Source organism: Ictidomys tridecemlineatus, chromosome 12, assembly GCF_052094955.1.
Source record: "Ictidomys tridecemlineatus isolate mIctTri1 chromosome 12, mIctTri1.hap1, whole genome shotgun sequence".
NCBI classification, from domain to species: domain Eukaryota; kingdom Metazoa; phylum Chordata; class Mammalia; order Rodentia; family Sciuridae; genus Ictidomys; species Ictidomys tridecemlineatus.
In genome coordinates, this window is record NC_135488.1 from 31,787,830 (window position 1) to 31,857,858 (window position 70,029).

Here is a 70,029-nt window from a genome sequence, read left to right on the forward strand (position 1 = left end):
GAGGAGGCGGCCTCACTGGGGAGGCTGGGTGGGCAGGGGGGGCACTTCCTCTCAGGCCCTTGGCCAGAGGCTTCTGTTACACACTGAACCCGCGGCTCCCATGAAGGGTTCCACAGCCCGTCTGTGGCCACAGCAGGAGTGAATTCCTTTCATGCTGTGAAAGCCGTGAATCTTGGGCACTGAACCACTGAGCCACATCCCACCCCGTTTTATATTTTTATTTTGAGGCCGGGTCTCCCTGAGTGGCTTAGAGCCTCATGAAGTGGCTGAGGCTGGCCTGGAACTCAAGATCCTCCTGCCTCAGCCTCTCTCACTGCTGGGATGACAGGTGTGTGCCACTGTGACCAGCCGAGGGTGTGTCCTTCTCATGCTGTGTGACAGAGTGACTTAGACCGCCTTCATCTGCAGGCGCTCGGTTCCATTCGTCAGAAACCAGGCTGTCGGCTCAGGGTCTCGCAGACCAAAGTGGAGGTGTGGAGGCCGGGGCTGGCTCCTGGAGGTTTTGGAGGAGAATCCACCTGCAAGCTCCCTTGTCAGAGCCGACTGCTCCCCTCCAGCCATCCGGCCCCACCCCTTCCTCCTCAGCACCAGATTCCCTGGGGAGAAAGCCTGGGTCTGAGGCTCAGGCCCTGCCCTGGAACCTTCCGGAAGCCCCACGGTAACACATGGCTGTGGAGGGACCACTCCCGAGCAGCAGAGGGGCATGGCCGTGTTCTCAATGACTTGGGTTTCTTGCATTCCTTCCTGCTGTGGCTTTTCATATTTGTTTGTTTGTTTATTTCTGTTCTCACAGGGACTCGTGCGTTGGCCAAGGAGCGACGTCATGCACAAGGTCCAGGCTGGCCTTCCCCGCACAGGACAGACAGGACGGCATGAAGATTTCTGGGGGTCACGGCACTTCCGCCGCCCGAGATCTGTCCCCGTGGAGGACAGAGGTGAGACGCTGCCTCTGGCCCCAAACAATACACACTGCAGCCGGGCACCGTGGGGCACACCTGTCATCCCAGCGGCTCTGGAGCCTGAGGCAGGAGGATCTCAGGTTCAGAGCCAGCCTCAGCAACTTGGAGTGAGGCCCTAAGAAACTTAGGGAGACCCTGTCTCAAAATAACAAATAAAAACCTGGGGTTGCAGGTCAGCGGTTAAGCCCCCTGGGCTCAGTCCCAGAACCATGACAAACAAAAAAAAATCCAAAACACACTGCAGACAAAGATGTCCCTAAACTCCAGCAAAGTAGCAGGCTTTGCGCCTTCCTGGGAAAAAAATAACCCCAAAACGAAACTGCAAGGGACTCAGGTTTGACCAAGTGGCTGACTTTGATAGGGAAAGCAAACACTTGGTATTTGCCCAACGGGAAGATGCCCTGATTTTGCTGGTGAAAGGTCTGAGATAGAGAAGAGGGAAGCAGGACTCCCCCTGAGATCCGTCCGGCTCTCGGTGGGGCGGGGGTGGGGGCCCTCCAGGCCCAGTTGGCCACACAGACATGGCTCTGCCCTGGGAGGCTCCGCAGACCTGCTGGGTGACACATAGAGTCTGCCCTCCCCTCTGCTTTTCATAATTCAAAAAATGCCCAGTGGGGAGACTGCCCCGCCCTCCGCATCATTCAAAAGAGAACTGGAGGCAGGCGGCCACCTCCGCGCCTGCACAGAAACACGTGTCAACCGTTTCAGAAGCCCGAGTGCCAAGCCAGAGCGTCTCACCCGGGGGACTGGGCTGAGCTAGTCCAGCTCAGTCTTGAAATCTGTCGGATGCAGACAAGAGACAGGTCTCCAGAGCCGAGGACCCGCCGCACAGCAGCCCTGGTCAGCAGCTCTGCAGAGGTGCTGGTGTCGGACGCTGGGACTTGTGATATCAGGGGACGGGGAAGAAAGCAGCCCGGAAATGGGTGTTCGCAGGGCACAGCAAACCCCAGCACCTTAAAGAGTCACGAGCCCATTTCTCATTCTTTTCCCTTCCCCGGAACTTTCGCAGCGCCCTGCACAACTTCAGCATGTACTTGACATTCAAATGCACGGACGATCATGCATCGCATTCCTCGGTGGTTCCCAAGTCGCCTGAATAAAGCATTTCCCAGGGTAGGCGAACCCGGGGCTTAGGACCGTGGGAGCAGCCCTGGGACCTCTCTGCCTGGGTCAGGAAGGCTGCTCTTTCCGGAAGGGCGGCAGAGACCCTGGGAACTGGACCAGCCCAGCTCACAAGTATGAAGAGAATGCAAAGGGAGGAAGTGGCGGCTGAGAGTCAGCATGAGTCATCGTCCCAATGAGAATGAGGGCCGAGGTGTGCGCCTTTTTTTTTTTTGGTCTTGATTGCGTGGACATCACTGGGAATGGAGGGAGCCGGTGGTGACTGTACCGCTCGCTCGGTCAGTTTTAAAGCGGCGCTCCGTGCGGGCAGGCCGGGCCTGAGCATGACTTTGGTCCCCGGGAAGGAACAGCCCTCAGCTTCTCCCTGGTGAGTATGTGCCTGTCATTTATCCTCATGGCTCATGGTGCGTCCTGGAGTGGACGTGGGTTTTGGGAGACGTTGAGGCTCTGTGCGTCTGGAGAAGTGGCTCTCTGCCCCCCGCCCGGCCCGGGGCTGCTGGGTTTGGGCTGGGCTCTTGGAGGAGCTGTTTGGTGGCTCACTGTGATAGCATCTTGCTGTCTTGGAGGGAGACTGGAGAGGAGGTGCTTGGCTGGACAGGAGCGGTCAGGCTGCCCCCAGGGCACAGAGGTTCCGAGGTGGAGGTGTCTGGATTTTGTGCAAGCCCAGGAGCTGGGCCGTTGGCTTCCGCTTCTCTAAGGCTTGGAGGAAGGAGCCCTGGAGCAAATTGTGGCCTCTGGTCCCCGCAGCCCAGGCAGAGCTGCCCGGCTACGGTGCAGTGTCCACAGGAAGAGGGTGGAGGCTGTTCTTCCTTCCCTGGACCTGATGAATGAGTCCAGGGGCTTATTTTATGTCCTTTCCTTCCCTTGGATGCTGAGAGTCACAAAGTGGTAAAATCAGGAAGGAAAGAAGCTGTGGGGCCAGGGCCGGGGGTGGACGAGGGTCCAGGAGGGCTGGGGGCTGAGTGGCCCGACAGCGAGCAGCCCCTATTTGGCTGGTTTTACTGCCAAGTGACACCAGGAAGCCTTCTTTTAATGTCACCCTGTTACAGTAACTGGGACTGTGGAAATGTCATAAATACCTTGTGATAAACACTTTTCGAATTTGCCTAAGAGGCAGCCCCAGGCCAGCAAGCATGACAGGCAGCTTTTTCAGAGTCACCTCTGGCTCTGAGTGGCAGCTTCCTGGGTTGACAATGACTCAGCAGCGACTTTCTGAACCTGGGGGTGCTTCTAGGGCTCAGCTGCTGGGTCCTGGTTGACACTGCTGCTACGGCTGCTGGGGGCCTGGGGCTCTCAGGGCTGCCGCCCCCCGGGCTCCCACTGCAAGGCACCAGCTCGGGGTCTGGTGGTGGAGGTGCGGACGTCGCCTTCTGTGGCCGGAGCTGGTGACTTCTAGGCCCCCCTTGAGGATGTGGCTGAGCAACAGTGATGAACGAGCCCTCAGGCTGCGCCCGCGTCCTGGCCACCGGCTGTCTGCGGGTCACACGTACTGAGGGGTGGGGCAGGAGGGTCAGCAAGGCCGGAACCTCGAAGCTGGACAGGTGACACGTGGGTGGGAGGTGAGGTGGGCCTCAAGTCAGAGGACCGCGGTCCAGGAGGGAGGCTTCCCTGGTGTGGGCTGGGCTTTGCATGGGCAGCCCTGGGTCACGCTCAGCCCTGGGGCATGACAACCCTGGGACACGCATCCCTGGGGCACACAGCCCTGGGACACAGCAGCCCTGGGTTCTGTTTGGTGGCCCTGGTGGTTTTCTGAGGGCAGATAAGGCTGGGTGGGGTCCCAGCTCGGGTCACAGGCCCTGCCACACCCTGAGGCTGTGCTTGGCAAGAGCCCTGGAGGGCAGCTCTGAGGCTGATGGCCCAACCCTGCTGCCCTGGCTGAGCTGGCCTCGGGCCCTGGGCTGGCCTGAGCTCCCAGCCGTGGAAAAGAATGGCCCTGCGGTGCCCAGGCCGGCAGGGCCCGTCCAAGGCTGAGGACTGGGCCAGCAGGGAGGCCCTGTCTGTCTGTCGGTCTGTCCTGGTGATTGGTCCACCCTGGACCTGAGGCGCTTCCAGGGAAGGTGTGGGACCTGAGGTGCTTCCACGGAAGGTGTGGGAAGGTGCGTCTCTGAGTCCCCCGTGCGTCTCCGAGCCCTGTGAGTGGGGCTGGGCCAGGGCTCCAGGTGGCTGGCAGTGATGGGGACTATGCAGGGCCACCTCTGACCCAGCAGGATCTAGCCTGGGGTAACCGACATTCCCACTCCTGTGAGCAGGCAGCGCCACTTGCTATGCCGCTGACAGGGCACACGGGTGCTCACGAGGTGGCCTGGGGCTCGGGAGGGATCCAAAGTCACTCCAAGTGTGGCTGCAGGCAGGACAGGGAGGGGAAGAAGTGGAGCCTGTGTTTTAGAAGGAAATGCCCACCACCGTTCAGGGCCACTGGGAAGGGCCTGGGGTGGGCACAGAGCCCTCTGCCTGCCCCGGCCAGCGGCTCTCCACCGGGGCCTGGGCTCTTTGTGCCTCCAGCCCAGGGGCTTCTGCTGTCCCACCCCATGTCCTCACAGTGGCCTGAGTGTGAAGATGGCCCCAGGCTCCTGTGCTCCTGTGAAGGGGCCAGAGGGCTCCATGACCCTCAGAGCCACGTCCACTCACTCAGAGAAGCATCCAGACACCGGGGCTACCTGGGCACGCCTACCTGTGGGCATCCACCAAGGAGAGATTCTGGGCTGAGACTCTCTGGTGGCCTCCTGGCCAGGCGTGACCTCTGCTCTCAGGGCAGATATCTAGACGTTTTCTTAAGGTGGGGGAGCAGGGATTGGACAGGGCATTAACACTGACCCCTGCCCCAGCCTGTCTGTCTATCTATATTATTTAGAGACAGGGTTTCTCTGAGCTGCTTAGGGCCTCGTTAGTTGCTGAGGCTGGCCCTGAATCTGGTCCTCCTGCCTCAGCCTCCCAAGCCGCTGTTACAGGTGTGTGCCACAAGGCCTGGCTGGGAATGGATATTTTTAGGTAAGTGGGAAATGCTCCTGGTCCTCGCCAGGGCAGCCTGGGTCCCCGATGTCATTGTGGCCTGGGGATTGTCATTGTCACTGTGGTCAACATCAGAGTTCAAAGAACAACTCCCCGTGCGTCCAGCTCAACCCCATGCTGGTGCCTGTGGAAGGGAATACAGGAGGAACAGGAGACGGGGGAGGGACGCATCCTGGGCAGCGGGGCTCTGTTCAGCACCATGGGGCACCTTGCGGGGCACATCGAGGGGCACATTGTGGGGCACATCCCGGGGGCCTTGGTGAGGGTCTGGGTTTCATGGGGTTTGGCGGAGCCAGGTCAAGGGGGAATTAGTTTGGGGGGCAGGGCCAGGTAATGGGGGAGTCCAGAGTGGGGCAGGGGACGGGTGGGCAGCCATACCCTGCACTGGGGACGTGGGTGTTCCCCCAGCCTCCCACCTTGGAGGCCAGCAAGGAGGCCAGCTGACTGGCCTGGGCCAGGGCCGTAGCTCCTTGGAGATGCTCTGGGGCGGGGTCCCCTGGCACCCTCTCCGTGGAGGGCTCCAGGTTGACCAGTGCAGACTGGATGTCTGACCTGGGGCCTGCCCAGGGGCGGGGCAGGGCGGGACTGTGCTCCGTGTCCCCAGCAGCACCAGCTTGGCTTGGCCGTCCGGTCTGGTTACTGGTCACGGGGAGACAGACTGAAAGGTATGAAGAAGACAAACCAAGTCAGGGCCTGGCTGTGGCCTTCCTCGTCCACCCCACCCTCGGGACCACTCAGGGGCCAGAAGCCAGATCCTCACGCCTGGCCCGCCGGGCTCCGCCAGAGGTAGCTCAGGCCCTTCCAGAAGCTTCTGTGCCGTGTCCCCTCGGAGAGCTGGGGCTTCCAGGCGGCCTGAGGGTGGGGTGCAGGGGGTGCTGATGGTGGGTGCAGTGGGGGTCCCTGCAAGAGGTGCTGGAGCCAGCAGGGACTCCCCTGCCTGTGGGCGGGGCAGGCAGCCTGTCTAGGGTGGGACAGGGGCAGGGACAGGGCCCTGCAGGCCTGACCACAGATCAGAAGGAAGTTGGGCCCCAGGAAGCAGGAGTGGGTGGGGTGCTGGTGGCCGAGGATTCCTTCTGACTCAGAAAACATAGCTGTTACCGCCTCGTGATGGCCCAGCCGGGACGGGATCGCCCAGCGGGGTCGCCCGTCTGCTCCACGCGGTTCTCTGCTGCTCTTTGGCTTTCAGGATGGATGACCCTGTAAAGCCAGCCTGTGGCCCCTCTCCACCCTGCGCTTTTAAAACTTCATAGGAATTTTTAAACTATGGCAGAGAACATATCATTTCGGCTCTTCTCCTTGCACAGTCGACGGTTCACGGAGCGTGAGAAGGGCGCACAGGTTTCTATCCATTCAGCTGGACACAAGGAAACTTTATGAAACAGCAGTGGCCCCCGGAGGACTCCGACTTATTATCTCCCATACTGAAAAAGGATTCTGTCCCCTTCCCGTGCTGTTCTCAGACAGGCAGGGAGACGCTGAGGGCAGGGGCAACAGGCAGACAGTCCATCCACCCCCTGCTCTCTCAGCCTTCCTCCAGCTTGTCTGAGAATTCCAAGAAGGTTGCTGGAGCTCCAGCCATCACCTCTGGATTAAATAGGAGGCAGGAAGGAAGTGGTGGACAAAAGGTTGAGACTCCTGTGTCAGCCTCGTTAAAGGGCTTTCTAGGACCCCCGTGGGCTGCGCCTCTCACTTGCCAGCCTACCTCTAGGGGGGCTGCAGGAGTGAAGCACTAAACACGCCAAACACGAGCCATTGGCTCTGTGGGAAGCAGCCTGGGCCCGGAGCCAGGTCTGAGGTCCTCTCTGCTGCCCTTGGGGACGCGGAGCCTGGTACCCACGGAGAGAGCTGGCGGGAGGCGAGGGGCACCCAGCCGAGATTCCCGGCTCTCACTCGAGGGCCCAGCTGGGGGAGGGGACCCTCTATGTCAGTCACCTGGGCAGCCACAGCCACCTCCCTGGTGGCTTCTCTCCAGGGAGGTCCAGGGTCCCGGCCAGGCTGTCCACCGAGCCCGGCCTCTGTGAGCGACGGTGCTGCCCGGAGCCTCGTGCCTCCCTCCTGCGTGGACCAGGGACAGAGGACCCCGACACAGGGTGCGAGGATGGTCCCTGTGCCTTCAGGGACAGCACGAGGCTGCTGAGAGCGCGGTGGCGAGAGCCGCGGTGGCCTTGCAGGCATCAGCGAGCAGCGTCTGCGGTCTGACCGCCACGGCCAGGGTCTCTGAGGCCCCTCCTGCAGGACGGCGTAAAGACAGAGCAGCCCTCCTGAAGCCGTCCTCTTCTGCAGGTTGTCGGGGCAACTTAAAAACTGCATTTCTCAGGCCCTTTCCAGATAGAGCGGCCAGTGACAGGTGTAGACCCAAAAGCTTCGCAGGGGATTCTGGGAAGACTCTTTCAAGGAGCCTGCGTCTAACCTTTTGTCTACCACTTCCCTTCTGTCTCCTGTCTGGAGTGCAGAGGTGATGGCTAGAGCTCTAGCAGCCTTGTTGGCCACTTCCTCATTAAACACACACACACACACACACACACACACACACACACACACACACTGTGACTTCCTTGGCATCCAGGCTGGGTATATTACTCTAAATCTATTTCTGTTAGATTCATTTTTCCCTTTGACTTCAAAATACATGAAAACATTTTTGTGGGCTCCTGAAAGTCGCCTGACCCTGTGTACTGGACCCTTTTTGCCCAGTGGAGAAGTAGGCCCTAGGGGGCAGAGAAGGGCCAGGGAAGGGCCTTGCTGGAGAGCTAGGAGGCTGGGCTCCCGAGGGGCAGCTCCTGAGGGGCCGAGGGTGGACAGCAGCACCGGGGAGTGGGGGCCTCCCTCGCCCGAGCTCGGCAGACAGTTTAGATTGCTGGTTCACTGGCCTGGTGTGGACGGTGGGTGCCGGCTCTTCTGTCCTCTGCCTGTTTTTATTCCGTCGTCCCTCATCCTCTCCCGTGGAATCTCCTCTACTTGCCCGACTGAGTCTTCAGTGCGTATGAATTTCAGTCTCTGACAGAAGGTACCAGAAAATGGCTGGGGATGTGGCTCAAGCGGTAGCGGGCTCGCCTGGCATGCGTGTGGCCCAGGTTCGATCCTCAGCACCACATACCAACAAAGATGTTGTGTCCGCCATAAACTAAAAAATGAATATTAAAATTCTCTCTCTCTCTCTCTCTCTCTCTCTCTCTCTCTCTCTCACCACTGTGTCCTCATCTGTCCTCATCTTGGCCTATGTGAGGCTAGAAATCAGGGGCAGGGCCTGTGGGGGCCGGCAGCCACCAGGGTGCTTAGGCACCTGGGGACTTGGTGTGCCTGGCTGCAGGACCTGCACGGTGGCCTGGTCCCTGACCACAGGTGACAAGTACAGCGATAGCAGAGGAGCAGAAAGGGATAGCTTTCAGGGGCCTGGGGATCACAAGGTCCCTTCCACGCCCTCTCAACAGCACCATCCGGCAGCAGCTTCCGCGGTGACGGGGATGGTCTTTCTGCACGGCCCACAGTGACCACCAGCCCCACGTGGCTCCTGAGCTCTGGGAAGGTGGCCAGTGTGATTAGAACTGACCTGGAAGTTTTATTTAATGTCAGTGGATTTATGCCCACAGCCACCTGTGGCAGCCGCTGCAGGTTGGCAGGTGGACTTTCCTGTCTGAGGTCGGACATCCTCGCAATAGTCCCCACCCCACCCCGCCACTGTCCACAGCTTTCCTTTCCTAGTTCCAGTTACCCGTGATCAAGTAAGGTCCACAGAGCATTAAATCCCAGAAATAATCGATTTGGGAGTTTTGAATGGCTTGCTGAGCTGCATGACAGAATCCCTTACTGTCCTGCTCCGTCCTGCAGGGGACGCCAATCAGCCCTTGGTGCAGTGTATCCACGCTGTATCTGCTACCTTCCCGTTCATCACAGAGAAGCCACAGTGATGCCGGCAGTTTTATCATAGATATTGTTACAGTTGTTCTATTCTATGGTTAGTTACAACTGTTGATCTCTCGTGTGCCTAACTTGCAAACTTTACCCTAGGTGAAAATGTATAAGAAAAAAATGAGCTATGCAGGATTTGGTACCATCCAAGGTTTCAGGCATCCTCAGGGGTCTTGGATCGGCTCCTCTGTGGAGCAGGGGAGGCTACTGTACTCTCCTGTGTGTCACCTCAGGGACTACTTAGATTAGCATAAGCAAACCTCAGATCAGGGTCCTACCAAGTACCCGAAGCTGGCTTTGGTGGCTTTTTAAGAGAGAAGCATGAAACCTGGTGCAGACACAATGGGCTGAGACCTGGGCTGTCCCTCCCCTGAGCCACCCATCAAGTTCCAAGAGGTTGCAAACAGCTTGTCCACCACACACCGTGCCTCAGCTCTAGCTTTGTGGACTGTCCTTCCCTGGGGAGGCCGTGAAGCACCCTGGTCATGCCCCTGCCTGGGCCAAATGCCAGCTCAGCCAGTCACCTGCTGCATGCACAGCCCGTACTCTGCACCCAGCCTCAGTTTCCTGATCTGCAGAATGAGCGCTCAGGGGCAGCTACCACAGGGCACAATCCTCTGGAAGGTGCTGCGCCCGGCAGGTGCTCCGTGGTGACGGCTCCATGGTGATGTCTGTACACAGGGGAGTTTTTGTCTTTTTGCTGTTTGTTCCTGACCAAGGTGCCTTTCTCTGGACACTCACCCACCAGCTTGGGGCCACTTTCATTACCGAGACTCTGGGTTCACTGGGTGCCAGGGCAGTTACGGCCATAGCAGCCCCTCTGGGAGTCCCCGCAGAGTGCCAGCTGAGTCACCCAGGAGCCCGTCCCCTTCCCCAGGCAGCCCTGTGCATGCTGTGTTTGCTCCTGGCTCCGTCCCCTGGAGCCACTCGATGGCCCTGTGATTCTAAAGAGGGTCAGGTCACTGCTCCCGGGCCCTGGCTTGCCGGGCACCACTACACCAGAAAGGACACCACGTCCACTCTCCCTCCTCTCCTGGGAAGTCCCCAGGGACACGGTGTCATCACCTGGGTCCTGCTGCCCTCCTGGGCGTATGGCCAGCACTATCCCTCCTCCCCTGAGCACAGGGACCTCCCTGCCCTGGACTCGGGCTGAGGCTGTTGGCAACCATGTGCATCTGTTGGACCCGCAGGGTCCTCACAGCTGCTGACGCGGGGACGCGCCACCGGCCACCCCTCTCTGTTCTGTGTCTGAGTTGGCCATTTTCTTGTTTTTGATTTTTTTTAAACTTCAGTCGGACTTGACGTCGTCCTGATGCAGCCCCGACGAGGCTCGCGCTCTTTAGCGGGAGGTAGGAGCCGGGGACCACTCTTCCGCACCCTCGGGAGACCGCGGGTCAGTGGGGACCGAGAGCTCTGCCCCAGGCTGGCTCCAGGTGGCCAGTGTCCCAGCAGGCGTCTCCCGGGTGCAGGCTGCCCCTCTTGCTGCACAGGATGGCCCCGGGGCCCTGGGAACATGTCCCAGGTGGAGCGGGCGGAGCTGGGTGCTCAGCCTTCTCTGCAGGGCTCTGTCCTCGTCCCGAGGCTCAGGTGTCCTGGCTTTAGCCGCTTCTGTGTGGCCGCCCTGGGGTCTGTGGGCTGGAGGCGACCGATCCGCCTTTGAAGCTGGTGCCCCTGAGCCCAGCCTGACAGGTGCTGGCTGCCCGTCTCCGTGCAGTGGTCTCTTTGAAGTCCCCAGAAGCGCCTCTCACAGTCCCACTCGCAGAGGGGAGCCGGGGACACGGTGTGGGTGGAGACTGCCACCCAGCAGCTCAAGAGGTGACTGCAAGGCAGCAGGTTCTGCAGAGGAAATGAGTCCCGGTCTCACCTACCCCTGTGACCATGGGCCTCGGCCATCACAGGCTGAGCCTATCGTGGGGCGCCTGGACACCACAGGACCTGTCCCTCGGGGGTGGACCATGGCCGCCTGTCCAGCCCTAAAGGCGTGCAGCCCTCGGGGCTGGACAAGTGGCAACGTCTGTGTGACTCATCCCCAGCAGCTGTTCTAGGGCCCAGTGAGTCCTGAGCAGCACCCGGGGCTGGCGCTCACCTGGACAGGGCTCCGGCTGGTGGGCTGACCTTCTGCGGAAGCTTCCAGCAGCTCTTGAGAAGAGCAGTGGGATGTCTCAGATGGGATGCGAAGGAGGCCAAGGAAGGACGCGGTTGTCCAGCTTTAATTCGTTTTATAAAGGAGCTGAAAGTGGAACTGTATAAACGTCCTCAGCAACGGGACCTTTATCTTCTTATTTCTCACAAAAACTGTCACAAAGAGTTTCTCTCTCTCTCTCTCTCTCTCTCTCTCTTTTCTTTCTTTCTTTCTTTTTTTGTTCTCTGGTGCTAGAGCTGAACCCAGGGCTTCGCGCATGCTGGGCAAGTGCTGAGCCTCCGAGCTGTCCCAACCCCCAGGGCTCCAGCCCCCAGCGCCCCCCACCCAGTGTCCCCCGGCCCCCAGCCGCCCTTTCATAGTCAGCACCCGAGACGGAGCTCTGTGTCCTGAGCTCCACTGGCCACCTCTGGTGCAGGGTGGGCAGCTTCCCTTGTGAGTCCCTGGGGTCCTGGGCTCTTCCCGGCGTCCCCTGGGGAGGTTGGGACTTACGGACAGGAGGCTCTTGCAGAGGGGAGCCACCCCGTATGGTCTCTGTCCCCAGTGAAGCCCCAAGGGCCGGAGTGGTAAGTTGCCATCAGTAGGATCGGTGGCGGTTTGAGGTGTGCTCTCAGGGGACTGGGACTTCACTCCCCAGGTGACAGTCCTCAGTGAGAGCTGAGACTTGGACATCACGTGCTCCAGGAGGGTCCCCAGAGTCACCCTGACACCAAATTGTATTTGCCAAGCAGAAGGGCTAGGAAGCGGGTCTTGGAAGGAGGTCGGAGTGTGGGCACCAAACCTTTTCTCCTGGGGACAGCGGGCTTGGGGGCTGAAGGCACCAGCCTGGGTGGGTTTTCACGGCCCCCCCTCTGGGCCTGAGCTGTTCTAAGGGGTCACACACTTTGGCCCCCATAGTGATCGTCAGAGATTATCCCTGTTTCCTAGGGAGGAGGCAGAGCTGAGGTCACCCAGCGAACAGGTCGGGGAGCCAGAGGAAGGCCACCGGCTCCCCACCTGTCCCAGCAGCTCCGGTGCACACAGCCACAGTCCTGAGAGCAGGGGACGCTGTCCTCGTAGCAGCAGCTTCAGGGTGCCCATGACGTGAGAGCCAGCAGGTGGCAGGAGAGACGGGAGGCTGGGGTTCGGGGGTGCGGCCCCGTCTGGCCAGCCTCGTTCCTTGCAGAGGCTGGGCCTCAGTGGGGGCCCCGGGGAGCACCTCTAACAGGGGCAGGACTCTGAGCTGCCCTGAGCTCCTGGCCTTCAGTCCCTGTGATTGACACCTTAGCAGAGACGTGGAGAAGAGAGCAGATGCTTACCGAGGCCTTCGGGGTGCCAACTCGGGGGAGGACGGCCCAGGGAACCACAAGAGGGGGCTGGGCCGACGCTGGCGTCTCTGCTCAGGGCCTGTGCGTGGGGTTGACCGGGGCTTCCAGGTCCAGTGCTCCCCGCAGCTCAGAACCTGACCCTGTTTGGCAACAGAGTCCTGGAGCAGGGTGGGGCCCTAGTCCAGTGTGACTGGTGTCCTTACAAGAAGAGGACATGTAGCAGCCGACACACACGCGGAGACTGTCACGGGACTCTGGAGTCACCCCGTAGCAAACCAGGAACAGCAGAAGCTCAGAGAGAGGCCTGGAATGGACCCTCCCTTCAGAGGGGCGAAGCTGACCTCTGATCTCTGACCAGGCCTTCAGCGTGTGAGCAACAGACGTCCCCTGTGAGAGCCACTTGCTTGGTGGTAGGTCGACGGCAGCCTTCACAAACGGATATGGAGTGGACGCAGGGTACAGCGCGTCCTTCCAGGTGGCTCCTCCGAGCAGGCCCCGGAGCCCCAGGTCTGTGGCTACCCCAGGCCTGTGGCTACTCCAGGGCTGTCTGTCTGCGGGATGTGCACCGGCGACCCCGGAGCAGGAGACGGGGATGCTTTCTTACTGACGTGCACCAATGTTCCCGCTGTCTTTGAACTTTCCGCGGGCGGCAGAGAATCAGAGGTTCAGACGTGGAATTTGGTCTTTCCATTTGCTAAGACAAAGGCAAGACATGTTTCGTCCTTACCGGTGACGTGACCCACACTCTGCGGATGTGTCCCATGCAGGGACCACGGGGTCCCCCAGACTGTTGGCTCCCAGCTCAGGTGAACCGCACACCCAGAGTCTCGGCCGCAGCGGAGACTTTCACCCGAACTGTAGTTTTCCTTTTCCTATGCCTTTCTCTGGTGCTCACCAGCATCACCTCAAGTGACAAGTGACAGAGAGGGGACAGAGGCCAAATGTCACTTCTAATGTGGGGGCCTCTTGGCCTCATTTCCTAGTTATGGAACAAGGGTGCTGGGTGAGCCTGGCAGAAACAGGGTTCTACCAAAAGTTCAGAAAAACAGGAACCCTCAGTTCATGAGAACCCGAAGAGAAAAATAGTTTAAAGAACCGAGAACGTGCCACATTATAGTGAAAGAGTGTCAGGTTTTGGAAATGACAAAAAACGAGCCATTGCCACCCCGAGAAGCCCGCAGATCAGTCACACGAGAGCTAACCGCACACAAACACAGGCATTTCTTATAAAACCCCGGGCTTTACAGTCAAGTCGCCGCGCCGCGTTGTTCATGGAAAGTTATTCTCGTCGCAGGGTCACCTTCAGCTATGAGTGGGTGTCAGGAGGGCGAAACCGTGACTTCAAAGTTGGGCGGTGACTGAGACCCAGAACTGGAGTGTCCGGACGGTGCCCAGGCAGCCTCCACTGGGCCTGGAGGTCCTGCCATCCCTGCCCACTTGGCAAGCATGGCCAGGCTGCTCTAAGGTGACAGCTGAGAAGCACCAGGGGACAGACACCCATGGGCACAGGGACCCCAAGTATCACGGCCCAGTATGGAGAAGGGGCTGCGCTGTCTCCTGCCAGCTCAGGGTTTAGGAGAAACCTCTTCAGATCTTTCTAGCACCAGGGACAAGCGGTGCTGCCAGCCAGACCCCAGTCCTCGGCCTCCGTGCGCGTTTGACAGCGGCGTCACCATCTCCCATGCCGTTAACCCCCTGGCAATTTATAACCACACAGTCGAAGTCCTGCCTTGGCCTCCATGTCCGTGGCCACCTGACTCAGCAGTCTGAACTCGGTCCTGTCTGTCTGAACTCGGGCTCTGCATCTGGGGCTGCGTTTAGAACACCCCGCCGGCCCCGCCTCCCGCCTGCTGAAGTTCACCGCGCAAGTTGAACAACGCTGCAGCGATGCATTGAGAAGGATGTGCCGGAGCACACGCAGCCTCCAGAGAGAGTGATCCTGAAATCAAGGATCCTAGGCAGGCGCCGTCGCACAGGCCTGTAATCCCAGCAGCTCCGGAGTCTAAGGCAGGAGGACAAGTCTGAGGCCAGCCTCAGCAACTTAGCAAGGCCCTAAGCAACTCAGTGAGACCCTGTCTCTAAATAACAGCCTCTAAATGAAAGAGCTGGCCAACAAAAAGAAGACCCTATTAATTGAGCTTTTATAAATAACCTGCTCTGCCCATTTATTCCCCTCTCTCTCTCTCTCTCTCTCCTCTCTCTCTGGGTTTCCCGCTGTTCATATAGATGCTGCCCACGCCTCCCTCCCGGCCGGTCTTGGCTACTGTGCTGTTCACTGTGCAGACAGATTCCTTCTAAAGGCGGCTGTTATTTTTGAGGTTCAGGCTTCATCTGGCTTAGAAAGTCTGTTTCCCACCCCTTGCTTACGAAATATTCTCCCTCTTTTCCTTCTGATACTTCATAATCTCACTTTCAAAGTTTTAAAAACTAGGAAATCCAGTTTGAGGCCTGTCTGTGGCTGCAGCAGGGGTCCGACTTTCCCTTAGGAGGGAGCTACTGTCCCGAAGCACTTCCTGAGTGGCCCCTCTTTCCCCGAGGTCTTCGTGGGGGGGATTCTGCCTGGTGAAGAGCCTCCAGCCCGGGGGCCTGTGCTCTGTGCTCTTCGAGGACCTGCAGAGTGGGAGGTGCCACTGGCCCTGGACACTGGCTGCAAGACACCTCTGCCCCATGGAGACCCTCTGCAGTTGGGAGCTGAGCCGGGGGGTCCCCACGTCATCGGCCAGCTGGGGGCTGCCCTGGGGTCTACCAGGTTCCCTGTTCCCGACCCTCCTGCCGCCATTCTGTCCTCGTGCCCCTCGATGTCCTCCCCACACAGGGGCGTCCGTCAGCCTGGCCTCGACGTTCAGGGACAGAGGGCACAGGTGAGAGGTGCGATGGCCTTGTCACTCAGGAGACAGCTATGCAAATGAGCCCCCAGGGGGAGGGGGACGCTGTCCCCCAGGAGGAAAGCTGTCCCCCAGGCTCTTCCAACCCAGGCTCTTCTGGATGGTGGGGTGCAGCTCCCGCCACAGGGAGGTCGCCAGGCCAGAGCTGCTGGACACTGGTCCTCTCTGCCCTCTGCAGGCTCAGGCCACCTGGGGACGGTCGTTCCCAGCGTGGGGTGCCTCCAAGACAGCCCTGGAGGTCGGGGTGCTGTGACTGAGAGCACCCGAGCCGCTGAAGGGTCTGGAAAACCGGGGTTGAGCCAAGAGAAATGTTTTTATTTTTCCTGCACGACTTCCAGAAACAGCCACACGCCTGCTTCAAAGGTCCCAGAATGGCCCCAGGCAGCAGCCCGGGCTCATCGGACATGACCTGCAGCCTCCAAGGGATGGCACACTGTGGAAGACTGGAAGGAGCCGGGCACGGTGGCCATGCCTGCAATCCCAGCGGCTCCGGAGGCTGAGACAGGAGGCTCACGAGTTCAAAGCCGGCCTCCGCAACTCAGCAAGGCTAAGCCACTCAGTGAGACCCCGTCTCTAAACAAACCAACCAACAGAAACCCAACAACAACAACAACAGAAAACAATCAAAAACGGGTGGGGTGCGGCTCAATGGAGGAGTGACCCCCCGGTTCAATTCCTGGTACCAAAAAACATTTGAAAACAGTTCAGAAGGAACAAATTCCTATGGGCTGAGGGACGTGCTGACATGTGGTAAAGTTTCACAGGTGGGACAAGGATTCCGAATGCCTCTGTCCCAGGCAGAGCGCGGTGGTGAGGGGCGGGCACTCCTAGGGCTTCCCGGCTCCTCCCAGGGGGGCAGATCCCAGTGTGGGGTCTTGTGCACTCGGTGGGGCAGTGGGAGGGCGCTGGCGAAGGTTTGGGGCTGACGATGGAACAAGCAGCACATGGCTTGGAGGAACAGCTCGAGGGCAGGAGACTGAAGACCCTGGAGTCCTGCAGCCTGGTAGAGGCCACTTTCAGCTTGGACACATGGTGTGGCCGGCAAGGAGCAGGCCTGGACCCCAGACATGGAGGAAGGGCCCAGGAGAGCCACAGTCCAGGCAGAAGTGCAGCGTGGAGAGTGGCCTGGCCGTGAATGTCCCAGTGACCTTTCCAGAGCTCAGGGTGGACGGGCACAGTGGGCCTCTGTCTAAGGTGTGAGGGGTGGCGACGTTCCTCTCACCCAGCATTAAGGGGCTGATGGGTGGCACTGTGATGGAGTCGGCGAAGCATCTCTAGGGGACTCCCCTGTCCCCCACGTGCATGTTGGCTGAGCAGCCACCAACTGGTGGAGACACCTGCGTGCCAGGTGCCACCCCTGCTCTCTTTAGTAAGGCCAGCTCCTTTCTGGGCTGTCCCTAGGGACACTATGCGTGTGACGGGGCTCGTGACTCTGGCTACTGGGAACCAACCCCAGGACTGGGCAGGCTGTGCTGCTTGGCTGGGTGGCTTACCCTTGCTGGCCAGCAGCCATGGTCCCACACAGGGTGACATCACACCTAGCTGAGACCTCTTGGCGTGGGGACCAGTGCAGTTCCCTGCTCATTGCATGGACTTGTGCACCCTGAATCCCATGGGTTTGCGAGTCGAAGTTGCTCATCAGGATGGAGCGGCTCATTTGGAAGTGCCCTGTGGCCTGGGGGTCACAGGTTCTGCGTCTCGGACCGGGAACATCTCTTCCTCCACCAAAGCTTGGTGTTTGGAGCACATTGGCTCCTCCTGACCATCCCCAAGAGGCCATCAGCCTCTGCTCACCCCTCCCGCCCACCCCACCCCTCGTGGGGGTTGCTGGTCCGCGCACACCTGTGGACACGTGCTGGGGGCTCTGCCCTGCATGCCACTAACTCCTGTTTGCTCTGCCACCAGGGTGGACCCCTGGAGGGCGGACGCTCAGGAGGCCGCCCAGTGGTGGCTGGGTAACATGAGGAACAGGAGAAGTCCGTGCGTTTGGAGTGGGCTCTCTGCTCTGGCTCTGCCCGGCAGTCAGTCAGGGAGTAAAACAATCAGCACGCGTACACCTAGCACCCTAGGGTGGTCCTGATGAAGACACAGGGGGTCAGAGAGGGCCCACAGCAGTGACCAATGGCCTGGGCTGCAGGAGGGGGCAGTGCTGCAGGGGCTGCGGGGGGCGAGCCTGGAGATGGAGGGACGGTGACCCGCCCTGGGTTCTGTGGCATGTGGACTAGACCGAGGCGCAGGTGGCCTGGGGGAGCAGGGTCCGCCTGGCGATGGGTGGGTGGAGGCCTGGGGCTCGGAAGGGGAACGGTGCACTGTGTGGTGGCCGATGCGCCCAGAGGCAGAGGACCCTGGCTCTCCCTGGGTCCCCAGCTCCAGCGGGAAGGAGACTTCAGCAAACACGCAATGGGCCCCGCAGCCCCTCGGGACCACCCATCTTTCCACTGAAGTGGGCACGCTGGACGGTGGCTGGAAGTCCTCTGGGGGCCACTCGGGAGCCCGTCTGGAGCCATGGTGAAAGGAGCCCTGACTGCTTTGGCCTGGACCCAGCCAGCTCCCAGGCCACCAGCTCACTGGGCCTGGTAGAATGTGTCACTGCACCTGGCAGCCGTGACACGGCTGTGGGCCCGCTAAGCCATTCCAGAAAGAGCTCGAGAGCCTGCCAGGCCCAGCCCACGCGATTCCAGACACAGGGCTGGTGGGAAGGGTCAAGGCGGCCCTCACTGACACCTTCCACGTGAAAATCTGTGAGACTCCGGACGGCACCGGGGTGGGCCGGGGGTTTCCCCTGGTTCCAAGCACAGAGACGATTCCCTCCTTCTAACGAGCGAGGTCCATCTGGAACATTCTGCCTCCGCCTCTCAGCTGGGCCTTCCCAGGACTCCCCAGGGCTCCCGGGGCCTCCTGTCCCCTCCCCGTGGCGGCTGGCCAGAGCTCCATGAGGCCTCAGCTGCGTCTCCACCACTGACTCGCGCTCTGTGTGTCCAGCGCTCCTGTGTGGTTGACAGTGACGTCCTGGCTCTCCCGGGGCCCCTTGTGGTGTCGGAGTCACAGGGGGGACACTGTGGCATACTCTGAAGGCAAACCCCACCGGCTGTCTGGACGGCGCGGCCTCCTCTGAGCAGGTGCTGATGGCAGCCTCCATGGTGGTCAAGGAGGGATGTGACTCTGGGCTCCGAGCTGGGCACAGCGTGCGCCTGGGCAGCAAACCCCAGCTCTGCTGTTAGCTTCTCTGCACTTGCTGTAGCATTTTGCAAAGGGATTTTTCCTTTTTGACACTCACCCAAGGCTGGAGAGGACCAGCCACCATGGTGTCCAGCCCTGCGAGTCCTCTTGGGCTCTGCCAGGGCGGGAGGTCCTCTGTAATGACCGGCCACCTCCTGGTGGCTGGAGGTCTCTAGCTTTCATTGAACTGGCCTATGTGGGGGGCACTGCCAGCCTCTGGTCCACATCCTACCTCTTGGTGCGGGATGCTGCAGCCTGTCTGCCGTGGGTGAGCCCCGCCAAGCGCCCGTGACCGGAGTCCCTGGACCACCTCACTCACAAGTCCCCTTAGATGGTTAACAAGTCCCTTTAGGTCTGATCCCCTGCCCTGCACCTTCTCAGCCGCCTCCCTCCTTCTGGAATTGTGGATCTTAGACGGAAATAAGAAGTTTCCAGTGAGGGGTGACCACCCAGAGCAGAAACAGGCCACTGTCCCCTGCAGGGCCACCAGCACATCTCAGGGCTCTGCTCAGCCCGTGGCCACGCTCCATTGCTATCAATGATGGAATCTCGACAGATTCTCTCCCCTTCAGTTTCTGTGACTCAGACGAGCCTCCACTGTTTTAAACTTGTGCAGTTGGGGTCTTTTTTGTCCTCCTAGCCGGTGCCTTGCTCGGGTCTAGAGAGCTCCCTGACTTACCAGTCTTGAGACCCCACGAGAACATGGGGTCAGCTGGCGGAGGCCCGTCCTGCCCACCCTTCCTCTCGGAAGGTCGTCTGAGGCTTGCTCCTGGCGATCGACTTTAGGACCTCGTCAAGGAGGATCTGCGTCTCGGGAATCGTGGAACCACCTTCCAGCTCTTTCTGGACACCAAAACTGCCCAGTCCCTTGAGCACTGAGACGCTCACTGTGCTGGCTCTGACCTCTGGGCTGCAGGTCACCAGGATGGAGAAGAGCTCTGCCTGTCGATGTCCAGGTGTCCTGCACAATTTCCACACCCCCCCCCCCCCGGCCTGGGCTTCACGGGTCTGTGGGTCTTGCATCTCTGCAGTTCTGGGCTTGTAAGTTCCCACCCGCGGCTTTGAGTACGATCCTGCTAAGGCCTGCTAGTGCATGGACTCCGTTTTCTTTGTGTGCTGAGTTTTCTATGGCGACAGTGAGCTTTGCGTGGACCCTGCAAACACACCTTGAAAATGAAACCGGGGACAAGTGGGGGCCAAGGAAGGGTGTCTTTGAGGGAAAGAGGAATTACTCTCTCAGCCAGGCGCAGTGACGCCCGCCTGTCATCCCAGCAGTTCGGGAGGCCGAGGCAGGAGGATCACAAGTTCAGAGTCAGCCTCAGCAAAAGCGAGGCACTAAGCAGCTCAGTGAGACCCTGTCTTCAAATAAAATACAAAACAGGACTGGGGATGGGGCTCAGTGGGTGAGTGCCCCCGAGTTCAGTGCCCCTGGTACCTAAGAAAGAAAAATAAAAAGAGAAATTACTTTCCCCAAAATGCTTCTTCCTTTGTATCTGCTGATTGAAACTGTGACATATTTTAGGCAAAAATGCAAAATCATTCTGAATTTCATAAATAGTCATGATTGCAGATTCACAGAATCATTCTGGTCTAAGACTCATGTGATGAAATCCCTGGGTAAGTTGTTTAACAGGACAGTGTGGGAGGACCTGCCTGTGTCCCTGCCCCACCAGGGACAGTGTGGGACAGTGCACCTGTGTCCCCGCCCCATCCATTTTCCACACTGTTTGTGGACCTGGAATTTCTTAGGTGAGTGGATGTCCCCAAGCCACTTGCATTCACCGCGAATGAGTGACACGAAATGCAGGTGAAGTGACGCGCACCTCAGGTTCTAGAAGGTGCCTTGAGTGTGAGCCAGACGTTTGTTAAACCCCAGGGACACCCAGGAGTCTGGACGTGGCTGTGGTCGCAGGCCGAGGCTGTCTGTCCACCCTCGGGGCCTGACTGCCCTTGGACTGCTGGAAGAGCAGGAGGGGACCCGGGCTGCTCTCCCTCCTTGCTGGTGTCCCTCTGGGCTCCACTCCTGACCTTCTGGGGACTCTCTGGCTGACGTCTGTCCTTGCACTGGGGCTTTTAAAGCAGCTGCGGTGCAGAGACCTCACTGTCCCCAGGCCATGGACTTGGGATGAGGGATGAGGCGGGAGGCCCGGGGGGCGCAGGGAGGCGTGTGCAGGATGGAAGTCGTCCTCGTCATCGTCGGGGGAAACTGAAACCTGCCGTGGGTGGGGCCTTGTTTCCTGACATCAGCGCGGCTGCCCACGAACGTCCCCACCAACGCAGGCGCCCTCCAGCCACCCACAGGAGCAGGGATGGCGAGGCCGGGGGTGGGGGCGCCACCTGGGAAACCAGAGGCCACACCTGGGGCCCAGGCTGGCTGCAGGCTCCCGCTGTCACAGAGAGGCTCCCTGGGGACCGGGGTGTGGATCTGCCCCTGGGTCTCGTGGGTGACATGAGACCCGAAAGCAGGGGTAGATCATTTCCAAAGAACTGCCCCTGCTCATGGTCTGCCTCCCCTGGGAGTCATCTGAGTCACAGCATCCCGCGCTCGGTGCCTGAGGGTCGGAGGAGGCCAGGGTCCATGTGTGCCGGGGACGCCTGTCCTCCTGGATCTGTGCTCCTGAAATCTATTTATTTTTAATTTTTATCATGTTTTTTTTTCTACTAGGGATTGAACCCGGGGTGCTTTACCACTGATCACATCCCCAGACCTTTTTCATTTTGAGACAGGGTCTCGAAAAATTTCTTAGGGCCTAAGTTGCTGAGGCTGGCCTCAAACTTTTGATCCTCCTGCCTGAGCCTCCTGAGTCGCTGGGGTAACGCCCAGTTGCTTTTGTGCCTTTTGCTGTCCTCGGCAGCTGTCAGCCTGAGTGCTTGCTGGGCAGAGGGGGGTCCTCCTCCCAGAAAAGCTCCAGCCACTCCTGGGGGCCTCTGTTCCCTGGACCCCCTCGGTGGCTCTGAAATGGACCTCTGGGCAGCCCTGGGAGTACTTGCCAACCAGTGGCTCGAGCAAGAGTGGCCCGTCACATGAGTGGCCCGTCACATGAGTGGCCCGTCACATGAGTGGCCCGTCACATGAGTGGCCCGTCACATGAGTGGCCCGACACAGAGGCCCTGTTGCCATCATCAAGACAAAGGCCTCCGCGTGCAGAGATCCACCCGCGCCTTCCTTGGTGACACGCAGTGAGGCGTGATGTGCCCTGGTCGTGTGGGGGGCCGTGGCCTGGGCTGGAGGGGAGCGTCCAGCCTGGTGGCTTGGTGCTGGCTGCAGGTGTGCCCACACTGGGGTCCTCTGGAGGTCTTCATGATCATCTGGTCCCTGTGCCTTGGGCCCCAGGAGGAGCGATGGCTCTGCTTACGTCCCAGACTCCACTGAGCCCTCAGGGAGCGGAACAGGAGGCTGGACTTGGCAAGTTCACAGTGTGAAAGGCAAGGTGAGCTCCACGTCCGCGTTTCCCGGGGGCCAGGTATGTGCCAGGCGCTGGACCTGGCTGTGGTGCAAATTGTTTTACTTCATCTTCACATGATCCGGGAGAGAGGTACCAGCAGGAGCCCTATGTGACAGAGGAGGAAAAGGAGGCACAGAGAGGTTCAGTGACTAGCTCAAGGCCACATAGCAGACAGGTGGCAGGACCTAGATTTGAAGCCAGGTGATTGGATCCCATCCCAAAATGCAAGGTCTTCATTGCCACGTCACGAGAGCACACTCTGAACACAGTCTGCCGAGGGCACGGAGGACGCTGAGGTCAGCTGCCTGTGGAGTCTAAGGTGTGTTCAAAGAGCCAATGTCTGGCTCTACCCGGGAGGGCCGGTGCCTGGTCGGATGGTCACATAAGATGGCTCTGCTTCTAGTGGCAGTAGAGGGAAAGTGTAAAGCCGAGCCATCTGTCTACACCCAAAGCCGAGCTCAGGTTCCAGGGCCCTGGCCGTTTCTGGCCCCCGTGCCCAGGTCGGGCACTGCTCATACCAAGACACTGGGCAGACAGTGAGAACAGGAGACTTGGAAGAGGGGTCACGAGAAACGCTGGCCGGGGCCTCTCCTGCTGGTGGCCGAGAGCGCCCCATGCGCAGTGTGAGGAGAGAAAGGCCTGGGAGACGCCCCAAGGCCCTCAGCAGCTTTGACCGGTCAGAGGCCAAGAGGAGGCTGCATCTTCTCCCACGAGGACAGGAGGCTGGCTGGGCACCTCCCGCTGCCAGCCTGGCCCTGGACCCTGGGCTCTGTCCCCAGCAGGTCCCGGTGACTAAGCAGGGTGAGGCAGAGGGCTCGGCAGTGGGAGGAGGGTGGCCTGGTCAGCTTGTTTGCCACTCTGACCAAAAGACTGGACAAGAACAACGCAGAGGAGGAAAAGTGAACTTGTGGCCCATAGTTTCAAGGTCTCAGTCCATGGATGGCCAGCTCCTCGGCTCTGGGCCCGAGGTGAGGCAGGACTTCATGGCAGAGGGGCAGCTTAGGAGGAGAGCAGCTCAGGACGTGGCACCAGGAGGCAGAGAGAGCTCTGCTCACCAGGGACAGATACACACCCTAAAGGCTCGGCCCAGGGACCACCTCCTCCTGCCACAGCCCACTCGCTTGCCATCCGCCCGCTAAATCCCGTCGCTGGTCACTCTGCCGAGTGGTCAAGGCTCTCAGAACCTGGTCACCTGTCCCCTGGGCCTCCTTGCATGGTCTCACATGGGAGATTTTGGGGGACACCTCACATCCAAACCACCACACAAGGCCAGCTGTCAGGGGCCTGCAGGGGAAGGACGTGGGGACACCTGAAAAACTTCGACGGAGAGGGACAGGCGGCGTCGGGACAGGGCGGGCGAGGAGCGAGCGCTGTCCTTGGTGAAGGTGGGTCTCCTGCTCAGAGCGGAGGCCAGGCCAGCCGTCCCTGCTCCCTGCACCGTGGCAACTCGCTGGTGCTGGCTGTGGGCGGAGTGTGTCCCCCCAGACTCACAAGGTGGGGCCTGACCCCGGGCCCCAGGCGGGGACTGCGTTTGGACATCAGGCCTGGGAAAGGGAGATTCATAGAAAGCAAAGTCACGCGGGTGACTTTGCCACCTGTGTCCTCCTAGGAGGACATCACGGGGCCATAGACGAGGCGAAGACCGTGAGAGGACACAGCAAGCGGGGGCCACCCACAGCCAAGGACAGAGGCCCAGGGTGAAGCCGCCTGCCCCAGCTGACCCCAGACCTCCCTCCAGGCCCGAGATCCCTGGCCCTGGCCTCTGTGGGCTGCCTGACCAAGGTGCGCTCTCTGCTTCTGAGGAAGGGACGGTCGCAGCCCCAAGGTGGGGACCCAGCCACAGACGTCTCTAGGAGATTGGAATTCTCCTTGGGAGTCAGCCCACCAAGGTCCTCTCTCAGTGGACAGAGACCAGTGCCCTCCCATGTAAAGCGAGACCTGCGGAGCCCCCGCTCAGAAGTCAGAGTCCACACCCGTGGATTTCCACGGGGCAGCGTGATTTTAGGGGGACCAGGTGTGTCCCTGGATCAGATGGAGACTTTCAGCCAGAAGCCGTGACCAGCTAGAGCTCTCCTGGGGACACGAGGAGAGGCCGAGTGTGATCTTCCCCAGGCAGCTCCCCCCGGGGACCTAGGTGGCCACCAGGCAGCGGTGGGCTTGCTGGGCGCCATCTCATCTCCACTGGAAATGGGGGGCTGGGGGCCCCTGCTGGCCCTGGGCTGGGTGGACCCAGTTTCACATTCTACGCTCCGTGACGCGGGCTTTTCGGTTTGGCTCCATCGCTGCGCTGCGTGAGCGAGGGCCAGGTCAGCCCAGGCCAGACGTCGAATTCCGCCCGGGCCCTCCACGCTCTGCACAGCCGATGGGAGTTTTCTGGGGTGGAGGACGCCTGTTTCAAGAGGCGTGCTCTGGTTGGAGTCGGATTCCTGTTTCCTTTTCCTCTGAGCCTTTCTGTGTGAGCATCTTGCCGAAGCCCCTGTCGTGCTGAGTTGTTCTGAGTCTGTGGGAAACCAGAACAGGGGACTATGGCAAGCTCCCCCACGTGTGCCCTGCTCGGTCAGATTCCACCGTCAGCAAGGCCGGCCTTGGCCCAGCCCTCTCTGTACCTTACTGAGCATCAGGGTCTGGCTGAGCTGCTCAGGGCCTCACTGAGTTGCTGGCTTTGAACTCACCATCCTCCTGCCTCAGCCTCCTGGGTCACTGGGATGGCAGGCCTGCGCTAGGCACCTGGCTGGTCTTTTAAAGGACCGTTTAATCTGGCTTTCGCTTTTATCTGGATGCTTTAGCTTCTATTCTAACTGCCTTGATAACTGCGGGCACGGGTCCCGATCTTTGGTAAGGTGGGCCGGCCGGCCGAGGGACTCTTTGAAGGAAGAGTCCTCTCCTGTGGCAGGCGGTGGGTGGCATCTGACTGCAGAGGCAGGTCTGATTGAATCAGGAGTCTTTGTGCTACAAGTGTCACCCTCCCCCAAGTGGCTGAAGCCAAGTCCAGACTTTGCCATCTCCTGTCAGTGAACAATCTAGGAACAGGGGACACAGAGACGGCCCAGGTGACACGGGTAGCCTCAGCTTTCCCCTCGGCCTGTCCTGGCTTGGTGTCTAGATGTGACTTGTTCTTCGGCAGACTCGCTTCTCGTGGTCTCAAGGTGGCTGCCATGGTGACCTCATGTCCCAATCCAGCAGAAAAGGGCGTCGGTCTTTGCCCTGCTGAAGTGCTGAGGGTCCGTCCAGCTGGGCCAGCTGAGGTCGGGTGCCCCTCCTGGGGCCTAGAGCAGGGTGGGGAGGGCCATAGTGGCCTGACTGATTTTCCTGACTTCTGTCCTCTCCTGGGGGTGGCTGACGGGATGCCAGGGAGGTGAGCTGTAGGTGTCCACTAGCTCGTACTCAAGGACATAAGTGACCCACTAAATTCCAGCTCACGGACGTGCACAGCAGCCCTCTCTTGGCTGGCAAGTAGCCACCTGCTGTTCACCTGGCACACAGGGCCTTTGGAAGCTGTCTGGAAGAGGGGCCTCGGTCCCCTTCCACTGACCACCCGTATTCCCCCACCCAGCAGGTGGGAGGGCAAGGCAGCTCCCATTCCAGGGCCACCTGCCCTGGTGACTTGTCCCTCAGCCCCTCAGGTCCCTGTTCCCAACGCCTCACTCCCTCTGGGATGTGTGAGGACGTCCTCTGTGTCTGAGGAGGACTCTTGCACTCCAGGCCTCCACCCCGACCTCCCGTGAAGCCTACGTTGGAGGCTGGTCTTTCTGGATCATTCTATTGGAGCCGATGAGCTTCAGAAACGCCTTCCAGGTGCTACTGTGCTGTCAACTCTGTGGCCAAAGAGCTGAGGCAGGAGAGGATAGCTTGGGTGCACCTCTGCTCGCCGGTCAAGCAGGGCACAGGGCTGTCCTCGTCACGAGGGTCCCCTTCCTAGGCTTGGGTACTGGCAGGTGGGCCAAGAAGACTGGGAGAAAACAAGCCACGCCACATTTCTTGGTCTCCCAAGTTCAAGGCAACACCCAGCGAGTTCTCCATGACCGCCACAGATGAAGGACGCGGTGTCACTTGGCGACCTTCAGTGTTGGGATGGTTCAGGTCACTTTTAGTCCCTTAGTACTCTCAGTTATTAAAAAAAAGGTGCAATTTGCCATCTGGTCTCTATAAATCCACATTTCAGTTCCGATGTGTGCCTCTGAAGTGCCCTCTTGCTCTTGTGGACGCTGGGTGGCCTCTCGTTTATTCCTCCCCTTGTCTTGTGAACAGGGAGCTGGGCTCAGGCGCAGCTAGGCAAGCCAGGGAGACCTTGTCTGGGGCAGGAAATTGGAATTCTCCTTGGGAGTCAGCCCACCCAGGTCCTCTCTCACTGTCACCCACCAAGGTCACTCTTACACGTGCACTGACATCATTGGAGACACGGAGAGGCCATGGTCAACTCCTGATTCCTGGGGACCTCGGAAAGGTCCTGGCAGTCTCCTGAGTTGATAACCTCCGATTTCTAATATCTTTCTGGAATTGCGGAAACATGATGTTCATAAATAAAGGGGACCTGGTGGTGTTGAGAACAAGGGACATAAAAGAGAAAGGACCCCATGGAACGTGGAAATGTCCCAGGACTTTGATCACACATTCCAGGCTGTTTTCAGGATCGTCTGTGGCTTCCCAGGCCCGGGATCCCATGGCCATCAACTCCTGTTGGATGTCATCAGGGAGGAGCCCAGAGGAAAAGGTGGCAGGCAGCTAAGGAAGAAGGGCAGAAGTCCCCGCAGTCCCCTTCGGCCTCTCGGCCTCTCGTCTCACCTGGAAGGACCCAGCAGGGTCTCTGCTCCTGGGAGAGAAAAAGCAGGCGTCTCGGGTCCTTTGTCCCCCTCAGAGCCCAGGAAGCTCAAAGGACACCCTGGCCTGGCCCGCGCTCCTCATCCTCCTCTGGCCCAGCCACGCCCATCAGCAGCCCCCCCAGGACATTTCCGTGGGCTGTGTTCAGGGGGATTTCTCGTAAATTGTTCTTTCTTGCTGATGGAATGTGGCCTTCTGCAACGTAGAAATGGAAATGATCCGACAGTTGCGGGGAGAACAAGCCCCTTTCTTTTTTTTTCCCCCAAATTTAGAATGAATATGTGATTTTCATAAGTTTGCGAATTCCTCCCGTTTCTCTCCTCCTCACCTCTACCTTCAGAAGGGTTCAGAGGCCAGGTGAAGGGTGCTGTCCCGGGCAGTGTGTGCGTGCACCTTCATTTGGCACCCACCCCCCCATTTAGGCAGACTTTTGTTCTGCTCTCAGATAAAACACTAATAAACAGGAAGTTGAAAAAAACTTGGGGCAATTGTTCCAACCTTGTTTTTCTTACAAGGCTCCCTGGGCCTCGCCGCCCCGGCCTGTTCACGGCAGTCCCTGTAGGTGGCGCTGGGAATAAAGAAACCAAGTCCCGGGTCGCCCGGGTGCTGTGCAGGCCACGGCCTCCAGGGGACTGTAGGCAGCCGCTTGGGCTTCTCTGCCCTGTCCTCTTTATTTGTCCTGAACTAGGTTGTAGAATTTCAAGGAGGTGAAAAACCAAAGCCATCCTATAGAAAATATCTTTTGCTTCTTTACTCCTCATGTTGAGTACCTAAGAATATTGTGTTTCCCTTGAAAGTGTGTGTGTGTGTGTGTGAGTGTGTGTGTGTGTGAGTGTGTGTATGTGTGTTTAAGAGAGAGAACCAGGAACAATTTAATAGGAATATGTGACCTTTTGTTTATCTTTAGGGCACTTAATTAGCCATTTAATTTGTCATTTGAACAAATTAAGAAAATCTGGGGTGTTATTTTTTTTTAAGTGACTTTTTGTAACCATAGTGATACTGATTCGGTTTCATGATCTACTACAAGCTTATGGGCAAGGACAGAAACTCTTGCAAAGAGCCCTCTGCCCCTGTCCGTAGCAACCCAGCACACCTGGCCTGGCCAGCCAGTGTGATCTGCAGGCTTAGAGACTGGCCTCCAGGAGCTGCCTCTAGAGGCCAAGAATGGGCCCTGGGAGAGCTGAGCTCCCGAGTCCCCGGGAAGGTCGCACTGGCTCCCCCCTCTGCAGAACTAGGCCTGAATCTCAGACCTTAGCCTTTTGCCTGTCCTTGGGCTTCCTGTGGTGACTGCCAGGCAGGCTGCTGGGAGGGATCTCAGAGCACCCCGGAGCTGCTGGGAGGTTCTGTCACCGCTCCTCCCATCACTGCTGCCAGGCCTCTAGCTCCAGGACCTCTGCTCCTTAGACAGGGCCTACTTTGGGCACCTGGACAGGCTGAGCCGATGTCCAGGCCTGGCCTGCTGTCCCTTTGCTTTCTGTGAGTGCTAAGGAAAGCCCATTGTTAAAACCGGGAAAGGCCGGAGACAGGGTGGGAGACAGGTGAGGGGGTGAAAGGAAGATGGCAGAGACGGTGCACGGATCCTGGTCCCCAGATCAGAAGACAGAGCTCACCAGGAGGCTCAGCTCTGTTCATGTCCAAAAGCAGAGAGAGAGGAGACACTCCCCTGTGACCCTGCCCCTGGAGGAGGGCAGACCCACTCGTCCTCGGTGGCCACTGCTTACACAGCCCAGGGATCTGTTCTGGGTTCAGGTCTTTGGGGGAAGGATGAGACCAGGTGTGAGTGTGGCCACATTCGCCCTGTCTCTGGGGAAGGTTCCAGAACGGGGAGGGCTTCCAGGGGCCTTAGGTTTAAGGGGCCTTTTGTGGCACGGCTGGGAAGAAGCCAGAGTCCCCGGTGTGGTCAGCTCCTGAGGGATCTGGCACCGTGGCCCGCGTTCTTGAAGTCACCAGCGTGTCTCCTGAGCACAGGGCACATCCTGGGGTCAGCTGTGCAGATGGGCAGCACTCTCAGGAACTATTTTTGACATTTCACTTTCTGTTCAGGGTCAGGAGCTTTACCCACCTAAGTCAGTCCCCAGCACTAAGTAGACTGTCCCAGCAATCCAAGTGTCTCAGTGCTTCTTAGACCAGCTCCCTGCCGTGTCTGTGCACCCCAGATATTTACAGGGAACCCCAAAGTCGAGTCAGGCTTCAATATTCTGCAGGGACCCTGGGCCACTTCTTGAATTCGAGCCCAGTTTTTGCGTATCATGGAAGACTCTTAGCCGGCCGGGCCCCGTGGTGACACAGCAGAGAGGTGACTTTTCTCTTTAAAGCTGAGCCTTTTCACTGATCTCAGTCTTACTCATTAGCCAAGGCTACGCTCACCCACAGATGCCCAGGGACCTACAACACCCACTCTGGTTTCCCCGTAGACCTTTCAGACCACTGTCCTTCCCCCGCTGTGGCTTTAGGGAACTCAGATGTGAGCTGGGCCAGCAGGAAGCCGTGAGTGGTGGTTCCAGAACGTGCCCACCCCACCCAGCTAGGATACTTGGTGCCCGGAAGGGGCGTGAGATAAAACCCGCACCCCAGAGTCCTGTGAAAGTCACCCCCTGGCCCTGCCATCGGGACCTGAAAGTTTGGATGTTATTACTAAAGATGTGACGGACGGAGCAGGAAGGCGCCGGGCCCTGGGCGTCCTCTCGAGAACTGCAGGGGTTCCCACGGCAGGGGCTGTGCCGGTCGTTTCAAAACTTCAGTGCTCTCAGGCCAATCAGCATCTTTGCAGTTTTGACATTTTGTATTTTAGAAGGGTCGTCACAGGTTTGGTCTGTCTGAAACGCCACTCGAGGTCGTTCTGCCAGCCTTTACACCCACGTTGACGGTGTTTTCTCTCCGGGGAGTGATCACTCCCTGCTCGGTACCCGGCCGATGATGCGTGCATTTCACCGTCCCGGGATGCGGGGGTTCTGGAGCGGGCTGCAGGCTTGCCATCGCCGTCTCACCTTTGCCTCAAAGGCACAGGAGCCGGTTTGCTTTGGTCCAATGTAGAGGGACAGTAGCGGTGGTGTAGTTTTAGTGTTTCCTGTTGGATTGTCCGCTCAGAGTCATTCTCTTCAGTAAACTGTACAAAATACGGTCGCCTTCCAAATTCTGCGTCCAAGTAATAAAGAGAACCTACAACTAATCAGGCCAAGTCAAGACTTTGCTTTTCTCTGCGATGTTTCCTCTCTGTTTCTTAAGAAGCCTCCTAATGAATCTTGGTGGTTGTCATGTTTTACATTTTTATATGTCTCTCTATATTGTTTATTTAATTAGGCACCTATAAGCAAACCATCCAAGGCTTTTTCAAGCAGAAGTAGTTATTAGTTGATCAACCTCAGTTTCTGTTTGATGTCAAGTGGGTAATAACCCCCCAAGAGAAGGTTCAGGCATGAAAGTGAGTGGACATCGCCCAACTCTGAAGGAGAAATGAAGCATCTGCCTTTCTTGTCATTTCTCTGAGAAGGTTGAGTTTCTGTGGATGGATCTTTCTCAGATCTTAGATAAACAGGACTTAGAAGTACATTTCAAGTGAGAAATGTTGCTTCTCTACTTCTGTATGACATAGCAAGCCATGCTCTTAAACTAACAATTCATTTTCTGAACCAGTTGTTCTTTTTGTCTCTGCATTCATCCCTATTGTCTGGTGTCCACAGCTCACACGGGCTGGCTCTTACATGGGCCTGGCAGAGAGGCTCACTTAGCAGATCTGCACACCCCATCGGCCTGCCCGGGACGCGGACTTTTCTGGTGATGTCGCACCTCATCCTGTCGCGTCCAAATTGAAAAGATCAGCAAGGCCCTTACTGTACAAACCAAGTGACAGATGCTGTCCTTATCAACGGTGTCTGATGTCTACAGAGGGGTTTTAAGACGAGAGCTTGGCCCTCTGTCAACAAGGAAAGCTTCTTCCCCCCAGTTTTGTGGGTTCCATTAGGGGTCTTAAATCCCTGGGAGGACTTCGGTGGCCCTCTCTTCGGGAGGATGCGTGTTGTCTGCTGGCAGTCCCCCGGCTGATGCGGGCTTCCCCGGGCACTTCCTATTGTCCCCGCAGTTCTGTGGCGGTGAGAGGGGGGTGGCGTGCGGAGAGCCACAGGGGCCGGGAGCGAGCAGCTTAGCCTGTTTTACTTCTGAAATGACTTTCAAAATATCAGTTTTAAAAGTGTGTCATTTACCGAACCAAAATAGCTTTTGCATCCCGGCAGTTCTCGCCGGGTGACAGCCTTCACGTTTGCTTTATGTGAATGAGATGTTCGGGGCCCCACTTCCATTTTTCATATCTGAAAGCTTTTCACTGGTGCCAATGACTTTGGAGAGAGCAAATCAACGATGCCCCTGCCAGGTGCCTAGGATGTTGGAGGTATTTATGAAGGTTAAAAAAAAATTTATATTTCATTAGGGAGGCCCTAAGCTACTCAGTGAGACTCAGTCTCAAAAGAAAAAAAAAATTAAAAATAAAAATAAAAAAACAAGCTGGGAGTGTGGCTCAGTGGTTAAGCATCACCGGCTTCAATACCTGGTACCCAAACCAATTTTCATGACAATGCTTAGATGAGGTGCCTGCAGTACTCGAATCCACAGTAGAAGAAATTAAGCTGGAGGTGGCAGGGGTGGGGGAGACGGGAGCTGGTGTCTGATGGGCACAGAGCTTCTGGGTGGGGTGATGATCGCACCAGGAGGTATACCTCCTGCCCCTAAAGTGCACTCTGAAAAATGGTTAACGTGTTAAACTTTTTATGCATATTTTAGCATAGAAAATGCATGGGAATTGGGCATTCAAACCACGGTGTTTCATGAAGTGAGAGAAGCTAGATGGGATAGCCAGAAATTATAGAGGAGCTAAAAACAATCTCAAGAGCACCTTTCACAACATTTGCAGGTGGGGAAACTGGGGCCAGAGAGAGCCCCTGCTTCCTGAGCGACAGGAGCCCCGAGGGCAGGAGCTCAGCCTAGATTTCTGTGCTTGCCCTGTGCTGCACCCCGCCCTGCAAAGTGGCCATTTGTTCTCTGAGTAAACGTGCCACTGATTAGATTAGATTAGCTTCATGATAGAGACTGCAGCAGGGACCTCCGGATCCTTTAATCTGGAGGGTTCCTGAGTTACTGTGTGTCTCCAGGGAAGACTCCTTCTCGGGAGCTGGTGACACAGGGCCCCGTGGCCCCTCAGATGCATGAGGGGGGAGCCCTGCCTTCCACAGGGAATTCAGTGTGCAGCCCACTGGCTCCTCGGGTAGACAGCAAGCCTTTCCAGGGTGGGGTGACAGCATCGCTTTTTGGGAGCTTTGAACGGGGCAGGGCCTAACCCACGCTTTCACAATGTACATTCAAAACCCCTTTTTATCTAGCGTCATCTGAAGAGCATCATTTTGCTCTGTGAAAACGATCCCTATGGTTTTCATAAGTGGGTTCTCTCGGCTCTGGAGCTAAAACCTCCTGCAACCACTTTTGATAAGCACTCCGTGACCTTGGAGCACCACTTCCTAGGCCTTTTCTAAGGTGGGCCTTTATTTTTGACTGTACTATGCATCAAGCAAGGTTATGAGCCACATTTGACCTTTTTTTGGAAACCCCACCTCGGTGGAAGGAACACTGATTCTGTTTAATTCCCCTTAGCTGTTGTCCCCATGCACCGACTTCCTGGCAGCCAACACCACGTACCCGTGTGAGGTTTTGTCGTCACACATTTGTGCCTGGTAGCGGCATTGATGGCTTTGCAAGAAGGTGGAGTAAAATGAAGAAATCACCTGCGTGGGGGACCACAAGGGACCTGCTGGGTGAAGACGGGCTGTTCTGTGAACAAGAGGCACGGCATACTTTTCCTTTCCAAATGAGGCAGCGTCAGAACTCAAGGGCCCGCTCACCTTTCACTTTCTACAGAGCAACTTGCTGGGAAAACCAGAGGCTCCGTCCCGCCCACAGCCCGGTGGTACCCGGCAGAAAAATGCACAGGAACGACAGTACCCCTGGATCAGAGATAACTGGAGATGGCACAGCAGGGCTCTGTGCCCCTTTCAGATCACTATCCTCCGGGCCATACCTGCGGTTGGTTTTGTCACTCGGCTGATTGGAAATTTCAGGCTGAAGTGTGTTTCCCCTAATCTGAGACATAGTTTCCTGATTCTAAGCTCCTTCTGAAATGAACCACACACGTTGAGTGGCGAATGCTGAACTAGAAGTCACCGGGAGCAGTTTGGTGGCTAGAAGGCTCCCAAGAATCAAATAAGTAGAGCAACTTAGGCAGGAGAAAGATCCTAACTCCTCGGTGGGGAGGTTGCTGATACCTGGGGCATTTGGCATGAAGGAGGGCGGCCAGACGGACCCGCCAAACCAGGGAGGAGGCTGTGGAATGTGGGGTTAAAAATAAACCTCCTACTGGGCGCCGCCGCACATGCCTGTCATCCCAGCAGCTCAGGAGGCTGAGGTAGGAGGATCACAAGCACAAAACCAGCCTCAGCAACTTAGTGAAGTCCTGAGCAACTTAGCAAGACCCTGTCTCTAACTAAAAAGGGCTGGGGATGTGGCTCAGTGGTGAGACGCCCCTGGGTTCAATCCTGGCTACAGAAAAGAAAAAGAAATAAACTTCTGAATGGGAGTGTTCATCAGAGTGTGAAATGGGCTTATCAGAAAGAAAAAAAAAATCCTGAATGCCAGTTCCCCGGATGTTGGAAAGGAGGTCCCATGGAAAGCTCAGGAACAGGGAGATTGTCTGTCGGAGATGGAGCACTTGGCCGGGTCGGGCTGCTGGCCCGAGGGGCAGGGGTAGGTTTTTAAAGTATTTTCCATGCACCGACTCATCAGGGAGACTGAGTCCCCAGCACTGGCAGACCTCCACTGGATCAAGAGCTGCTGGACACTCAGGTGGCCCTTGACCATTTCTGTGCCCGAATTTGGGCATTGGTCATCTTAGGACCATGGATTCCCAAAGGTGACAGTCTGTGTTCCCACAAAAACCTCTTTATTACCGTGAGATATTGTTTATGGAATCACAGCTAAGAATTCATACAGAAAATTATTTTTAAAAACCATCTTTTGACTTTCCAAATCACAAAATTGTCACTCATCTTGATACCCTTTCCATTAAAACTGTATTTGTTAAAAGGGCCCCACAAGATGTCCTCCGCCACCCCCGCCCCTTTGGACTGGTCCTTCCCCTGCGGGCAGAGATGGTTTCCTTAGCAGAGGACTCCAGTGTTTCTCCAGGTCTTGGGTTGGTCTTCCTGGCTCTGCACAGTGATCTGCCTTAACCCTTCCCCAGGGGCAGGTCCACTGAATCTTCCGCTCCCAGACCCGGGGCTGTTGGTACCAGTGCTGTGCCGCTGTGGGGAAATGTGCCTGTCGGGTGGTCCTCACTGGTGTGTGTGTGTGTGGGTGTGTGTGTATCACATGTAACAAAGTAAAGACGATTCCCAACCAGAAAGGACGGTTCTCTGTAGAAGACTCAGTCTGGGGGTCTTGTGATTTCTGCAGATGCTTTTTAAACACTCCACAGAATAAATATTTGATTGAAAAAGGAGGCCGTGACTTCTTCCCGGCTCTGTCTGAATGGAGCGCCTGTCTGTGCTGGGTCCTCCTTCTCTCCTCCCCTCCCCCACACTCTCCCCCCTTCTCTTCCTCTCTCCCCTCCTTTTCACTCTGGCTCCCCACTGTCCTTTATTCTGCAACTTATTTTTAGTTTTTTTACAATATACATGAATTGCTTTAAAATGTGTTTCAAAAAAGGATTTTTGCTATTTGTTCTTTAAAAAATAAAAAGACACAGGGTGGCGCACGCCTGTCATCCCCGTGCCTCGGGAGGCTGAGGCAGGAGGATCAGAGCCAGCCTCAGCAACTTAGTGAGGCTCTAAGCAACTTAAAACACAAAAATAAAATCTTAAAATATAAAAAGGTCTGGGGATGTGGCTCAGTGTTTAAGCACTTCTGGGTTCAATCCCCAGTACTCCCCCCCAAAACCCAAAAAGACCTGAAGTTTAACAATTAACCCTCCCTGAATAAATCAGTCCACGTGAAGAAAATCAGAATGCGGTAAGAAGCAAACAGTAGAAGAACAGCGTTGGCTTTGCAGCTGTGGAGAGACTCCGGGGATTCTGTCCCCTCCTGGGGCAGGCGAGGAGCTCCCTGATGGCCTCTGAGTGGGGGTGGGCCAGATCTCTGACTTGGCAAAAAAACTGCAAAGCCCTGGGTGGTCCCCCTGACCCTCCTGGTGACCCTGGCTGGCCCTGCCCTGCAGGCCAAGCAGAACAGGGAGGGGACAGTCTGCCAAGTCCCCTGGGGGAACACTTATCAGCCGCCACTAATGAGCTCGGCCTGTCCCCAAACATGCCCTGCCCTGCCCTCAGCCTGGCCTGAGGAGGTCTGCATCACACACACACACACACACACACACACACACACACACACACACACACACACACACGGCTGCACTGTCAACCTCTGGGTCGGGAGGCTGTGTGCAACCCCTCCGCGGGTCTCAGGCCACGGTGGGTTTGGAGGACGGGGGACGGTGACAGGGTGGTGGCCTAAGGGAAAGGTGGTGCTGTTTGGTTCTGGGAGACGGAGCAGGCATGGGGAGGGGGTCCATGGGACGCTCCTGGCCGTGCCCTTTCAGAGCCAGAGGGACCCTGCAGCCTGCCGGTGGCTTTGCCCAGGAAAGGGAAGGCAAGCTCTCCCCCTGCGCTCCTTCTTTCTCTGCTGCCTGAGCGCAGTTCCCAGCGCCCAGTCTGGGCTGGCCTATCAATGCTGAGATACTGCGGAGGGGTCGCACCCAGACCCTGACCCCGGGGTGTGGGTTCCTAAAATACGTATCACATAATTCCTCTTGCCAATCATTTCTGCATCTGTGTGGCGGGCGACGGGTGCTACTGGGTGTGTTTTAAAGTCCCTGGGCCTCTGGGCATGGGGGGTGGGCGCACTGGTGCGCACCTCTGCAGTGACTACGGCCTGTGGCCGTGGGCAGAAACCAGGTTCAGCCACAGATCTGACGGTGGCCAGCTTGAGGAGCCAGCTCCTTGTCCTTGAACCCCATTCCCCACCCACCTCCCCTTGGGCCCTCAGGCCTCTGTTTTACCAGGCAAGACCCTTCTAGAAGAGCCCAGCTGAGTCCTCGGCCAGATGCCACGGTTCCTTCCCACGCACCTGGCGCCATCTTGGTGAGGGTGCCTGGCGTTTCTCTTGGTCTCTGCCCGTGAGGCTTCTCAGCAGAGGGCTGGGTTAGGTGCGCCAGACTTGCTGTGACTGTCAAGGTGCAGAGGTCACACACGGATGGACGATCTTTGCAACGTGCTGCTTCTCTGCTTTCTTCCAAGGCAATGGGCTGAAGGAGCCATTTTTGAGAAGATCTCCACTCGAGTCAGTGTTGGCATGAAAGGCTTCCCTGCGGGGCACGCGGCTGCTCGGAATGGAATGGTGTGGGTGGAGGAGAGAGGGTGGGCATTCGGTAGTGCACAGGTGGGTCTGAGAAGGCCCAGCCCCGGCTCAACCATGGCCTCACTGGGGAGCTTCTCCGGGCCCAGAGGTTTCCTACCCTTGGCAGAGGCCGAGTCCCGGATCCTGAAGGCAGCCTCCTCCTTGCCTGAGGAGGCCTCGGGGTGGGAGGCTGGGACGAAGAGAGAGATTTCTTGAAAAGCAAGAGTCGTAGAATATTCACTGAGGAGGCCCAGGGTGCACCAGGCAGGGAGCAGGAGGCCCAGGGTGCTCCAGGCAGGGAACAGTAGGCCCAGGGTGCTCCAAGCAGGGAGCAGGAGGCCCAGGGTGCTCCAGGCAGGGAGCAGGAGGCCCAGGGTGCTCCAGGCAGGGAGCAGGAGGCCCAGGGTGCTCCAGGCAGGGAGCAGGAGGGTTAGGGTGCTCAAGGCAGGGAGCAGGAGGCCCAGGGTGCTCCAGGCAGGGAGCAGGAGGCCCAGGGTGCACCAGGCAGGGAGCAGGAGGCCCAGGGTGCTCCAGGCAGGGAGCAGGAGGCCCAGGGTGCACCAGGCAGGGAGCAGGAGGCCCAGGGTGCTCCAGGCAGGGAGCAGGAGGCCCAGGGTGCTCCAGGCAGGGAGCAGGAGGCCCAGGGTGCACCAGGCAGGGAGCAGGAGGCCCAGGGTGCACCAGGCAGGGAGCAGGAGGCCCAGGGTGCACCAGGCAGGGAGCTCGGTGCTGGAGAGACAGGGTGGGCTGAGCGTCTGTCAGGGAGGTCACCAAGGCCCAAGGGAGGACTCTGTGGGCTGGTGGGGGTGGTGGCCGTGACTCGAATAGCAGTGGAGGCAGGAACCGTGGCTGGGCCCCCAGGTGTCTGTGATCCTTCCCTGAGCTGTGACCACCCACCTGGCCACCCTGTTATTGGCTCCTTCTCTTGGAGGAGGAGGAGGGGTGTATTTGCAACTGAGGGTTGTCACATGGTGGGCCCAGGATGGCACCTTGGTGTGTGGGGTCATTGTTCACCTCCTTGGTCCCGTGGTGGCCGTGCTGGTTGGTGTGGAATCCCATGTGCGAGGTCAGTTCCTGCTCCCAGCCACTGGTGAGCCCGTTCAGCGGGTCCTCAGCAGAGCCGGCCCTGAGCGGAGCTCGTGCTGAGCAGGGTGCCAGCCCCAGCCCTGGCCTCCCCAGCCCTGGCCCCCCGTCCTGATGGCCCTGACCCCCAGTGGAAACTGACGCTGAGGCCCGCGCTGCCCGTGCTGAGGCCCACACTCCCAGCAGCAGAGCGAGGACGTGCCTTTCATGCCACAGAGTGGAACAGGACTTCTGCTTAGTGTGGATGGCAGGGGCCTGCCACCTCTGCCAGCTTTCTTGTCACTGTTACCAGCCCTGGCCAGATGCCACACACCCCCATGAGAGGCACAGGCAGGGTTTGGGATGCCACATTCCCCAAGATCCAGGTGACTCGAGTTTGAGGAGGTCTCTGCCCTGGGCTTCCAGAAGCTGGACTCCAACCTGGAGCCCCTGGGGGGACACAGACGGAGAAGAGCCAGGGTGTCCGGGGTGCTTGTGGGGACACGGTACCCGCTCAGAGCCGGGAGACCCTCTCCTTTGGTTTGTGTTTTTAAACGCTTTGACGATGTGGTTTTCTTTCCTTTTTTTCCCTCTGAGGATAAAAAAAAAGTAAATAAAGGCTGACAACCGAGTGAAGCCCACGACCCAGCAATTCTAGGAGCCGCGGTTTCGCGGGGCACCCGGCTGGTGACCAAGGGCAGAAATTCAGTGTGGAAACTGAAGACAGTGTGCTCAGTTTCGTGGCGGGGCACACGTGGCTGTCCCGATGAGGGTCCCTCCAGGATGATTTCTGCTTTTGTCACCAAACCGAGACGTTTGCGCTCTTTCACTGAGGGGTGGCGCCCGCTGCCCTGGTTCTCCTCGGGAGGCCAGCAGGGTTCGTCCCCTAGCCACGAGTCGCAGAGCGAAGAAAGCCTAGCTGGCTAAACACAGTGGGGACGGTGCCAACCACAAAGCAGCCGAGGAGGGACCCGGGGCAGAGTGCCCAGGCTTCTGAGGAGGCCGTGGGGAGCAGGCCCCTCCGGCTGGTCGGAAAGGAGGACTTGGTGTGTGTCACAGGCCAGTCTTGCCACTCGGGGTCCTTCTGTCAGAACTGTTGAGGTGCTGTATTGTCCCTCTGTCCTTCTCAGAGCCAATCCCCAAAGCAAATTGGCTGATCAGCCGTCCCGGGGGCTTCTCTGCCCTGGCGCAGAGCTTCCGTCTGGCAGAATGGGGCTTCTGAGCCTGGAGAAGCTGGCCACAGACCCCTGCTGCCCAGGGGGCCCGCCTCCTGCCCGTCATGCACTGGCCTCAGTGATTTCTCCAATGAGCCCTGGCGCCCGGGCCCGAGGGAGAGAGAGCTCTCGATAAAGGAAGGCTGGTGCCTGTGAGATGAGAAATAAATCAAGGTCGCGATTTCCTGTTGGAGGACAGGTGCAGAACAGGTACCAGGTCCCCGTCATTATTGTCCCTAAAAGGTCCCCTGTCTTGCTTTCTTTTCTCGCTACTCTGCAGGGCCCGATGGGGACTTCCTCTGGGTGCGTTCTCCTGGGCTTCAGCTGCAACCCACACGGGACAGACTTTAAGCCACAGTTTACAACTTTATTGAGATGGAATTGGCACACCACCCGCTTCACCCTTTTTTTTTTTTTACACATTTATTTTTTAACTGATAAATACAGACATAAAACGTGTCTTTTTTTTTTTTTTTTGGTGTGTGGAGTGCCACGTGGTGTTTTGGTGCCTGTCTACCCTGTGTAATGGTTGAATCAGATTAATACCTCTCTCTCCTTAAATAGTCACCTTTTCTTTCTTGGTGGTGAAAACATTCAAATTCCTTTCTTCTAGCTTTCTGAACTACATGGTGATTTGCTATAGTCACCCTACTGTGTAATAAGACCACAATTTTTCTTTTCTTAAACAAGATGATCAATAGTGAAAGAGGTGAGCTTGGGGGAAAGACCTTTTTAAAACAAACTACGAACAATGATGAACGGGGGTAGAGCTTCGGCCGTGTCTTCTCCCTGTTGCGGGCAGCCTGCAACTCCCGGGTCCCCCCGACCTCTGGGTTGTAAGTGCAGGCAGAGGGGTCCTAAGGCGCAGAGTTCCCCTCCTCGTGTGCAGCTCTGTCCGGTGACACCAGCCTCCCCTTTCTATTTGCAAGACCTGTGCCACCCCAGGGTGAGGTGCTGAGGTTTGGGGGCACCACTGGGAGACTTCACCAGGGTCGGCTCTGGGACATGGGTTTCCCAGCCGTAGGCAAGACGGGAAGGGACATCTGGAAAGGAGCACGATTTCTGTGACAGCGCAAGGGTGGTGACTCACGTCTCCATCTTTTGACAAAACAAAGGGGTCATTCTTGGCTGCTAAAGGATGGACAGGGACCTGAAGACAGATATTCATCCAGGGACTTTCCCACTCCTTTGATGGGACGTCTGTAAAGAGGGAGGCGAAGTCTTCGGCGCGTCTCTGGGTTTTCCTCATCATCATCAATTTTTTCAGCGTCCACTGAAGGAAAGCCCACCATGTCAGGACGACGTCCACAAGGCAGCCTGCAGGGCAGGAGTGGGCTGGGAAGGAGGGGCCCTCCTCCACCCCAGGAAACACCTCGCTGTCCCTGAGACTGTCCCCATGGCCTGTGGCCTGTTGTCATCCCTGGGACGGCGTGTGTAAGCGGGCCTCTGGTCTACATGTCACCCCCACTTTCTTTGGAGAGGATGTCAGGGTGGGAAGCGAGAGGGTCTGGGAGTTGGGCAGGAGATAAACAGAGTGGAATCTTCAGACTTCTAGGCTGGAAGTCAGCAAAACAAGACGTGATGCTAGGAGGGCGACATCTCAACCAAGCAGAGACTGCAGATCAATCTGACAACCTCTGACATCTCTAAATGTCAAACCCGCGGCACATCAGAGATGACATCGTGCCCGGTCGGACTCCCTGTCAAACAGGCTTCATGTAAATACATTTTCGTGAAACCACAAGTTGCTCCTCTCAGTTTTGTTTTCAGCTGTCTTTGATAAAGAGATTGATTGGCATCTCCGGCGATTCAGCAGGCTTCAGGCCAACATGGACGGGGGCCCAGGTGACTGTCCCAGGCACACTCTTCTCTGCATGGTCTGGGTGTATCCATGGGCCTTTGACCTGTGCTAATGGTCCCTTCCAGAGAGAATCACAGAGCTCTGCTCTGGGCTTATGGCCCAAGTCATCCTGTTCTTGGTGGGACAGACCCAGCCTGCTGCAGCAGGGGAACCACGGGTGGAGTCCAGTTGTAGAAGCACGGTGTGCCTTCCTGAGCTCACTCAGGTCAATTAGTGTTAAATAAACTGCAAACTTCTTAGGCTTGCTGTGTCTTTAATTTTATAACCAGAAATCCATTTTATTTTTTCCTCTGTAAAAAAAAAAAAAAAAAAAAGAGAAAATGAAATGTGAGAGACTCACATGTCCAAAGCAGGAATTCTGAGTTTCTGGGCTTCTCTGTTTGATTTAAAAAAAAATAAAATAAAATTTCCCCTCAGTTGAAGTTATTTCTAGATTCTAGAAAATTATTCCTGACCAAAAAAAAAAAAAAAAAATACTTGGTATTGTGATTTCATAGTGGAGCCAGCCCTAAGCCCTAAAGTCAGATTACTTTAACAAAATTGTTGCCTTCTTTTCAAACATGATAGATGGGCTTCAAATAAAAAAAAAAATTAAATGGTGGGGAAGCTACATTTTACTTACACTTTCTGCCTCTAACTAGAACAGAGGTTTTAAAAATCTTGGTGATAACAAATGCATTTTGTGGAGAAGAGAAAGAATAAAACAACTAGTTTGCATGTGAAGTAATTGTGCTGAAAGGACTGATTTTTTAATATAGGAGGTTTTACACTTTGATTCATACACAAGTGGGATTTTTAAAAAAAGCTTTTGTTTATTGAGTGAAAACTTTAGTGCTGCGCTACCCTGCTCTTAAGAAATTCCCGGGTGGTCAGAGACCGTCGAGGGTGAACTTGAACTTGTTGGGTGAGCACGGCCTTTGTGTTGTGGTAAAGCAGAGTTCAGATGACAACGGTTCTGAAGAAAGCACTTGAAGACTGTGTCCTGTTTCACTCTTTCCAGATGACTAAAGTCACCCTCATCTCCCAAGCCTCACGTCGGGGGACGGGGATCTGTGTGGTTTTTATAAGAGGGACATCTGTTAGCTGAGGACAGGCTTTTTCTGAGTGTGAAGTTCAGTTTTGCTGGACCAGCCCGAGAATGGCCTTGGAGGGTACAATCCCCTGACAGAAAATGTCAGACAGGAGCCGAGGAAGGGAACCCCCCGCATCCTCTTCTGGGTGTCATCTTTGGTTGACCCTGTTCTCTCAGGGTCCCCTGTGTTTTTAAATGCTGCTGTCTTGCCTGAGCCAGGCTGCTCGCTTCAAAGCATCAGAACAGCCTGGTGATGTCGAGAGCTGCAGAAAGGAGAAAGATAAAGTGTCAATTCTGAATCCCGCGTGGGGGAAGCAGCCTCACGCTCTGCCTCTGGCTGCCCAGATGCTCCCTCGATGGGAATTCACCAGAAACGCCACCGACCTTTCTCGAGGCTCTTTGAAGCTGACCACGAATGTCTGTCTCTCCCTTTCTTAATGATCTGAAATTCCTCAGGCTCGGTTTTCTGTCAATTCATAGGTATTTTTCCAGTGATCTTCCTAAACTTTGTTATTATTTGTTTTTTTTTTTTGGGGGGGGGGTCCTTTTGGCCATTTATTTGCTGGTGACACAAGTTTAGGAAGAAATCTACTTTCAGAAGGAACGATCATTTCTTGTTCTCTGTGGGTGTTTCCTTTCTTTACGACTTAAAAAGTGCTCCGTTAGGACTGGATCAGGAAGGTCCACGCGGGCAGAGGACCTCGGGAGCAAGAGGCAACTAAGTTTTGAATGGTTTGAAGTCAGACAGCGACTGTGCTGACTTGACTGGTGTGTTTTTCAAAGTGTTCCTCAATTTAATTAGCCTAGCACCGAGCAGGAGTGTTTTTAAAAATAGACGTGGAAGACAGTTCAACTTTTCTAAATGGAAACAGCCGGGGCAAATGCTCCAAGGTCTGCTTGAAAAAAAAAATCTAGAAGGGTCCGCAGGCTGCTGTGAACAGTCCTATCTCTTTATGGAGAGTTGTTTGGGCTTTTTAGAAACTCATTAATTTGATTGTAAGTGCCTCGGTGTTATCAGGAAAAGAAGCTTTAGAAAATGGTTTCAGAATGTGTCATTTTCTCCTTGGTTTAATCTGAGACGGTGTGTGGGCATGCTGGTATTTTAAAAGGCTAAAAATGTTGTACTTCTTGCTGTACCTTCCAGTGGGAGGGAAGGCTACAGCCGGGGGTTTTCTTCAGCCTCTGCCTGAAATTCTGCTTTGCCTCTGAGGAGTTGTTCTTGAAGTTTTAGGAGAGAATCTCTCATTTTTCCCCCCCATTTTTAATTTGTTATTGTAATCAAGCAAGACAGATTTTTCAAAAAACCACACTGGCTCTCCATCATTTTGATCTTCCTATTTTAACGCTTTATAAAATAAAACGCCGAATTTTCATCTTAACTAAGTTTCATTATTATTATTTTTTTTTTTTTTAAGAAATGATTTGCGGTGTAAGACTCCTATTTGGTTTCAATATTAACATAGAGCATGAACTACGTGGGTGTCATTATTTTCAGTAGTAAATGACTGCTTCACCGATGAGTTTAGTTTAATTCAGTCGACTCCTGTGGGATCTTGATCTTCAAACGTTATTTGGCGTGTGCGATTTTTTTTTTTTTTTTTGTCAATTAACAGTGATGTAGAGTTTCACGGTGCCATGGTGGTGACAATCAGGGAGGATCATGTAGTTGGTTTCAAAACCAATTGTTAGGTTAATTATTAATTATTCTTTTTCCAGGAGTGATTAGTGAGGTTGCTGAAGAATTTGAATTTATCATTCTGTTTTTTCTATATATGTACATATATGTGAGTATAAATATTTATAATAATATTATTATTATTATTATTATTATTTGCATTTTAACCTTAAAAGGGGTTAATCTGTTGAGAAGAGGCACCTTCTCTGTGTGCCTGTGGCTTGTTCATTTTCTCATAAACTGTATTTGGTAGCTCAAATGTTGAAAGCAGTTTTTGGGAACAAAATGTCTGCTTACACCATGACAAAACTGGCCACAATTTGCCGATTGGGTTGATAACAAAAGCCAGCCACACAAAATAGGTAGAAAAACAGTTTGTTCGGTGATGTGAGACCACTGGAGGTCTTTTTTTTTTTTGCATGTTATTTTTTTTTCATTCTGGTGTTGATGTTGTGATGGAAATACATGAAGAGGCATCTGTGCGCCCCGGAGGCTCATTAACCATTTCGTCTTTGGATGGCTTTTAAGACTTCAGAAAGCAGCCTGCCCACCTGGCCTCTGAGGCACCCGGGAGCTCAAAGCCACCTTGGCACCCGAAGCCCGGGTTTCTTCCCGGCTTCCCCTGTCTATCAAAACTCCTCACTTGATCTTTGAAAGCAGAATTTAAATTCCCTCTTCCTCTCCAAGCCTCCCCCACTGAATTAATGGCTGTTGGTACACTTCTCCAAGTGTAAAGCAAAAATTTCAGTTTGAGGTTTTTTTTTTTTTTTTTTTTTTTTAAATTAAAAAAAAACAACCCTCGTCTGGGAATACAGTTGACGAAAATTTCAACAACTAAAATTAGACATCGACTTTCATATCTGGACAGACTGTAAACAAATGTGAATGTTCCCCACGAGACTTTGCATCATGTTAGAATGATGGGGGTTCAAGGCAGACTCGGGTCTTGTTTTTGCCTTCTCATGCTTTGTGTGTGTACGTGTGTGTGTGTGTGTGTGTGTGTGTGTGTGTGTGTATGAGGGTCTTATTTTGTTCGTCTTCAAAATCAGATACTCCAGGACAAAACTTAGGATGGGGCTGATGTTTCTACTTATCTAATCTTTGTTTTCACAAATAAATACAAATAACTCAAACTGAAACTTGATGGCTTTGGTGATAATAAATTAGCAGCCACGGGGAAATTTTCTTCATTTTAATGTTTCTTTCACAACCCACATTTAGTTTCGGTAGGAAAATTATTAACCTTTTCGACAGAGGCTGAAACACGGGTGCAGGACTGGCTGTGGAAGGGCTGCAGGTTGGGCTCTGGTTTTGAGAGGCTGCTGTACACAGCTTTTTTTTCCTCTTTCTGTCTCTTGCTTCTCTTTTCTTTCTTGAGTAATTGCTTTCTTGGACAGCGATGGCCATGACTTAAAAAACTCCTCATCTGCTCTCTGTTTCAACATGGGCACCTTTGACGGCGTTTGTCTTCTGGTTTTTTAACGTGGGGACCGAGGATTTCTATTTCCTATTCTCCTAACTGTTTGGATTTGCGAAAGAGGAAGTGTCCTTTCGTCTCCCTGTTTTTTTCTGCATTCCAGTCCAGGCTGTGAGCCCCCCACCCCCGGCTTTAAAAAGCCCACCCAGCTGCGCTTCCCGGGGGCAGAGGGCTCGTGTCAGCAGCAGCCCCGAGCTCCCGGCTGCCCTGGGTCGGTCGCATGTCAGAGTCCATCACACTCAAGCAGGTCTGCCGCTTTAGGCTTGTCCTGAGGGGCCCACGGCCCCAGGCTTGCGCGGAAGGCTTTGGGGTAGGGAGTGGTGCTCCCCTGTCCCAGGGCTGTCCCGTCCTGGAGGGGGTGCGAGGGAGGGGGGTCACGATCGTGGCGATCCTGAAGCACACTTGGGGACAGAGGGGGGCAGGAGGGGCAGGAGGGGCAGTTTCTGTTTTGGATGTCCACCCGGCTGGGCAGCCACACCTGCAGGCCCGGCCGGGGTGCCTCCCTGTGTCCGGCAAGCCTGTGCTCTGGGCACTGGGTCCCCTGCCTGTGGGGCTGTTCCTGCCTTTGCCAAGGTGAGCGTGGAAACTGAGGAAGGCTCGGGTCATCCGTGACAGGAGGGTGCCCTGCCAGTGTGGGGCGGGTGTTTTTTTTTTCCTCTCTCTCTTCTTCTTTCTTCTTTTTCTCATACTTCCTGTATGAGGTTAGCTTTTTAAAATGATAAACAAACTATGTTTTTTTCAACTTTTTTTTTTTTTTGGCCCAGTGGCTGCCTGTGCTCTCAGGAGCATTTTGTGGGTGTCCTCCCTCTGCCTACGGGTGCTGTGTGTGCGGAGCTCAGGGTGCTGGGTGGGCTTTGCACCCCCTCCCCCGAGGCAGCAAGGTCCTACCCCCACATGATGCCAGTGGACATCTTCGGGGCTCAGGTGCTCTCATGGCCTCACGAGCTGGGGGGGGAAGCAGTCTGGGGCTGGGTGAGCCTTGTGAGGTTGGAGGGAGCTTTGATCTGGGGCGGGGGGCACTAGGGAGCAGGTTTGCCACCCCCTGGGACTCAGTATCCAGAAAGGAGGTTATCACCCTAGGCCACCCCAAGACTCATTCAAAGTCCTGGAGGCTTCAAGCTGCTGCTGGATCTTCCCTCCCACTCTGGGGACTCTGGAGAGAGCTGTCCAGTCAAGTTTTGCTTCCCAGGAACCTAAGCAGGTGCAGTCACTGTGGTCAGTAGGGACTGAGCCTAGGGACAGTGGCTACAGTGGTGACATCCCACTGGTATGCTTGCCTCCAGAGTCTGACTCATCTGGGGAAGTGGAAACATGCACCTTTGGACCCCACCCCCTCCCTTTCCAATGAGAAGACTCAGGGAAGCCTGAGAATTTGCACTACGCACACATGCAGGTACCTGTGTGCTTGGTGGCATTGAGCCCCGGGTGATGGGGAGGCCCCACGGAGTCTGTGTGTCATCCGTAATCTCCCCAAGGGTTGGATCCCTCCTGTGTCCTCACACAACCTTGGGGGTAAGGCCAGCCTTCCCAGAGACCCTTTGCATTTCTTTCTTACTAACTGTTCAGCAAGGTCATCTGTAATTTTGGCCTTTTGCTATGCCAACCACACTATATCTCTGCTGAAATGTCTATGACATTTAACTCTTTGAAAAATGGGTTTTATGGAGCTGATACAGTGGCCAAGGTGAGGGTCCTCTTCGGGGCTAGACCAGAAAATAACCTAGTGAGGGAGGCCCTTGGGTCGTGACCTTCATCCATTTCCACCTTGGGTATAAACTGAGGGAGCTGTTAGAGTATCTCTCTGTACCAAGGTCTTCTGCACGGTCCTCGGGGGGCCAGCTGTGGCATCCTCTGTGAGCTCTTGATCACCCCAGGTGGCTGCAAGGCTTGGTGACCAGGATGCTGGATGGCAAGGTGCATGTCATTGGCTGTGGGACTCCTTGTGCCTCAGGATAATCCTGACAGCACGCCCCCCCACCACCACCCCAGAGAAGACTCTCGGGTGGCAGGTGGGAGGTGCTCAGTCTGTGGTGGCCAAGGGCACAGGGTGTGTCGGGGCAGCCCTGGGTTGAAGCACACCCTGCTGCCAGGGGCTTGGAAGTCCCTCCACCAGGACACAGTCTGTTTCGGAGCGATGCGTAGGGACGTCATGATGGGGGACACTTTTGTAGAAATTGCTTCTCAGGTCAGATCCCTCCAAATGGCTCTGAGTCCTCTCGGAGCCGTGTGGATGTTGCTGTGAACACAGGAGCCCCATCAGGGATATGGGCAATGCTGGTGGCTTGCTTGCTGGCCCTGACATCTCCAGCAGCACAAAACCCTTGTCACTTGCCCAAAGAGCCATCTTGTCCCTAAAGAGAGTCCATGATGATCAACCACCTTGTTCTGAGAAATAAAAACAGGAGCCTGAGATCCCTACGCCTTGGTCTCACTGAGCAGCCCCCCCGACTGCTTGAAATCTCAACAAGCTGACCTGCAGCCCTGCCCCGAACAGCCCCGGAGGCCTTGCTGGCCATTTTCCTATGAGTTGCTGAGGCCCTTGGTGGCAAGGGGGGTGGGACAAGCTCAGGTGTGTCCTTTGCGGGGGATGGGGTGTCTGGGGGCTCTGGCTTGGCCTCGGGTACTTCCTGGAAGTAGAGGCATGGAGGGGTCAACTCCAGGGACCAAGCCCCTGCCCTCTGGTGTGAGGGGACGTGGGGGTGGGCGTCTGGGCTCCCATGGCTCGTCCCTTCTTGGACTTGCATGCCAGGACCGTTCCTCTGGTTGCTGACAGGGGCAGAAAGAGCACCTGGAGGAGCTGGTCAGAGCATGCAGAGCTGGCCTGGGCGGCGTTTCCGGCCCCTGACGGGGGCTCATATTTAGCATGGTGTGTGGCCCCCAGGCTTCCCTCGGGTCTGGGGGCAAGTGGCTTCTGCACCCGCCTGGGGAGCGCTAAGTGGGGGGCCTGAGCACCAGCGACCTGCAGGAACAGCAGCGCTGAGCCAAGCTGGGAGGGAGGGTGGCCGGCCTGAGGTATGTGCCACCAGAACCCTTGGGGCCTGTCCCAACTCTGGGAGGTGCTGGAGGTCTCCACCCACCCCAGCGCACAGTGGCAGGTGGAATCCATGGGAGCCATTTCCTGGGAATGGGGGCAAACCGGAAGTAGTCCCCCCTGGGTCCTGCTGGCTCCTTCAGTGACAAGTGGAGCCCTCATGGAGTCCCCGGGAATTTCATCAATTCGTGCAAAATCTCCAGACAAGGGAGAGCAGGCCTCGTGTGGAGAGCTGGGTTCCAACCCTTGGCAGGTTGGGCCACTCTCCCATGGGGACTAGCTGGCCAAAGCCCAGGTGTCCCTGCCAGCCTGACCTGGGCAGGCTTCCTAGTTTCCCACCTCCAGGCCCTGCTTTCTTCACCTGTAAAACTGAGGGTCCCCCGGGGGCCTTGGGGCCTGTGGCCTCTCGCTGTGACTTTAATCCATGTGCTCGTGGTGGGGTGTGCCCTCTCCAGCTGCCTGGGCTGCTGCGGCGGTTCATGCCAATCCCAGCTGCAAGGGCTGGCTGGGAAGCCTCCCCTCTCGGTGGTGGAACCGGGGGGGGGGGGGGGGGACCAGGGTCCCCTTCCACCCATGTGGCCACTGGTGCGTCACTTACTTCCCGTTTCTCTTTGCCCACCCAGGAAGGCGCTGCTGACAAAATCCTGGGTCCGGATGCCAGGCTGTGAGCCCCACTAGAAATGCTAGCTCACCCGGCTGGGGGTGCGGCCCCCTGAGACAGTGCTGGCCTGGCATGTGTGAGGCCCTGGGCTTGATCCCCAGCACAGAGAGAGAGAGAGAGGGGGGGGGGGGGCAAACAGGCTCTCAGGACATGGGACAGGGGGCCGTTTCCCTGCAGAGTCATCTAGGGTGTTCCTTCCAGAAGGGCCGGCTCCTCAACTGCCCACCGACTGCTCTCCCCATGGCCACTAGAGGCCATAAGTCCTGTAGGAACTGGTGCAGATCCACCGACTCACGTGTACATGACACTGGGGGACACTACGAGAAATTTTGAGAAACAAAGACTGTCACAAATAGCCGCGTGTTGCCATGACCCCTAGGAGAGCCTTGGCTCTCGGTGGCCTGCAGCTCAGGGAGAGGCTCTCCGGGGAGGGGGTGCACCCTGCCCCCTGCACCACGCGGCTCGGCCCTGCTGCCAAAGGCCTGGTGCGACGGAGGGCTTGGCCCGCCCTCCCCCAGATGTTTGGAAAGCACACAATGCGCTGATCTGAGCCGCCTCCTTTATTTCCTAACTTCTCACGTCCCTGGTACTAGGCGGCGCATTGTGAATGAATCTCTAGGGGAAGGACCGAGCTTTTCCAGAATCCCACATCCTCCCTCCCACTTTACAGAAAATGTTGTGACATTAATGGAAGGAAATGGGGGAGGGGCGGTCCCTGGGCGTTCACAGTGAACCCTCCTGGCACCTTGGGCAGGCTGTAGGGGGAAGGGACAGCTGGGGAACCAGGGAAGCTCAGAGTGATGCGTCTCTTCTCTGGCCAGAGACCATTGCTGGAGAGAGTGGGCTGGCGTGGACTTGGCCACCCTCCCAGGGGAGCCCTGTTGCCAGCCCCCTCCTGGGAAAACTTCTCTCCCGGAATGCGTCTGAGCACAGGGCTGGCCTGTGGGGCTACTGTGGGGACCCTGGGGACATGGCACTATCTGCATTTCTGAAGGTGCCCTGCTTCTGTCTTTTGGAAATACCCTTTCACTTATTGGAAAGATCTGAAAATGATCTTCTGCAAACAAGGAGGCCGACTGTGCTGGCGGCAAGCGGCAGGGCGGTTATTAATAGAGCCACAGTCTTTGGGGAGCTCAGTCCTTGCAGCCTCTGCAGCCTCCTGAGGAGGAGGGTTCCCATCTTTCCTTCTCTCCTTACCAGGGCTCCTTGGCTCAAGCTCAGGTAGCTCCTGAGTGTTGGCTGAGGCTCCTGGGTAGGAAGAGGAGAGGTGACCACACTCAGGACGCACCGAGTGAGAGTTCTATGTGACCTCTCGGCTGTCTCTGGGCCCCTGGGGAGGGGAGCTCAGTGTGTCACCCGGGCACACTCCTGGATGTCTCTGAAGTCCTATGCTGCTCTTCAGACCATCAACATCAGGTCTCGGAGAGGAGCCTCAGGGTCCCCCCGGGGGGTGAGACACAGCTGGAGAATCAGACCTGGCCTCAGCTTTTCAATAAGCAGACAGGATGGTCCCACGCTAAGCAGTGAGCTTCTGGGGACATTTCTGGTGGCTTCTGAGTTATTTTTAGGTGGACACTGCCTGTCTCCCTCACCACCTGCAGCTCTCATGGTCACTGTGTGAGTCGATGCCGACCCGCTCGACTCCCCGGCTCACCGTGGCCTTTACAGTCTCTTCCTTTTGGTTTCCATGGAGTGACTGTCTCTCAGTGTGGTTGGCAGTGACCTGTGTTTTTCATGCATGTTTTTGTTTCAGAATAACTGGGAGACGGAACAGGAAGCTCTATGACACACTCGGTCGAAAATGACACAGACTCAGAAAAACCAGGACTCAGCCCCCCAGCGCCTCTGCCTGCTGCCGGCTGGAAGGCAGGACAAGGGGTCTCCTGGGACCGGATTCTAACCGCTGTGGACGCTCAGGGTTTCCATGTTCACTGGGATGTTTCTGCAAACTTTCGGTCAGGGATGGTGCACTCGTGATGTTGTCTTATTTATCTGGCCAGTCTCTTGTGTCTCAATCCCTCTCCTTCATTAAAGCAAAACTCAAGAAAACCAAACTGTTTGCTTATTCGCTGCCTGGAAACCCCAGCTGAAGGGGCCGACCCATGTCCGCTGAGCTCTCCCAAGGCACAGGTGACGCTCGTCTCCACCACCTGTTCCTGACCATGTTGGGCTTGAACCTCGGTTACTCAGCCATGCTTGTCCTGCTTCTTAAATCTCTAGAAGGTCTCTCTAGAGTCAGCATGGGCAGGTCGACCTTTGAGAAGAACCCTGGAATCCATCTGGAAATCTCTTGCCTCGCCCACCCTGATCCTGGCCTGCACCTGTGACCCCAAGATCACCAGGAGCCTTTCAGCTGGGGACCTTGGCCTTATCTGTGTCCCCCTCCCTGCCCCACATCCACCACCTCTTTGCTTATTCATTCCCTAAAGTTTTCTCTGGGGCCTACTGTGTGCCCGTTGCTGCCGGCAAGGCCCAGGTTGTGGCCAGCTCTGCTCACCTCCTGAGGGGCTTTGCCCAGGTAGTGCCCGGACAGATCACCAGGCCCGGCTCACTGAGATGCCCTGATTCCCCAGATCCACGCCTCAGAGCTGAGGCCTGGAACTGGCCTCTTCATAGTCCTTAAAGAAACAAGATGGCAGGCCAGCCTCCTCTGCCTCTGGCCACGAGCAGGACAACCCACCTCCCTGAAGGTGTGCCCAGAGAGGCCACTGTGGTCACCTCCCAGTACCGTCTCTTCATCTGTAAGCTTAGCAGACATTCCAGAACGACGCTGAGTGGGTGAGCTCGTCACTTCTCCGCAAGGCTGCCACGCTGAGCTGTCTGGCCTTCCGACCAGGGTTTGGTGGGCACTGAGGCTGGTTGACGCTGTGGCCAGGACTGGCCAGTGTCAGCCAGGCTCTCTCCATGACACTGCCCAACAGGAAAGGTGGCCTGTGGATCGATTCTCATCAGAAACCCAAAGTTGCTCGCTGTGTTTTAAAAAAAAGTTTATTTGCTTATATTCCTGGAAAATTGTGTTGTGGAGGGACATGTCCTCCGTGGGGTGTCTCTAGCTGCTGCTTCTCAGCAGGACATTAAGAAGGCCAGATAAAATGACTCTTAAGATCCCCCTGGTCGGAGCTTCTTGGTTTTTTTTCTCTACTGGTTTCATGTGACTGGATCCTACTAGAGAGGGAGCAGTGCAGAGGGGTGACATTAGTGTCACGGACCCCGAGTCACCCAGGCCTAGCTGGACTTACACACAAGGGGCTCCCCTGACAGGCACACGTTCTCCCCAGGGGTCACCCCTCTCCCATGTTCCAGAGCAGAACACAACAATATCCTTTGCCCTTTCCCAATCCTACCTGCTAGGGTTACATTGGGCCTTAAAAATATGGCAGTCAAAGGCTTGAGGAGAATCAGAAATAACCCACAGAGTGTTCCCAGGCCAATCGGTTCATAGGAGGATAAGAGAAAAAGCAAGAGGGTGGACCGTGCAACTCCAGATGGTTAGGCTCTAGATGGTTACTCTGCCCCTGGCCAGATGGTAGAATTACTCAGGACTTACAGAAAAACATTTTTAGACCCTCAGGCCCACCTAGACCCATCCCATCAGAATTGGGGGTGGGGTCAGGTCTCAGTCCTTTTAACAACTTCACGGGCCATTTTGGTGCATAGCTGGAAACATCGGCCTGAGGTTCCCTTGTCCAGTGCAGTAGCCATGAGCCACAGGTGTCCTTTGAACACTTAAAACGTGGCTCCCGCGACCAAAGAGCTAAACTTTTATTTCCTTTTTTTTTTTTATTTCGGTTTAATTTAAACTTAAATATCCACATGTGGCTTGGGTCTGCCAGGTAGGACAGCTCAGAAAAGAACACATGTATCACGAAAAGAGTAATAAAGAAAGTTCCGTGGGTTCGTGTGGCCTGAGGGGGCCGCAAGACCTGACTGCCGTCTGAACGTGGGAGGCCTGCGGCGTGGCTCTGTTGACTTCAGAGGGACCTGCCCTCCCGTCCTGGGCCTACAGTGTGTTTTGCATCTATGTTTTGCACGGGGGCCGTGTACCAGCAAGGCCAATATGCTTTCAAAGCACTGAGCCGTACGAGGAAAAGAATCGAGAATCAGTCTCGACCCAGGTGCCAGGCCCGGACCCGACACCTTTTTGTGTCCCCCTCGGCCAGTTTGCTGTGTCGGCCTCTTTGGAGACCCAGCCCGAGAAGGGAGCTTTTCTGCTATGGAATGACTCTATTCCAAGAATCTGGGACAGTCCCCGAAGAACTTTTGGGAAAACCAGGGTCTAGATGTGTCACCTGGGAGAGGAGTCATGGTTTCGAGATGGGCTCAGGGACGTGGCTCAGCAAGCTCCACCAGTTTGGGGTTACAGATGAAGAAATAGAAGTCAAAGCTGAATCATTTTCTGCTTATCACTCAGAGAGTGTCAGATTTTCTCTTTTTTGGTTGGAGGGAAAGCACCTGGACGACGAAAAGAGTCATACTATTTTGAATTTCAGAGCTTTCCCTTTTTCAGAGCACCTCACCCTCTTGGGCTTGTTTGGTCCTCATAACAAGCCTCTAAGACAAGCAGGAAAGGGGCCTTTGGTGGCCAGCACCCCGAGAAGGAGCTCGACACCGTGGCAGGATTGAAGAGAGCAGGCTTGGTGGTCCGATCCCGGGCTGCACACGTGAGCTTAGGTTGTGTCACTCAAAGCAAATGTACACATTACACAGATTTTTTTTTTTTTAATTTCAATTTACAGTGGGTTTTGTTTCTAAAGGAAACAGCACTCTGCACTTGTTCTATCGAGTTGCACACCAGGTTCCTAATCCTCGAGGCGGGATTCTCTGGGGACATCCCTTCCTCAGAGGCTCCACTGACCTACAGATTTGGTAAATATGCCTTCAGTGTCTTTCTGCAAGTTATTTAAAAAATGGCAGCCGGGACAGAGTCCCATGGGTCTCCACGAGACTCATTCCTCCCTCCTACAAGGCACAGACAGCATGACACCCTTCCCTTGGGGGTCTTCAACCTCTTCCCATGTAGAGTAGCAGAGAGTGCTGTCAAACCACACCTCCAGGGGACAGCAGCCGCTTATGGGTCTGAGCAGCTGAGACCTCATGGTGGCCCCAGCAACCAGGGCCGTCTCCAGGGCTGACGTGGGAGTAAGGCTGGCAGGATGGATCTGATGCCGCCAGCTGAGCCCCGAGGAGGTCTGTCCTGCCCGTGTGACCCCTCCTAGCCACACCGCCATCCGGGCCACTGTGTGCACCCACACACACAGGACACGAGAGTTGTCGGTGCTCTGCTGAAAGCCAGCCACCCTTTCTGGGGCATCCCCCCACTCGACTGAGCTGGGGAGGCTCGTCAAAACAGGAAATGAGGTTAGCATGGAATGACTTTCTCTCAGAGAACTCGGTGGCCTCCTGGAGACCACCTCTAGCTTCCCAAAAGGCCGTGGGCCTGGCTCCGAGCCTCCCTGGGCTTTCCTGGCCAGGCGAGGGCATGTGCTCCTCTGCGATGCTCCGAGCGGCTCCTTGGGAGAACAGTGGGGGGGTCTCCTGGCTCCAGCCCCGGCCCCCTCCCTGGCAGGCCAGCGTCCCTGAGCCGTGGGCACGTGGGCCTGAAGTGAGACGGCACATTCTGCAGCCACAGCGAGGTGCACGCACCCGGCCGCAGGCTCATGCCTGGGCTCCTGGGTTTCGGGTGGCTCCTTCCCTCGGGGGTTGATGCATCCAGCACGTTCCCAGGTCATCAGGGAGGTGCTAAGAGAAGGCTGCGCCAGGGAGGTGACGCTTCGCGGGAGCCACCCACTCCTCCCAGCTCCATAGAGGACCTTTGGCTCAGAATGTGCCAAGAGTGGAGTGACCGGGCCTGGTGGCATTCGAGTGAGCCCCACACGGTGCCCTAGCCATGGAAAGAGTGACATCCTCTCCCCCCTGCAGGGCCTTCCCACCAGCAGCCCTGGAGGAGGTTTGTCCTTTCCTTAGTGCTGCAGTGCTTTGAGCCACACGTTCCTTCCTGGGGTAGAAAGGAGGGAAGGTCTGGCCTGACCTTAATGCTGGGCTGGACAGTTGTCTCCAAGCTCCAGGCTCAGTTGACTTTTTGGAAATGCACCCGCCCGGGCCCTGTGCTCTCACCCCTGGGATCCGGATCTGCTGCCTTTCCCCACACGATGCAGCAGGACCTCCGAGGCCAGCCTGAGCGGCGGCTGGAGTGGGTCAAAGTCCTGCTCCTCTCCTTCATCCCAGGGCCTGGCCGTCCTCTCCCCAGGTCTAGGGGCGCCATGTTTTCGGTGATGCATGCGCCTTCCTAACACCCCGGCTCCCTGGTGAGCCTCAGTTTGCTCTGGACCAGCTTTCGGTGGCTTGTAACTGCCAACCCCACAGCAGGCCCCAGGGGCAGGGTTAGTGTCCTTTTGTTAGGTCAACAAAACTGAGTTTTGGTGAGACCCCAGGTCATAACACTTGTGACATGGTGCCTCCTGGGTTTAGATCCAGAGGGATCCAGTCCCACGCCTCTTGTCATTATGTTGTCTCTGTACTGCGTAAAGGAAAATCCATTTTCCCTTAGAAAAGGGCTGTGAGTGCTGAGTGACATTGGGAAGGGACTGTGTCACTGGGGTCAGGGGCAGGCAGACCTGGGCTCTGCAGGCCACCTGGGTCAGAAAGGCAGCAAGGGGCTGGCCCTCCCGATGCCACCAGAAGCTGCACTTCCACAGATCCCAGGGGACTTTGAGGGCACGCAGGTGCAAGGTCTGCTCCTTGCTCTGGGCACTGTGTGGGTGACGGAGAAGTGGGTTCTGCCCTCGTTCTTCCCAGGAGCTGGTCAGGGGGTGGGACAACCAGGCAGATGGAGGCTCCTGGGGTCAGGTGGGGCAGCCCTGGCCCCTCAGCTCCTCAGGGAGGGGGAAGGGCCAGGAAGCCATGGAAAGAGCAGCGTGGAGCAGGTCATCACTGCCATCAGGGTGGGGCGGAAGGAGAAGAGGGACATCCTCCAGGTGGCTGCTCCCCCTCCGGCCCTCGCTCCACTCCTGCTCCCTTCTTCCAGGTGCAGGGCACAGCTCTGGAATCACTGTCCCCGGTCCCTTTGGGCAAGGTGGCCAGGGACCCTGGTTTGCTGAGGATGGGCTCTTCATGGCGGCTAGACATCGACCTAGGGCCATGCCTCACTTCCTGAGTCCCCGTCGTGCTCAGAGACTTCCTGGTGTGGACGCTTAGGTCCCATCTTTGGGCCCCACATCGGCGTTGCTGTGCCACCAGGAGCTGGATCTGCAAACACCAGCTCCTGATGCGGGGAAGGGAGCCCGGCAGCCCCCGTGGTTCTGGCAGGGCCACCTCAGAAGACAGAGGGTGGACGATGGGGAGGGACAGTGTATGCACTCGGCACCTGGGTGAAGGCCCGTGGTCATGCAGGCATATGTGCACGTGTGACATGGGTGTGTTGCATGTGGGGTCATGGGGTGTTTGGATGGGGTGCCTGTGTGCCTACGGGGTGGCACACTGTGGGGGGGTGTACACTGCCTGTGTGTCTTGTGTGTGGTGTGGTGTGGTTGAGCAAGGGGGACATGAGTGGGTGTTGTGGTACAAGGGTGTGTGGCACAGGTGGGCCTGTGGGCCTAGTGGGTGTGTGCAGGACTGTGCCCACGTGATGTGGGTGTGGAGTGGCCCTTGGCTGTGGGAGTCACATGATGCCTCGTGTGCTTCCCGGGCCAGGGAGGGGCAGAGGCACAGGCCACCTGGGTTGCTCACAGTCTCCCCAGGTCTCCGTTTGACACTGCCCACAGGGACCGCCTCCCAGGCCTGCTCGCCCACGGGCACAGAGGCCCTGCTGAGTGCAGAGCCAGACACCCAGGCCTGGAGGCGAGGTGGGTGGGTGGGGCTTCCCCAGGTTGGGCCTAGCACCTTGCTGGGCCCCAGGAAGGCTGTGTCCAGGTCACCACCTGGAGCCCTTTCCTCCTGCCCTGCTTAGTGACACAGGGCCCCTGTGGATGCTTCTGGCTCCAACTTCCTGGGTAGCAGCCAAGATGGAGCCGGGAGCTCCCTCCTCCTGCCTCTTGGTCACTGACCTTCCTAAATTGCTTTCTCCTGGAGATAGGGCAGAAGAGACCAGGACCTAGCTGGTGGAAGTTATGACAGGAGGAAGTTGTCCCCCAGAAGGAGGGCCCCTGCCAGCTCAGTCTTGGTCTCTCCTGCTGTGTCCCCCTGAGAAAGCACATTGGGCTTCCCTCCGTCATGGCCCCGCCTTGGACGTGGCTCTGCTGCTGATGGGTGGAGGGTGGCTAACCTGCCCCTGGGGCCAGAGGCATCCTGCCCTCTGTTCACTCAACCCCCAGCCCTGCCATCCACCGTCACCTCTCTGGAAGGGCTTTGCTCTTGGCTGAGGACCACCCAACTGTCCTCAGTCACTCTCCCAGAGGCAACAATGGCCCAGGAACAACGTATTTCTGAAGACATGGTGGGAGCTGGGGCCCCTCTCTTAGGGTTGTGGAGAAGGAGACGTGTTAAGTTACAGGAGTTGGTCACCATGGGCCCCTGATCTGGTCTGCATGGGCCTCCCCCCCTGAGTCGCTCCAAGTCTCTGTTTTCCAAATCCACAAACTGGAGAGAACAGGACCTCCCACTCCGGCGGCATGAGGGCGGCTGCTTGGTCTAACACCTGACGGCCATTCTGCACAGCATCCTAGTTCATAAAGACGGAGTGTGCATTCAACTACAAATATATCAGAGAGGAGCAGAGCCATGCCACCAGAGGACACTCCCAAGGGTCCCTGAGACCTTCACCATGAAATGAAAACTCTCACAAGGAGGAAAAAGGGATCTAGAGAGAAGGGACAGCAGAGGTCTCAGAAAAAGAAGGAAGGAAGGAAGGAAGGAAGGAAGGAAGGGAGGGAGGGAGGGAGGGAGGGAGGGAGGGAGGAAGGAAGGAAGGAAGGAAGGAAGGAAGGAAGGAAGGAAGGAAGGAAGGAAGGAAGGAAGGGAGGGTCAGAGAGCGAGAGAACCGAGGGACACAGGGCCAGCCTGCCAGACTGCTGCCTCCCCTGTCTGTGACAGCAGGACACCCAGGACCTGCTCCTCATCTGCAGAGCCAGACGTGGTATAGGAACAGTGATTTGCTTTAATGTAAATATTTTGACATGTTTCTTTTCCTGAACTTTTAACCTTGCTGGTAAACAGGGCACATACAGTAAATGAATTGTTTTTCTGAGAACTGACTTTTGAGGAAATAGAAAAAAAAAAAAAGAAAGATTTTTATTAGCTAATTATCAGTCTGGCATGTGATTGAAAACCTTCTTATTGTGCTTCTTAAGCCTGCTTCAGGAGATTTTGGGCCACTAAAAGAGAGCCTTAATTTAATGTATGGAAATCAAAACCATGACTATGTGTTTGCGCCCAGATTCAGAGGGCAAACCTGCAGACAGAAGGGAAGTCTCCTGCTAGGTCCCTGAGACAGCACACCACACAAGACTCCAGGTCCCAGTTTGCTGCCTGTAGAGACTCCATTCCCTCCTGGTTCCTGTCCTACCCTGACCACTTTGCTTCATGCTTATCCATTAGAGCCGGTTTTAGGATAGAAGAGGGAATGTTAAGGTCCACTCTTAAAGTCCAAGGGGCCGCCTTCCTTCTCCTGGCAGAGGGCCGACCGGGGCCAATCTTCTTCAGAGACCCTGTCTGTGCCAATCGATTGCATAAGATTATTTTGTGAACCCAGCTGCAGTGGTGCCCACCTGTAACCCCAGTGGCTCCAGAGGCTGAGGCAGGAGGATCGCAAGTTCAAAGCCAGCCTCAGCAATTTAGCAAGGTGCTAGGTAACTCAGTGAGGCCCTCAGCAACTTAGTGGGACTCTGTTTCTAAATAAAATATTGAAAAGGGCTGAGGATGTGGCCGAGTGGTTAAACACCCCTAGGTTCAATCTCTGGTATCAAAAAAAAAAAAAAAAAAAAAAAAAAAAGGTCATTTTGTAACAATGACAGGAACCACACCGACTTGAATCTCACCACTGGTGGTTCCATTGAGAGGCTCCCTTCACCTCTGACCTGTAATTTCCCAGTTACCTGAAGATCTGCTGCCTTGGTGTTAGGTCCCTCGTGTGCTTTGAAATACCTGCAGGGATGAAGACACCTCGGATCCCACGTCCTGCCAAGCCCCACTGTAACACAGCAAAGTGGGGTCCGGAAGGGCCAACAGTGACCTGGCCTCAGGATGAGTCCTCACCAGCTCTCCCGGGGCTTCTGTGTCTAGCAGAGCCAGTCCTTCAAAACTAAGCCAAGGACACTGGGATAAGTATCCCAGGTCTTCCAGGATGCGTGGCAATGCCGACGAGGCTTCCAGGCAAGATTTTCCTTGCAGTCTTAGAACGGGGAGGAAGGTCACAGGAAAAATGAGATGAACCACGGGACCTTTGTTAAAGGACGGGATTGGGATAGACCACAGAGTGAGTTAAGACGGGCAGCTCCTAGGAAGTCAGTCCCCAGCTCTCCCAGGCTCCATCCTTCTCTCCTCCACTTCCTTTCAGAGTAAATTAGAGAATCGGCTAAAATCCAAGGCATGTGTGTGTGTGTGTGGTATATTTATCTGATTGACCTCCTTCTCCTCATCATATCTTATCTTCACTTGTAAATTATTAGCATCCTCCTCCTGGTCTCCAGGCACGTTATTCGTATGACTTCTTTAAATGTTAGTCTCTCTCTCTCTCTCTCTCTCTCTTACACACACACACACACACACACACACACACACACACACACACGCACACACACACACACACACCCCTGCCCTGCAGAAACCATAGCTACTGTGAACAGTTCATCCTCTGTCATTCACTGGGAGCTTTGGTCTAGGAAGCCGCTTCTGGTGCTACTGGTGACCACGTCCACACCACGCAAGGAGCCACTCTCCCCCGCAATAAAGCAAGACATCGGGTAAATCCTAAAGAATGAAATTGTGGGAGGCTGAGGCAGGAGAATGGCAAGTTTATGGCCAGCCTCTACAACTTAGTGAGGTCCTAAGCAACGTAGGGAGACCCTATGTCAAAAAATAAAAAGGGGCTGGGATGTGGCTCAATAGGTAATCAATGGTTTAGTGTGCACGAGTTCAATCCCTGATACAGGAAAAAAAAAAAAAAAGAACTGGGTATAGATCAGTGGTAAAGCATCTCTGGATTCATTCCTTGGTACAAAAAAAAAAAAAAAAAGAAAGAAAGAAAGAAAAAAAGAAGCTTCATTTATTTTTCTACCTGTATCCCTTCTAGTTGACAGACATTCTCCCTAGTGTTCCAACTGGTAAGTTGGGGCATCTATCAGGCCTGTGAATCAAATGTTTTTGAGATCTAGTGGGGAAAAGGTAGGTTTTAACAGGGAGGCTCATCATGTCAGTGCAAACAAGCTGAGTGGTCGCTATGATCACCTCCAATTGATCACCAATAACCCCGGCCCAAGGTGAAGTTCTGCAGCCAGAAACTAGATCAATCGGAATGCAAGCCCCCTCCCCACTGCCTCCAGGACCCCTGGGCCAAGGTGAGAGGTGGGCCCGGCCCATGGCTTCCAGGTCCCCACGCTCCGTGCCTGCCTGTCACACGTGTCCCAGCAGCGTGAAAGCTCCTTACTCTGCATCTTGAAGGAACCCTCTTCCAGAAAGACCTTCCCCTCTGGGTGGCAAGACCCAGCGGCAGGCTGGTGGCCCTCCCTCCGCTGCGTGAGACCTGAAGGAAGCGTTACCTGGACAGGTGGAGGCAGACGTGTCTCTCCTATTTTCTGCCGGGATTTTTTTTTTGTTTTGTTGTTGTTTTTTACTTAAAGGAGGTGAAGAACCCTGGAAAATGGGGAATCCCACTTTTCTGAAGTCACCAGCCATCAATTCTAAGAACTGTAACCACAAATCACCCGAAAGCAAAACCCTGGAGAGGAGGCATGGAGGTGGGCTGGAAATTCTGAGCGTCCCCTGGGCAAGTGCCCCTGACCCATGCCACGCTATTGGAGAGCGTTGCCATGACCCACTGTGTCCCGGACACAGTCTGAGCTGTGTGCTTCTCTCCTTCCACAGATGGCAGAATCGGGGAGACCAAACGCAGCACGAAGAACTGTTTCAAAAACGCTTGCACCCTCACACAAAAATGGGGAACTCGATCCCTGTGGGTCAGCTCTGTGTTTTGAAAAAAGGAAGGTAGGGGTCATTCTCTGCCCTGAAAGTTCCCAACTCATTGTTGAGTCAACATCATAAATCCATCTCAGAGACAGGCTGCCGGACTCAAATTACCTCCTGCTACAATTGTAGCTTCAAGTTCTAATGCTCAACATGAATAACATTGTCCCCCCACAGGTCCCATTAATGAGACACTTTGCCAACTTCGGGGTGGAGGATCGGCTCCCGGCCCCTCCCTCTCCCCCCTGTGACTGGGTAACCATTTCAGCACATTCCCCCCATTAAGTCCACAGGGCAGCCGAGTGCCACAAAAACTAAAGGATATGGGACAGACACCAGGGTCTCTCTGGGCAGCCCTTACCAGCTGACAGAGGGCAGGTTTGCTGGGGTCTGCCCGGAGAAATTCAGAACATTCCATCCACACTGTGCCATTTGCCTGTGGCCATGTGGAGCCTGCAGGTCACTCCTATAGAACCATCTGCTTCCCCCAGCAGTTGCGTGTGCCCTACTTGCCTGCAAAGTGACCGAGGCCACATTTGAAAGTGTGGCAGAAAGTCACATTCAAGAGGTGACCCAAATAAGCATCTTACACCCAACCAGGGAAGAGTGGGGATTTTGTCTGATCTAGAAAGTGTCTGCAGGCCCCACATAATTCCTGGCAGGAGCACTGATCACATGGGAGGAGCCCCACCGGGAGCCGTGGGGGGTGGGGGGGGGACCCCAGGGCTTGCTGCGTCTGCCCTACAGACATGCTCTCACTTGCCATCCTCCTGAGCAGTCAAGGACACCATCTCTGGGTTTCCCATATGATCGAGCCGTGGCTTAGGGCTGGTGGCACAGCCAGGATCTGCGCTCTGCTCTCAAGTGCGAAAGCCACATTCACCCTCTCGCCCCGTGCCTTCCTTCTCCACACCTGCGCATGCGTACACACCCCCTGCTCCCTTGTGAGCATCCGTTACATCAGCGTGGACAATCCCCAGTGGGACCTGGATCTGTCCAGATTTCACGGATTGAGAAGCTACGTGTTCCATGCCATTGAGGTTTTATATAATTATTATTTCAGGTGAGTTTGATTTGCTTTTACACCAGGGTTCAGTAAGCATCTTTCTCAAGGCCACATGGTGCATGTGCAGACTTTGCAGCCCCCACGGTCTCTGTGACCATCACTCAGCTCCACCACTGCAGCACAGAGGCGGCCACAGGCAAGACGTGCAAGAAGGAGAGTGGCTGTGTTCCAATAAAACTTTATTTAAAAAAATGAGCAGCAGCCAGGTTTGGCCTCAGACCATAGTTCGGGACCCCAGGGCTTTCAACCCATCAGGTGTCATAGTCTGGTGTTTCAGACACTGGGTCTGTCCCAGCAGTGGCTGGGGCTAGCACCCTTGCCATTAGGGTGTGGGAGTTGCCTGCTTAGGAAGCACTGGGCGAGGCTCTCAGCAGGGGAGGCCGGTCCATCGGAGCTGCTGGTGGGGAGTCCTTTGTGCGTGGGGACATCTGCTCAGGAGCCGTCCTTGGGAAGCCCTTGATCACACCATCTTCCTTTTCTCTGCCCTCTCCACCTGTTCCCACTCAAAGGGACCCAACTGAGTTGTTTTGACCCACACAGTGTCCTATTTACCCTCCGAGCCACACTGTGGCCTCACTGGGTCATCAGCATGGCCTTGTGGAAGGTGTGGGGAGGGCAGGGCTGCAGGGGGCTCAGTGTGTCTCCTCCTCTTCACCCCTGCCATTGCCATCGCGATCTCTGGAAGGTACTTCTGGCCCCTTAGACTCTCCCAAACCTCGAAAAGCTGCGGCTCCCGGCTTGAGAGACTGTTGGGAAGATCTGGCCCAGGAGAACATGGGCCACACTTCAGGAGGCTGAGCCAGGTGCAGCAGGCTGGGCCAGGGATGTGCTGCCACGGCTGTGAGCGTGACCACAGGATGTCCACGCCTGGAAGGTCAGCGGCCCCAGGGCCCAAGTCCTCGGTGAGAAGGCAGGCTTGGTGACGCAGGGTCTCTGCTTTAGTGGAGACCGGTCATTGCAGACTTTAGTTCTTTGCAGAAGAGAAAAGCTGATCCCGCCTGCACCAGCCTCGGGACTTTGGGAAGAAGGCTGAGGTGTCGTCTGGGCAAGGCACCAGGGCAGCTGGGATCTTCTGGGCTCTTCTGGGGGGAAAGGCACCAGGCAAAAGTGTGGGATTGACCACAGGACATGCTTCTCTAAGTGCAGGCCTCAGTGCCCCTCAGCCTGCCCTCCTGGGGAGCAGTGAGCAGGGGTGAGCTGAAGCCGTGGACGCAGTCTGCAAGGACCCAGAGCAGATGGCCCTGGGCAGCTGGCAGAGCTGGGCAGCCATCTGGGTGCCCATGAGCCTTATTGATAAGGAGTCTGTTTTTTCTTCCTGTAGCTGACAGCTGCTCTCCAAAGACAGAGTCGGGGAAACCAGGGTCAGGATCTCGGACCAGGCCTGCTCTGTTCCACCAATATGGCGAGGGTCAGAAAACAAGGCCAGGCTTGCTGTGTGCATGTGAGTATGTGTGAGCATGTGTGTGTATGTGTATATGTGGTGTGTGTATATGTGTATGTATGTGTGTGTATGTGGTGTGTGCACTTGAGTGTGCACGTGTATGTGTGTGCATGTGTATATATGTGTATATGTGTATATGTGTGTGTATATGAATGTATGGTGTATGCATGTGAGTGTGCATGTGTATGTACGTGTGTATGTGTGCATATGTATGTGTTTGTGTGTGTATATGTGTGTGAGTATGTGTATATGAGTGTGCGTGTGTGCATGTGAGTGTGTGCATGTGAATGTGTGTATGTGTGTGCGAGTGTGTATGTGTGCACGTGTGAGTGTGTGCATGTGAATGTGTGTATATGTGTGCAAGTGTGTGCATATGTGTGTACGTGTGCGTGTGTGTGTGTGTGTGTATGGCTCCCAGGAGTGATGACCTTTCATTCCTAAAGGGAATGAAAACCACAGGAGGGAGTGAGAAAGGAGCAGCCCCCCCCACCAAATCCTGAACAGCACTGTTGGCCCTGGAGGCTGCTTCTGGTCAGCAAGCCTTGTCCATGCATCAGGATGGGCCACTCCCGGTTCCCTGTCACTAAGATCCCCTCCTTCTTGTTCTGATCTCCCAAGGAGCCACTGTGGAAGCAGTAGCAGGGTCCTGTGGGAGACCCCCAGACCTCCAGTCCCCACCCCAGGGTGGAGGACCCTCTCACGACCCCTCTGTGTCCAGGCTGGCGTCGGCTCCTGCAGCCTGGCTCTGCAAAGCCCTGTGTTGGGTCCCCATCCAGAGAACAGGTCTTTCAGAGGCAGCTCTTGGGTCTGGCTGGCTCCTTCCTTGTGGGGAATCGGGCCACAGGGTGGCCCCTGCCCACCAGCCAGGCCTGGGCATTTTCTGCCTGGAGGGCTGAGTGCCCGTTTCCTTCTGAGAGTCAAGAAACTCCCGAGCCTCAGTTTCCCCAGCTCCGAAGTGGGGATGGCCCGTGGCAGTGCCGTGGGCAGTGCCCAGAGGAGGCTCCCCGCTGAAGGGACAGGAGCCTGTCCGCTTGTCAGGGAAGCCTGCTGTGCCTGTCCATCCAGGGAGATGCCCCAGATCAGAGGGAAGCTCGGCAAGCCACTTAAAAGGGACCTTGACTCATTTTGTGGTGACGGAATGTGCAGTTCAGGAAGTGCTTCGCAAAAACGAACTGGGCTCCACACCCCTTGTCCCTGCCCGCCACTCAGGAGGCACCGTGCCGTGGCCATGTGGCCCTGCTTGCCACCCTGCACCGCTGCTCCGCATCAGTGGCACGGGTGGCTCTCCCAGCCCACTTGGCCCGCTGAAGGCTAGCGAGGGCCAGACCTGGACGGGCCACCGACCTCTGCGCTCGTACCCTGCCCCACCCTCAGGCCGGGGGCTCAGCTTCTCTGAGCCTCTGTCTCCTCGTCCTTTAAGGACGGGGAAACTGAGGCTCTGCATTGGGGCAATGCTAGAGCCCATCAGAGGCCGCTCTGGGCTGGGTTCTGGGCCAACCAGGTCACGGGCACTCCACGGTCTTCCTGCCTGGCCACTGTGCCTGGAACCCGGCACCTAGCAGGTCTCGGTGGATTCTCATGCGAGTGAAAAGACGTCGTTTCCACCCACCATGCACCTGAACTTGAGCAGACAGGAAGGAGGAGGGAGAGACACCATCAAACCTCTACCATCTGGTGACACTGCCCAGGGTCCTGAGAAGAGACCCTCTCCTCTCCCCTCTCAGGGACAGGGGCTCCGTGGGCTGAGCAGTCCCACTGCTGGGAAACAGGGTGGCCTTAGTTCTTCAAGGCAGTCGGGAGCCCAGGTGGCCCAACGTGGCCAGGGAGCCTGAGCCACCGGCCCTGCCCGCCCCTGGGCCTGAGCGTTGTGTCCAGAGCCTCACCTGCCTGGCCTCCAGAGGCTGACCAGGGACACACTCTCCGTGTCCAGGAGCCTGCAGGGGAGGAGGAGGAAGCTGCGACTCTGCCGGCAAGGAACATGTGTTCCCATTTGTCATTGTCAAGCTCTGATGTCTTTTGGGACTCAGTCTGAAGGACAGTTTTGACTGTTGCAACCGAAAAAAGGCAAAGGAATCCAGTGACGATGACAGACCCCTTTTCTGGGGACTTTCCCGTTGTCAGTGGAACCCGCATTGTCCTCAGGGGCTGTTAGGGACGGCACCTCAGCTCAGCCAGAGGGGACCCTGGAGAGCAGCCCCCCCACCCCGATGTGCTGAGGCCAGAGCTGAGGAGGACAGAGCGAACCGTGGGGACATCCCCTCCCTACCTGGCCGCCTCCTCATGCGTGTTCTGAAGGAGACCTGCAACCCTACCCCGACCCAGTCCCTGTCCCCCAGGTGCTGTGGCTGGGGGACAGGACAGCAGCTGCCCGAGAGCAGCAACCTCTGTAGACCTTCTGAGCCACCGAAGAGTGGCTCCTGCTCTGATCTGGAAGTTTCTAGCACGTCTTGCTGAGGCAGTGGACAGCCAGTCACGGGCCGCAGACCGACAGCTCCCGCTCTCTGCCCTGGTGAGCCAGGCTGGTCCCCCGGGCTGCGCTCCAGCTGCAGGGCCTCTGCGTCTGGAGCCTACTGACAGGCCGCACACAGGCCAGCCCGCTCCAGGACGGCTAGCGCCCCCCTGTCCGCAGAGGGAGCACCGCTGAGCCAGCCCGTTTGGGCTGATGGAGGGTGACCGCTGGTGCCGGGGGACCCCGCCTGGCCATTTTCTTCTTGAGGATTTTGGGGCTGCTCAGAGGTGGAGGGTGTGGAGGCTGGTTCCTAGACGAGGTTTCAGTTCCTGAGATGTGACTCCACGGCGGAAGGAGCCCCACGTTTCTTCCTGCTTTCCTCCTGCGAAGGGCCCTCATTCTCCTGGCTGTGGCTCCACCCTTGGAAGCTCCCGTGGCCCTGGGGCTCTAGGGGAGAGCTGGTTTCTTTGCTCCTTCCGGTTTCTTGAGGCTGCCAGAAACCCTTGGCTTGGGGCTCCTTCCACTGTCCTAAAGCATGTCACTCCAGGATCTGCCCGGGTGTCACATGGCCTTCCCTCTGTGAGATTCTAGGTCCAGTGATTTCAAGATCACATCTAGGGCCCTCCTGGATCATGCACACGAGCTTCTTAACTCGACATCTTTCAATTAATGCCATGTGCAAACTCCCCTTTACTCTGTAAGTGGCACCCTCAGTGCTGGGCTCTGTGCATGTCTTGGGGGCCATGATCAATCTCCTACAGAGAGTCACACTGAAGACTCCAAGGCAGCCTCCTGAGTAGTACATTTGGTTTGGTTTGGTACCAGGGATTGAGCTCAGGGGCACTTAACCCCTGAGCCACACCCAGCCCTATTTTATATCTTAGGTAGAGACAGGGTCTCCCTGAGTTGCTTAATGCCTCACTATGTTGCTGAGGCTACCTTTGAACTGGAGATCCTCCTGCCTCAGCCTCCTGAGCTGCTGGGATTTCAGGCATGTGCTACCACATCCGGCTTCCCGAGTGGTACTTTAAGGAGCCTGGTAAGAAAGGGGCCACCAGACCTGGTCAGGAGGGCTGAGTGTCTTCAGAGTCACCCTCCAACACATCTGTGTCCCTGCAGCCTCTGGTTTGCTCTGGGATGGTGTCCTCTCAGTCACAGGATACCCTGGGTCGGCGACTGGACCTCAGAGCCAGTCCACACAGCAGTCAGAGGGATAGTTTATCCTCTCTCCTCCTGGCACGGCCAGGGGTGGACATGCCACGAGCTCTGTCCCTGGGATGCTGTTCTCTGAGACTTGAGAGCTTCTGCTATTCAGCTCAGCAAGGACCTCTGACCACATTCCTCCTACTTCCTAGTATCTGCCCCCGCCAAAATGCCCATTCCCAAGCCGGAAGAACCATGCCCCCATGGTTCAGGGAACTGGCAGCCCTCTTAGCACACAGGCCTCGTGATGGATTCGCAGGTCCACAGGCTCTGCTGGACCTCAAGTCCCGAGACAGGACTGTCTGCTCTGTGGGGTGTGCCTGGGAGGTGCTGGGGCGATGGCGGATGGAGTGGGTCCGTGGATTTCTGCCCTGGTTATCTGTCTTGCTCTACAGCTCTTCTCTTCAGTAAGGTATCAGTGTTACTGCCAGAGCCCTGGGTCAAGACATTCCCATGGACACAGCAGCTTGGAGGATGCACAGGATAGAGAAAGGGGCATGAGGTTGTGACCCAGCAGCAGGCCACGGCCACAGTGCACGCCAAAGGGTCTTGATTTCGGGGACCTAGACAATGACCACAGGCTCGTTGAATGAATGAACCAACGAGAGCAAGCTGGGCTGAGCATCCTTGATGGGGACTGCCGTGGCCAGGCACGTCTGCCGTGGCCTCAGAGCGGAGCCTCTGGCGAATGCAGAGCACTGAGTGCCTCCCAGGCGCATCTGCTTTGCGTTGCTGCGTTTTCTCCCATGGGGACCCCCGGGGACTGGACGCGCCAGGAAGACGGATGCCCCCCACTCACCTTTCTCTGGAGGTAGGAGATCTCCGCATGGCGAAGGGACCCAGGTGGTGTCACGCTGAAGCACGCTGTTTGGGTTTTGTGTCCTGGGTGCTGGGGGTCGACCCAGGGCTTGTACATGTTGAGCGCATCCCATGGCCTGAGCTGCAGCCCCCCACGTCCAGGCATTCTGGAATTATGCAGTTCTGCTGCAGATGGCGACAGCAACCAGAAAGACAATCTAGCATCAGAACCCACAGCTTAGTGGATTTACAGGTAACAGCGCATCGAAACTTTCTAAACCCTGGGTCCCTGGGGAAGTAGTTTGGTGACATTGGGTATTGGCACCAAGAACAGCCAAAGCAGAGAGTGGAATCCAGCAAGGCAGGGGAGGGTGGCTGAGTGGGTGGGGTTGAGAGGAACGATAACACCATCCAGGGTGGGGGCAGGCTGCTATTGCCCATTGCATCAGAACTCTTAACTGAAGCTCAAGGGGAGGAGGCAGCCAGGGAGGCTAGGCCTCTGACCTCTACTCTGGGCCTGGGGCCAACCATGCTGGTTGAAGGGACTGAGAAATACTCTGGGATGTGGGACTTCCAGAGCTAAAACCAGATCAACCCCAGAGAACTGGGTGGCTGTCACTCAAGTTCCTGTCTATTCCTTTTTTTTCATTTTTTTTTAATTTTTAACTTGTTTTGATTAGTTATACAAGACAGTAGAACACACTTATGCACTTTGATCATTATACATAGATGGGATGTAATTTCTCATTTTTCTGAGCATTCATATTGCAGACTCTGTAGTCATGCAGTCACGTGTATACATACAGTACTAATGTCTGTTTCATTCTCCTGTCCTTCCTATCCCCTCCCTCTCCCCTCCCCTCCCATCACTTCCCTCTACCTAATCTAAGGTAACTATTCTTCCCTAATGCCCCCCGCCTTATTGTGATTAGCATCTGCATATTAGAAAAAATATTCAACCTTTGGTTTTGTGGGATTGGCTTATTTAACTTAGCATGATATTCTCCAGTTCCAACAATTTACTGGCAAATGCCATAATTTCACTCTTCTTTAAATCTGAGTAATATTCCATTGAGTATATATACCACGTTTTCTTTATCCATTCATCTATTGAGGGACATTAGATTGGTTCCATAGTCTAGCTAATTGAATTGAGCTGCTATAAACATTGATGTGGCTGCATCACTATAGGATGCTGATTTTAAGTCCTTTGATATAAACCAAGGAATGTGACAGCTGGGTCAAATGGTGGTTCCATTCCCAGTTTTCTGAAGAGTCTCCACACTGCTTTCCATAGTGGTTGCACCAATTTGCAGTCCAAGCAGCAATGTATGAGTGAATCTTTTCCCCACATCCTCACCAACATTTATTGTTCCCTGTATTCTTGATGATTGCCATTCTGACAGGAGTGAAATGAAATATTAGAGTAGTTTTGATTTCCATTTCTATAATTGCTAGAGATGTTGAACGCTTTTTCATATATTTGTTGATCAATAGTATTTCTTCTTCTGAGAAGAGTCTGTTCAGTTCCTTAGCCCATTTATTGATTGGGTTATTTGTTATCTTGGTGTTAAGTTTTTTGAGTTCTTTATATATCCTAAGATTAATGCTTCATCAGAGGTGCATGTGGTAAAGATTTTCTCCCAACCTGTAGTCCCTCTCCTCACATTATTAATTATTTACTTTGCTGAGAAGAAGCTTTTTAATTTGAATCAATCCCATTTGTTGATTCCTGATTTTACTTTTTCCTCTTTGGGACTCTTGTTAAGGAAGTCAGATCCTAGGCTGACATGGTAAAGATTTGGGCCTAATTTTCTTCTATTAGATGCAGGGTCTCTGTTCTAGTGCCTGAGTCTTTGATCCACTTTGAGTTGTTTTTGTGCAGGGTGAGAGATAGAGGTTTAATTTCATTTTGCTACATATGGATTTTCAGTTTTGCCAGCACCACTTGTTGAGGAGAATATCTTTTCTCCAGTGAATGTTTTTGGCACCTTTGTCTAGTATGATATAACCAAATTTATATGGGTTTGTTTGTGTCCTCTATTGTGTACCACTACTCTACCAGTCTACTTTGGTGCCAATACCATGCCATTTTTGTTACAATAGCTCTGTAGTATAGTTTAAGTTCTGGTATTGTGATGCCTCCTGCTTCACTTTTCTTACTAAGGATTGCTTTCGCTATTCTGGGTCTCTCTTTTTTTTTCCAAATACATTTCATGATTGCTTTTTTTATTTCTGTGAAAAATGTCATTGGGATTTTAAAAGGAATTGCATTAAATCTATATAAGGTTTTTGGTAATATGGCCATTTTGACAATATTAATTCTGCCTATCTAGGAGAATGGGAAATCTTTCCATCTTCTGGGATTTTCTTCTTTCTTTCTTTAGTGTTCTGTAGTTTTCATTGTAGAGGTCTTTTACTTCTTTTGTTAGATTGACTCCCAGGTTATTTGTTTATTTATTTATTGATTGATTGATAGGCTATTGTGAACAAAGTAGTTTTCCTAATTTCTCTTTCAGTGGACTCTTCACTGATGTATAGGAATGCGTTTGATTTATGGGTGTAGGTTTTACATTCTGCTACTTTGCTGAATTCATTTATTAGTTCTAGAAGTTTTCTGGTGGAATTTTTTGGGTCTTCTAGGTATAGAATCATGTCACTA

The 70,029-nt window shown here is 55.7% G+C and overlaps 1 long non-coding RNA gene across 1 annotated transcript; it reads left to right on the forward strand.

The window, feature by feature from the left end:
• The first annotated feature begins 797 nt into the window (after positions 1-797).
• On the forward strand, positions 798-51,404 carry LOC120884807 (uncharacterized). Its single transcript, XR_005727162.2, has 2 exons — positions 798-2,448; positions 50,050-51,404. It is a non-coding gene; the product is annotated as an uncharacterized LOC120884807 (long non-coding RNA).
• Positions 51,405-70,029: the final 18,625 nt, after the last annotated feature.